We start from the raw sequence: 70,356 nt of genomic DNA on the forward strand, positions 1-70,356 counted from the left end.
CAAAAAGAAATCTATTGGATTTTAATTTTATTATCCGATATCTTTATTATTAACGTCTTATTAATATTAACAAGCGATGATGCGGGTTTGCTACATCAAAGGAATGGGGGAGCAATCCTGAAAGAGAAGGAGGGTGGGGGCAATTCTAATCTCTGGGGGGAGTTGGTTCCAGAGGGCCGGGGCCGCCACAGAGAAGGTCCCGCCGTCACATTAACCCCGCTATGCCTGATTCAGCATTGTTAATGATAGAAACCTGCCCTCCGGTGGTCACGTCCGGTATTTTGCGTAGGCAAAAAGAAATCTATTGGATTGTAATTTTATTATCCGATATCTTTATTATTAACGCCTTATTAATATTAACAAGCGATGATGCGGGTTTGCTACATCAAAGGAATGGGGGAGCAATCCTGAAAGGCAAGGAGGGTGGGGGCAATTCTAATCTCTGGGGAGAGTTGGTTCCAGAGGGCCGGGGCCGCCACAGAGAAGGTCCCGCCATCTCATTAACGCCGCTATGCCTGATTCAGCATTGTTAACGATGGGGAAACTGCGCTCCGGTGGTCGCGTCCGGTACTGCGAAGGCAAAAAGAAATCTATTGGATTTTTATTTTATTATCCGATATCTTTATTATTAACGCCTTATTAATATTAACAAGCGATGATGCGGGTTTGCTACATCAAAGGAATGGGGGAGCAATCCTGAAAGGCAAGAAGGGTGGGGGCAATTCTAATCTCTGGGGGGAGTTGGTTCCAGAGGGCCGGGGCCGCCACAGAGAAGGTCCCGCCGTCACATTAACCCGGCTATCTCTGATTCAGCATTGTTAATGATGGGAAACCTGCCCTCCGGTGGTCACGTCCGGTATTTTGCAGAGGCAAAAAGAAATCTATTGGATTTTAATTTTATTATCCGATATCTTTATTATTAACGTCTTATTAATATTAACAAGCGATGATGCGGGTTTGCTACATCAAAGGAATGGGGGAGCAATCCTGAAAGAGAAGGAGGGTGGGGGCAATTCTAATCTCTGGGGGGAGTTGGTTCCAGAGGGCCGGGGCCGCCACAGAGAAGGTCCCGCCGTCACATTAACCCCGCTATGCCTGATTCAGCATTGTTAATGATAGAAACCTGCCCTCCGGTGGTCACGTCCGGTATTTTGCGTAGGCAAAAAGAAATCTATTGGATTGTAATTTTATTATCCGATATCTTTATTATTAACGCCTTATTAATATTAACAAGCGATGATGCGGGTTTCCTACATCAAAGGAATGGGGGAGCAATCCTGAAAGGCAAGGAGGGTGGGGGCAATTCTAATCTCTGGGGGGAGTTGGTTCCAGAGGGCCGGGGCTGCCACAGAGAAGGTCCCGCCATCACATTAACCCCACTATGCCTGATTCAGCATTGTTAATGATGGGAAACCTGCCCTCCGGTGGTCACGTCCGGTATTTTGCGGAGGCAAAAAGAAATCTATTGGATTTTAATTTTATTATCCGATATCTTTATTACTAACGCCTTATTAATATTAACAAGCGATGATGCGGGTTTGCTACATCAAAGGAATGGGGGAGCAATCCTGAAAGGCAAGGAGGGTGGGGGCAATTCTAATCTCTGGGGGGAGTTGGTTCCAGAGGGCCCGGGCCGCCACAGAGAAGGTCCCGCCATCACATTAACCCCGCTATGCCTGATTCAGCATTGTTAAAGATAGAAACCTGCCCTCCGGTGGTCAAGTCCGGTATTTTGCGAAGGCAAAAAGAAATCTATTGGATTTTAATTTTATTATCCGATATCTTTATTATTAACGCCTTATTAATATTAACAAGCGATGATGCGGGTTTGCTACATCAAAGGAATGGGGGAGCAATCCTGAAAGGCAAGGAGGGTGGGGGCAATTCTAATCTCTGGGGGGAGTTGGTTCCAGAGGGCCGGGGCCGCCACAGACAAGGTCCCGCCATCACATTAACCCCGCTATGCCTGATTCAGCATTGTTAATGATAGAAACCTGCCCTCCGGTGGTCATGCCTGGTATTTTGCGGAGGCAAAAAGAAATCTATTGGATTTTAATTTTATTATCCGATATCTTTATTATTAACGCCTTATTAATATTAACAAGGATGATGCGGGTTTGCTACATCAAAGGAATGGGGGGGCAATCCTGAAAGGCAAGGAGGGTGGGGGCAATTCTAATCTCTGGGGGGAGTTGGTTCCAGAGGGCCGGGGCCGCCACACAGAAGGTCCCGCCATCACATTAACCCCGCTATGCCTGATTCAGCATTGTTAATGATAGAAACCTGCCCTCCGGTAGTCACGTCCGGTATTTTGCAGAGGCAAAAAGAAATCTATTGGATTTTAATTTTATCATCCGATATCTTTATTATTAACACCCTATTAATATTAACAAGCGATGATGCGGGTTTGCTACATCAAAGCAATGGGGGAGCAATCCTGAAAGGCAAGGAGGGTGGGGGCAATTCTAATCTCTAGGGGGAGTTGGTTCCAGAGGGCCTGGGCCGCCACAGAGAAGGTCCCGCCATCACATTAACCCCGCTATGGCTGATATAGCATTGTTAATGATTGATAGAAACCTGCCCTCCGGTGGTCACGTCCGGTATTTTGCGGAGGCAAAAAGAAACCGGTTGGATTTTAATTTTATTATCCGATATCTTTATTATTAACGCCTTATTAATATTAACAAGCGATGATGCGGGTTTACTACATCAAAGGAATGGGGGAGCAATCCTGAAAGGCAAGGAGGGTGGGGGCAATTCTAATCTCTGGGGGGGAGTTGGTTCCAGAGGACTGGGGCCGCCACAGAGAAGGTCCCGCCATCACATTAACCCCGCTATGCCTGATTCAGCATTGTTAATGATAGAAACCTGCCCTCCGGTGGTCACGTCCGGTATTTTGCGTATGCAAAAAGAAATCTATTGGATTTTAATTTTATTATCCGATATCTTTATTATTAACGCCTTATTAATATTAACAAGCGATGATGCGGGTTTGCTACATCAAAGGAATGGGGGAGCAATCCTGAAAGGCAAGGAGGGTGGGGGCAATTCTAATCTCTGGGGGGAGTTGGTTCCAGAGGGCCGGGGCCTCCATAAAGAAGGTCCCGCCATCATATTAACCCCGCTATGCCTGATTCAGCATTGTTAATGATAGAAACCTGCCCTCCGTTGGTCACGTCCGGTATTTTGCGTATGCAAAAAGAAATCTATTGGATTTTAATTTTATTATCCGATATCTTTATTATTAACGCCTTATTAATATTAACAAGCGATGATGCGGGTTTGCTACATCAAAGGAATGGGGGAGCAATCCTGAAAGGCAAGGAGGGTGGGGGCAATTCTAATCTCTGGGGGGAGTTGGTTCCAGAGGGCCGGGACCTCCATAAAGAAGGTCCCGCCATCATATTAACCCCGCTATGCCTGATTCAGCATTGTTAATGATGGGAAACCTGCCCTCCGGTGGTCACGTCCGGTATTTTGCGGAGGCAAAATGAAATCTATTGGATTGTAATTTTATTATCCGATATCTTTATTATTAACGCCTAATTAATATTAACAAGCGATGATGCGGGTTTGCTACATCAAAGGAATGGGGGAGCAATCCTGAAAAGCAAGGAGGGTGGGGGCAATTCTAATCTCTGGGGGGAGTTGGTTCCAGAGGGCCGGGCCCTCCACAGAGAAGGTCCCGCCATCACATTAACCCCGCTATGCCTGATTCAGCATTGTTAATGATGGGAAACCTGCCCTCCGGTGGTCACGTCCGGTATTCTGCGGAGGCAAAAAGAAATCTATTGGATTTTAATTTTATTATCCGATATCTTTATTATTAACGCCTAATTAATATTAACAAGCGATGATGCGGGTTTGCTACATCAAAGGAATGGGGGAGCAATCCTGAAAGGCAAGGAGGGTGGGGGCAATTGTAATCTCTGGGGGGAGTTGGTTCCAGAGGGCCGGGGCCGCCACAGAGAAGGTCCCGCCATCACATTGACCCTGCTATGCCTCATTCAGCATTGTTAATGATGGGAAACCTGCCCTCCGGTGGTCACGTCCGGTATTTTGCGGAGGCAAAAAGAAATGTATTGGATTTTAATTTTATCATCCGATATCTTTATTATTAACGCCTTATTAATATTAACAAGCGATGATGCGGGTTTGCTACATCAAAGGAATGGGGGAGCAATCCTGAAAGGCAAGGAGGGTGGGGGCAATTCTAATCTCTGGGGGGAGTTGGTTCCAGAGGGCCGGGCCCTCCACAGAGAAGGTCCCGCCATCACATTAACCCCGCTATGCCTGATTCAGCATTGTTAATGATGGGAAACCTGCCCTCCGGTGGTCACGTCCGGTATTCTGCGGAGGCAAAAAGAAATCTATTGGATTTTAATTTTATTATCCGATATCTTTATTATTAACGCCTAATTAATATTAACAAGCGATGATGCGGGTTTGCTACATCAAAGGAATGGGGGAGCAATCCTGAAAGGCAAGGAGGGTGGGGGCAATTGTAATCTCTGGGGGGAGTTGGTTCCAGAGGGCCGGGGCCGCCACAGAGAAGGTCCCGCCATCACATTGACCCTGCTATGCCTCATTCAGCATTGTTAATGATGGGAAACCTGCCCTCCGGTGGTCACGTCCGGTATTTTGCGGAGGCAAAAAGAAATGTATTGGATTTTAATTTTATCATCCGATATCTTTATTATTAACGCCTTATTAATATTAACAAGCGATGATGCGGGTTTGCTACATCAAAGGAATGGGGGAGCAATCCTGAAAGGCAAGGAGGGTGGGGGCAATTCTAATCTCTGGGGGGAGTTGGTTCCAGAGGGCCGGGGCCGCCACAGAGAAGGTCCCGCCATCACATGAACGCCGCTATGCCTGATTCAGCATTGTTAACGATGGGGAAACTGCCCTCCGGTGGTCGCGTCCGGTACTGCGAAGGCAAAAAGAAATCTATTGGATTTTTATTTTATTATCCGATATCTTTATTATTAACGTCTAATTAATATTAACAAGCGATGATGCGGGTTTGCTACATCAAAGGAATGGGGGAGCAATCCTGAAAGGCAAGGAGGGTGGGGGCAATTCTAATCTCTGGGGGGAGTTGGTTCCAGAGGGCCGGGGCCGCCACAGAGAAGGTCCCGCCATCACATTGACCCTGCTATGCCTCATTCAGCATTGTTAATGATGGGAAAACTGCCCTCCGGTGGTCACGTCCGGTATTTTGCGGAGGCAAAAAGAAATCTATTGGATTTTAATTTTATCATCCGATATCTTTATTATTAACGCCTTATTAATATTAACAAGCGATGATGCGGGTTTGCTACATCAAAGGAATCGGGGAGCAATCCTGAAAGGCAAGAAGGGTGGGGGCAATTCTAATCTTTGGGGGGAGTTGGTTCCAGAGGGCCGGGGCCGCCACAGAGAAGGTCCCGCCGTTCCATTAACCCGGCTATCTCTGATTCAGCATTGTTAATGATAGAAACCTGCCCTCCGGTGGTCACGTCCGGTATTTTGCGTAGGCAAAAAGAAATCTATTGGATTGTAATTTTATTATCCGATATCTTTATTATTAACGCCTTATTAATATTAACAAGCGATGATGCGGGTTTGCTACATCAAAGGAATGGGGGAGCAATCCTGAAAGGCAAGGAGGGTGGGGGCAATTCTAATCTCTGGGGAGAGTTGGTTCCAGAGGGCCGGGGCCGCCACAGAGAAGGTCCCGCCATCTCATTAACGCCGCTATGCCTGATTCAGCATTGTTAACGATGGGGAAACTGCGCTCCGGTGGTCGCGTCCGGTACTGCGAAGGCAAAAAGAAATCTATTGGATTTTTATTTTATTATCCGATATCTTTATTATTAACGCCTTATTAATATTAACAAGCGATGATGCGGGTTTGCTACATCAAAGGAATGGGGGAGCAATCCTGAAAGGCAAGAAGGGTGGGGGCAATTCTAATCTCTGGGGGGAGTTGGTTCCAGAGGGCCGGGGCCGCCACAGAGAAGGTCCCGCCGTCACATTAACCCGGCTATCTCTGATTCAGCATTGTTAATGATGGGAAACCTGCCCTCCGGTGGTCACGTCCGGTATTTTGCAGAGGCAAAAAGAAATCTATTGGATTTTAATTTTATTATCCGATATCTTTATTATTAACGTCTTATTAATATTAACAAGCGATGATGCGGGTTTGCTACATCAAAGGAATGGGGGAGCAATCCTGAAAGAGAAGGAGGGTGGGGGCAATTCTAATCTCTGGGGGGAGTTGGTTCCAGAGGGCCGGGGCCGCCACAGAGAAGGTCCCGCCGTCACATTAACCCCGCTATGCCTGATTCAGCATTGTTAATGATAGAAACCTGCCCTCCGGTGGTCACGTCCGGTATTTTGCGTAGGCAAAAAGAAATCTATTGGATTGTAATTTTATTATCCGATATCTTTATTATTAACGCCTTATTAATATTAACAAGCGATGATGCGGGTTTCCTACATCAAAGGAATGGGGGAGCAATCCTGAAAGGCAAGGAGGGTGGGGGCAATTCTAATCTCTGGGGGGAGTTGGTTCCAGAGGGCCGGGGCTGCCACAGAGAAGGTCCCGCCATCACATTAACCCCACTATGCCTGATTCAGCATTGTTAATGATGGGAAACCTGCCCTCCGGTGGTCACGTCCGGTATTTTGCGGAGGCAAAAAGAAATCTATTGGATTTTAATTTTATTATCCGATATCTTTATTACTAACGCCTTATTAATATTAACAAGCGATGATGCGGGTTTGCTACATCAAAGGAATGGGGGAGCAATCCTGAAAGGCAAGGAGGGTGGGGGCAATTCTAATCTCTGGGGGGAGTTGGTTCCAGAGGGCCCGGGCCGCCACAGAGAAGGTCCCGCCATCACATTAACCCCGCTATGCCTGATTCAGCATTGTTAACGATGGGGAAACTGCGCTCCGGTGGTCGCGTCCGGTACTGCGAAGGCAAAAAGAAATCTATTGGATTTTTATTTTATTATCCGATATCTTTATTATTAACGCCTTATTAATATTAACAAGCGATGATGCGGGTTTGCTACATCAAAGGAATGGGGGAGCAATCCTGAAAGGCAAGAAGGGTGGGGGCAATTCTAATCTCTGGGGGGAGTTGGTTCCAGAGGGCCGGGGCCGCCACAGAGAAGGTCCCGCCGTCACATTAACCCGGCTATCTCTGATTCAGCATTGTTAATGATGGGAAACCTGCCCTCCGGTGGTCACGTCCGGTATTTTGCAGAGGCAAAAAGAAATCTATTGGATTTTAATTTTATTATCCGATATCTTTATTATTAACGTCTTATTAATATTAACAAGCGATGATGCGGGTTTGCTACATCAAAGGAATGGGGGAGCAATCCTGAAAGAGAAGGAGGGTGGGGGCAATTCTAATCTCTGGGGGGAGTTGGTTCCAGAGGGCCGGGGCCGCCACAGAGAAGGTCCCGCCGTCACATTAACCCCGCTATGCCTGATTCAGCATTGTTAATGATAGAAACCTGCCCTCCGGTGGTCACGTCCGGTATTTTGCGTAGGCAAAAAGAAATCTATTGGATTGTAATTTTATTATCCGATATCTTTATTATTAACGCCTTATTAATATTAACAAGCGATGATGCGGGTTTCCTACATCAAAGGAATGGGGGAGCAATCCTGAAAGGCAAGGAGGGTGGGGGCAATTCTAATCTCTGGGGGGAGTTGGTTCCAGAGGGCCGGGGCTGCCACAGAGAAGGTCCCGCCATCACATTAACCCCACTATGCCTGATTCAGCATTGTTAATGATGGGAAACCTGCCCTCCGGTGGTCACGTCCGGTATTTTGCGGAGGCAAAAAGAAATCTATTGGATTTTAATTTTATTATCCGATATCTTTATTACTAACGCCTTATTAATATTAACAAGCGATGATGCGGGTTTGCTACATCAAAGGAATGGGGGAGCAATCCTGAAAGGCAAGGAGGGTGGGGGCAATTCTAATCTCTGGGGGGAGTTGGTTCCAGAGGGCCCGGGCCGCCACAGAGAAGGTCCCGCCATCACATTAACCCCGCTATGCCTGATTCAGCATTGTTAAAGATAGAAACCTGCCCTCCGGTGGTCACGTCCGGTATTTTGCGAAGGCAAAAAGAAATCTATTGGATTTTAATTTTATTATCCGATATCTTTATTATTAACGCCTTATTAATATTAACAAGCGATGATGCGGGTTTGCTACATCAAAGGAATGGGGGAGCAATCCTGAAAGGCAAGGAGGGTGGGGGCAATTCTAATCTCTGGGGGGAGTTGGTTCCAGAGGGCCGGGGCCGCCACAGACAAGGTCCCGCCATCACATTAACCCCGCTATGCCTGATTCAGCATTGTTAATGATAGAAACCTGCCCTCCGGTGGTCACGTCCGGTATTTTGCGGAGGCAAAAAGAAACCGGTTGGATTTTAATTTTATTATCCGATATCTTTATTATTAACGCCTTATTAATATTAACAAGCGATGATGCGGGTTTACTACATCAAAGGAATGGGGGAGCAATCCTGAAAGGCAAGGAGGGTGGGGGCAATTCTAATCTCTGGGGGGGAGTTGGTTCCAGAGGACTGGGGCCGCCACAGAGAAGGTCCCGCCATCACATTAACCCCGCTATGCCTGATTCAGCATTGTTAATGATAGAAACCTGCCCTCCGGTGGTCACGTCCGGTATTTTGCGTATGCAAAAAGAAATCTATTGGATTTTAATTTTATTATCCGATATCTTTATTATTAACGCCTTATTAATATTAACAAGCGATGATGCGGGTTTGCTACATCAAAGGAATGGGGGAGCAATCCTGAAAGGCAAGGAGGGTGGGGGCAATTCTAATCTCTGGGGGGAGTTGGTTCCAGAGGGCCGGGGCCTCCATAAAGAAGGTCCCGCCATCATATTAACCCCGCTATGCCTGATTCAGCATTGTTAATGATGGGAAACCTGCCCTCCGGTGGTCACGTCCGGTATTTTGCGGAGGCAAAAAGAAATCTATTGGATTGTAATTTTATTATCCGATATCTTTATTATTAACGCCTAATTAATATTAACAAGCGATGATGCGGGTTTGCTACATCAAAGGAATGGGGGAGCAATCCTGAAAAGCAAGGAGGGTGGGGGCAATTCTAATCTCTGGGGGGAGTTGGTTCCAGAGGGCCGGGGCTGCCACAGAGAAGGTCCCGCCATCACATTAACCCCACTATGCCTGATTCAGCATTGTTAATGATGGGAAACCTGCCCTCCGGTGGTCAGATCCGGTATTTTGCGGAGGCAAAAAGAAATCTATTGGATTTTAATTTTATTATCCGATATCTTTATTACTAACGCCTTATTAATATTAACAAGCGATGATGCGGGTTTGCTACATCAAAGGAATGGGGGAGCAATCCTGAAAGGCAAGGAGGGTGGGGGCAATTCTAATCTCTGGGGGGAGTTGGTTCCAGAGGGCCCGGGCCGCCACAGAGAAGGTCCCGCCATCACATTAACCCCGCTATGCCTGATTCAGCATTGTTAAAGATAGAAACCTGCCCTCCGGTGGTCACGTCCGGTATTTTGCGAAGGCAAAAAGAAATCTATTGGATTTTAATTTTATTATCCGATATCTTTATTATTAACGCCTTATTAATATTAACAAGCGATGATGCGGGTTTGCTACATCAAAGGAATGGGGGAGCAATCCTGAAAGGCAAGGAGGGTGGGGGCAATTCTAATCTCTGGGGGGAGTTGGTTCCAGAGGGCCGGGGCCGCCACAGACAAGGTCCCGCCATCACATTAACCCCGCTATGCCTGATTCAGCATTGTTAATGATAGAAACCTGCCCTCCGGTGGTCATGCCTGGTATTTTGCGGAGGCAAAAAGAAATCTATTGGATTTTAATTTTATTATCCGATATCTTTATTATTAACGCCTTATTAATATTAACAAGGATGATGCGGGTTTGCTACATCAAAGGAATGGGGGGGCAATCCTGAAAGGCAAGGAGGGTGGGGGCAATTCTAATCTCTGGGGGGAGTTGGTTCCAGAGGGCCGGGGCCGCCACACAGAAGGTCCCGCCATCACATTAACCCCGCTATGCCTGATTCAGCATTGTTAATGATAGAAACCTGCCCTCCGGTAGTCACGTCCGGTATTTTGCAGAGGCAAAAAGAAATCTATTGGATTTTAATTTTATCATCCGATATCTTTATTATTAACACCCTATTAATATTAACAAGCGATGATGCGGGTTTGCTACATCAAAGCAATGGGGGAGCAATCCTGAAAGGCAAGGAGGGTGGGGGCAATTCTAATCTCTAGGGGGAGTTGGTTCCAGAGGGCCTGGGCCGCCACAGAGAAGGTCCCGCCATCACATTAACCCCGCTATGGCTGATATAGCATTGTTAATGATTGATAGAAACCTGCCCTCCGGTGGTCACGTCCGGTATTTTGCGGAGGCAAAAAGAAACCGGTTGGATTTTAATTTTATTATCCGATATCTTTATTATTAACGCCTTATTAATATTAACAAGCGATGATGCGGGTTTACTACATCAAAGGAATGGGGGAGCAATCCTGAAAGGCAAGGAGGGTGGGGGCAATTCTAATCTCTGGGGGGGAGTTGGTTCCAGAGGACTGGGGCCGCCACAGAGAAGGTCCCGCCATCACATTAACCCCGCTATGCCTGATTCAGCATTGTTAATGATAGAAACCTGCCCTCCGGTGGTCACGTCCGGTATTTTGCGTATGCAAAAAGAAATCTATTGGATTTTAATTTTATTATCCGATATCTTTATTATTAACGCCTTATTAATATTAACAAGCGATGATGCGGGTTTGCTACATCAAAGGAATGGGGGAGCAATCCTGAAAGGCAAGGAGGGTGGGGGCAATTCTAATCTCTGGGGGGAGTTGGTTCCAGAGGGCCGGGGCCTCCATAAAGAAGGTCCCGCCATCATATTAACCCCGCTATGCCTGATTCAGCATTGTTAATGATGGGAAACCTGCCCTCCGGTGGTCACGTCCGGTATTTTGCGGAGGCAAAAAGAAATCTATTGGATTGTAATTTTATTATCCGATATCTTTATTATTAACGCCTAATTAATATTAACAAGCGATGATGCGGGTTTGCTACATCAAAGGAATGGGGGAGCAATCCTGAAAAGCAAGGAGGGTGGGGGCAATTCTAATCTCTGGGGGGAGTTGGTTCCAGAGGGCCGGGCCCTCCACAGAGAAGGTCCCGCCATCACATTAACCCCGCTATGCCTGATTCAGCATTGTTAATGATGGGAAACCTGCCCTCCGGTGGTCACGTCCGGTATTTTGCGGAGGCAAAAAGAAATCTATTGGATTTTAATTTTATTATCCGATATCTTTATTATTAACGCCTTATTAATATTAACAAGGATGATGCGGGTTTGCTACATCAAAGGAATGGGGGGGCAATCCTGAAAGGCAAGGAGGGTGGGGGCAATTCTAATCTCTGGGGGGAGTTGGTTCCAGAGGGCCGGGGCCGCCACAGAGAAGGTCCCGCCATCACATTAACCCCGCTATGCCTGATTCAGCATTGTTAATGATAGAAACCTGCCCTCCGGTAGTCACGTCCGGTATTTTGCAGAGGCAAAAAGAAATCTATTGGATTTTAATTTTATCATCCGATATCTTTATTATTAACACCCTATTAATATTAACAAGCGATGATGCGGGTTTGCTACATCAAAGCAATGGGGGAGCAATCCTGAAAGGCAAGGTGGGTGGCGGCAATTCTAATCTCTAGGGGGAGTTGGTTCCAGAGGGCCTGGGCCGCCACAGAGAAGGTCCCGCCATCACATTAACCCCGCTATGGCTGATATAGCATTGTTAATGATTGATAGAAACCTGCCCTCCGGTGGTCACGTCCGGTATTTTGCGGAGGCAAAAAGAAACCGGTTGGATTTTAATTTTATTATCCGATATCTTTATTATTAACGCCTTATTAATATTAACAAGCGATGATGCGGGTTTACTACATCAAAGGAATGGGGGGAGCAATCCTGAAAGGCAAGGTGGGTGGGGGCAATTCTAATCTCTGGGGGGGAGTTGGTTCCAGAGGACTGGGGCCGCCACAGAGAAGGTCCCGCCATCACATTAACCCCGCTATGCCTGATTCAGCATTGTTAATGATAGAAACCTGCCCTCCGGTGGTCACGTCCGGTATTTTGCGTATGCAAAAAGAAATCTATTGGATTTTAATTTTATTATCCGATATCTTTATTATTAACGCCTTATTAATATTAACAAGCGATGATGCGGGTTTGCTACATCAAAGGAATGGGGGAGCAATCCTGAAAGGCAAGGAGGGTGGGGGCAATTCTAATCTCTGGGGGGAGTTGGTTCCAGAGGGCCGGGGCCTCCATAAAGAAGGTCCCGCCATCATATTAACCCCGCTATGCCTGATTCAGCATTGTTAATGATGGGAAACCTGCCCTCCGGTGGTCACGTCCGGTATTTTGCGGAGGCAAAATGAAATCTATTGGATTGTAATTTTATTATCCGATATCTTTATTATTAACGCCTAATTAATATTAACAAGCGATGATGCGGGTTTGCTACATCAAAGGAATGGGGGAGCAATCCTGAAAAGCAAGGAGGGTGGGGGCAATTCTAATCTCTGGGGGGAGTTGGTTCCAGAGGGCCGGGCCCTCCACAGAGAAGGTCCCGCCATCACATTAACCCCGCTATGCCTGATTCAGCATTGTTAATGATGGGAAACCTGCCCTCCGGTGGTCACGTCCGGTATTTTGCGGAGGCAAAAAGAAATCTATTGGATTTCAATTTTATTATCCGATATCTTTATTATTAACGCCTAATTAATATTAACAAGCGATGATGCGGGTTTGCTACATCAAAGGAATGGGGGAGCAATCCTGAAAGGCAAGGAGGGTGGGGGCAATTGTAATCTCTGGGGGGAGTTGGTTCCAGAGGGCCGGGGCCGCCACAGAGAAGGTCCCGCCATCACATTGACCCTGCTATGCCTCATTCAGCATTGTTAATGATGGGAAAACTGCCCTCCGGTGGTCACGTCCGGTATTTTGCGGAGGCAAAAAGAAATGTATTGGATTTTAATTTTATCATCCGATATCTTTATTATTAACGCCTTATTAATATTAACAAGCGATGATGCGGGTTTGCTACATCAAAGGAATGGGGGAGCAATCCTGAAAGGCAAGGAGGGTGGGGGCAATTTCTTAATCTCTGGGGGGAGTTGGTTCCAGAGGGCCGGGGCCGCCACAGAGAAGGTCCCGCCATCACATTAACGCCGCTATGCCTGATTCAGCATTGTTAACGATGGGGAAACTGCCCTCCGGTGGTCGCGTCGGTACTGCGAAGGCAAAAAGAAATCTATTGGATTTTTATTTTATTATCCGATATCTTTATTATTAACGCCTTATTAATATTAACAAGCGATGATGCAGGTTTGCTACATCAAAGGAATGGGGGAGCAATCCTGAAAGGCAAGAAGGGTGGGGGCAATTCTAATCTCTGGGGGGAGTTGGTTCCAGAGGGCCGGGGCCGCCACAGAGAAGGTCCCGCCATCACATTAACCCCACTATGCCGGATTCAGCATTGTTAATGATGGGAAAACCCGCCCTCCGGTGGTCACGTCCGGTATTTTGCGGAGGCAAAAAGAAATCTATTGGATTTTAATTTTATTATCCGATATCTTTATTATTAACGCCTAATTAATATTAACAAGCGATGATGCGGGTTTGCTACATCAAAGGAATGGGGGAGTTATCCTGAAAGGGAAGGAGGGTGGGGGCAATTCGATTCTCTGGGGGGAGTTGGTTCCAGAGGGCCGGGGCCGCCCCAGAGAAGGTCCCGCCATCACATTGACCCTGCTATGCCTGATTCAGCATTGTTAATGATGGGAAAACTGCCCTCCGGTGGTCACGTCCGGTATTTTGCGGAGGAAAAAGAAATCTATTGGATTTTAATTTTATTATCCGATATCTTTATTATTAACGCCTTGTTAATATTAACAAGCGATGATGCGGGTGTGCTACATCAAAGGAATGGGGGAGCAATCCTGAAAGGCAAGGAGGGTGGGGGCAATTGTAATCTCTGGGGGGAGTTGGTTCCCGAGGGCCGGGGCCACCACAAAGAAGGTCCCGCCATCACATTAACACCGCTATGCCTGATTCAGCATTGTTAATGATAGAAACCTGCCCTCCGGTGGTCATGTCTGGTATTTTGCGGAGGCAAAAAGAAATCTATTGGATTTTAATTTTATTATCCGATATCTTTATTATTAACGCCTTATTAATATTAACAAGCGATGATGCGGGTTTGCTACATCAAAGGAATGGGGGAGCAATCCTGAAAGGCAAGAAGGGTGGGGGCAATTCTAATCTCTGGGGGGAGTTGGTTCCAGAGGGCCGGGGCCGCCATAGAGAAGGTCCCGCCATCACATTAACCCCACTATGCCGGATTCAGCATTGTTAATGATGGGAAACCCGCCCTCCGGTGGTCACGTCCGGTATTTTGCGGAGGCAAAAAGAAATCTATTGGATTTTAATTTTATTATCCGATATCTTTATTATTAACGCCTAATTAATATTAACAAGCGATGATGCGGGTTTGCTACATCAAAGGAATGGGGGAGTTATCCTGAAAGGGAAGGAGGGTGGGGGCAATTCGATTCTCTGGGGGGAGTTGGTTCCAGAGGGCCGGGGCCGCCCCAGAGAAGGTCCCGCCATCACATTGACCCTGCTATGCCTGATTCAGCATTGTTAATGATGGGAAAACTGCCCTCCGGTGGTCACGTCCGGTATTTTGTGGAGGCAAAAAGAAATCTATTGGATTTTAATTTTATTATCCGATATCTTTATTATTAACGCCTTATTAATATTAACAAGCGATGATGCGGGTTTGCTACATCAAAGGAATGGGGGAGCAATCCTGAAAGGCAAGGAGGGTGGGGGCAATTCTAATCTCTAGGGGGAGTTGGTTCCAGAGGTCCGGGGCCGCCAGAGAGAAGGTCCCGCCATCACATTAACCCCGCTATGCCTGATTCAGCATTGTTAATGATAGAAACCTGCCCTCCGGTGGTCACGTCCGGTATTTTGCGGAGGCAAAAAGAAATTATTGGATTTTAATTTTATAATCCGATATCTTTATTATTAAAGCCTTATTAATATTAACAAGCGATGATGCGGGTTTGCTGCATCAAAGGAATGGGGGAGCAATCCTGAAAGGCAATGAGGGTGGGTGCAATTCTAATCTCTAGGGGGAGGTGGTTCCAGAGGGCCGGGGCCGCCACAGAGAAGGTCCCGCCATCACATTGACCCTGCTATGCCTGATTCAGCATTGTTAATGATGGGAAAACTGCCCTCCGGTGGTCACGTCCGGTATTTTGCGGAGGCAAAAAGAAATCTATTGGATTCTAATTTTATTATCCGATATATTTATTATTAACGCCTTATTAATATTAACAAGCGATGATGCGGGTTTGCTACATCAAAGGAATGGGGGAGCAATCCTGAAAGGCAAGGACGGTGGGGGCAATTCTAATCTCTGGGGGGACTTGGTTCCAGAGGGCCGGGGCCGCCACAAAGAAGGTCCCACCATCACATTAACCCCGTTATGCCTGATTCAGCATTGTTAATGATAGAAAGCTGCCCTCCGGTGGTCACGTCTGGTATTTTGCGGAGGCAAAAAGAAATCTATTGGATTTTAATTTTATTATCCGATATCTTTATTATTAACGCCTAATTAATATTAACAAGCGATGATGCGGGTTTGCTACATCAAAGGAATGGGGGAGCAATCCTGAAAGGCAAGGAGGGTGGGGACAATTCTAATCTCTGGGGGGAGTTGGTTCCAGAGGGCCGGGGCCGCCACAGAGAAGGTCCCGCCATCACATTAACCCCGCTATGCCTGATTCAGCATTGTTAATGATAGAAAGCTGCCCTCCGGTGGTCACGTCCGGTATTTTGCGGAGGCAAAAAGAAATCTATTGAATTTTAATTTTATTATCCGATATCTTTATTATTAATGCATTATTAATATTAACAAGCGATGATGCAGTTTGCTACTTTAAAGGAATAGGGGAGTAATCCTGCAAAAGCCTTAAACCCAGTTAAGAAGGGCTGTCATCATCGTCATCATCATATTTATTTATTTATTTATTTATCTAATATTTGGTTTATTTAATCGTTTACTTATTGGATTTATATGCCACCCCTCTCCGAAGACTCAATACTAATCCAATACTAAGAACGAATTAAAAACCCCTTAATATAAACAACCAAACATACATACATACAAACACACCATGCATAAAATTGCAAAGGCCTAGGGGGAAAAGGAATCTTAATTCCCCCATGCCTGGCGGCAGAGGTGGGTTTTGAGTAGCTTACGAAAGGCAAGGAGGGTGGAGGCAATTCTAATCTCTGAGGGGAGTTGGTTTCAGAGGGCCGGGGCCGCCACAGAGAAGGCTCTTCCCCTGGGTCCCGCCATCACATTAACCCTAACGCTCCCCATCCCTAGGGTGGCTGGGCCAAGTCCAGATGCCGGGCTCCTCCCCTTCCCTAACCCTCCCCTTCCCTAGGATGGGTGGTCCAAGTCCAGATGCCGGGCTTTTTTTTTTTTTTGGCTGCTATGCCTGATTCAGCCTTGTTAATGATAGAAAACTGCCCTCCTGTGGTCACATCCGGTATTGCGGACACATAAAGAAGTCTTCTACCTGTCCTACGTTTGGGGAACCACGGTGCCCTTCTCTTCTGCCTATCCCGGGGGATGGCCGACTGATGTGGGGTCAGCTGAAAAGACCCTCTGGTCTGCTATGACTTCAGAGGACGGTATTTATGTCAACCGACCGAGTGGCACCTGTTAAGAAAAGTTATACAAAACACCTGCTCCTTAACTTTAAAGGCCCAGCTCTCCCCGTGCCCCGCAAAGGACGGGATGGTCATCTTGCCGGCGACACGCTTGGCTGCCTTTTCCCAGATGGACGGGCTGATCTACCATCGCCTCGGTAGGATTCCGCCTGCATCCCTCGAGTGGCCGGGTTCTAGAAATTGGGAGAAACGGGTGTTATATGATATTGGAACCGTCCTGTGCTTTAAAGGGAAAGTCTTGAATATTGGTAAGAACCAGCAGACGAGCGGCTATATAGAAACGACTTTATTCCGTTACAATGAGAAAATGCGCAACAAGAAAAAACCCAATGGCGCGGTGAAAATCTCTGGGAGGCTGTGCTTTCCTGGCTCTCGAATATCCGCTCTCTCCGGCTGTGACCGATCAAACGGTACGGCTCTCCGCCTGGATGATTGATCGGTTCGTGCTAGGACGGGATGCCCCTCCCCGCCTGGCAGCTTTAACTCTTGAAGGATTCCTTCTCTCCCTGCGTTGCGACCCCCGGGCCTACTGTTGCCCTATGAATGTTATTAAGGAGTTTAATAATAAATATACAGAATAATAAACTTAAAATCTGTTCAGAGGGTTGATTCCTTTTTCTGTCTCATATTCCTTTTTTGACCGTAGAATTGCACTGCTTTCTGTCCCTTGGCGATATTCTGTCCCTTGGCCTCAATATTAAATCCTGAAACCTAAAACTCTGCTGTTCTGTGGTCAAAACAGATATTGCAGCCACACAAAGGAATCGACATTTTTAATCGGATTTTAAAGTTATCCTGTATATTTTTAAAGTATTATCAATTTTAATAGGTTAATGGGAGGCGCAAGCCTTGAAACAAGTTAAAGCCTATGATGCCTATTAATACTAATGATGTTTTAATAATAAAGGATAATCGCTCTTCACACAAAAATAACACAAAACCTACACAACTGACTCTTACATAAGGTGACCAGATTTTAACATTGGTAAAGCGGGACACCATTGACTACCCGGGGGGGGGGGGGGGAGTGTCTATGAAATAAATAAATAAATTATTTACCGAAATTATCTGAGATGAGGAGAGCGTGTATATGTCGTGGAAGAAAACCGGCCGGTACTTTTCTCTCCGCTGGGTCAATGAATAGTGACGTTACTACTTGATTTATGCAATTAATATCAATATTGGGTTTAGAACCTGTTTTTTTCTTTTATATATTATAATTATAATTATAATAATAATTATTATTATTATAATAATATTTGTATTCTGCCCTTCTCCGAAGACTCAGAGAATTATTTAGTGAAAGGCACTGAAGAAAGTGATAATTTTCTCTCGTTTGGGATCAATGAATTTTGATGTTACTACGTGATTTATGCAATTAATATCAATATTTGGTTTGGCACCTGGTTTTTTCTTTTATATATCATAAATAGGATGCAATAGAACAGGGGTAGGATTATTCAATCTATGATTAAGCAATTCTTAATTTAATATCTATAGAGACAGAAATAATTTAAGTGTGAGGTCTAAATAGAATATTTACCACTAGCTCTACTGATTTTAGGGAGGAAGACATCCAACAGCAGCACTAACAATGAAAAGGCACAAGAAATAACCTTTTCCCACAGCTCTCCACCGGCGGTTCACACGCTCTGCAGGGGTCCTTCAGCTCCCACAGCCGGTCAATTGCAGAGACATCGGCCAAGCTGCTCCGGCGCTGCTCTTAAACGTCATCAACCAGCCTTCCTCACAGCTGAGAGGGAATGGAGAAGAGGGCGGGGTTGCCAAGGGGGGGGCAGGAAACTGACAGGAGGTGAGCAATGCTGCCAAAGGAAGTTAGTGAGGGATGCCAGGAGAAGAGCACACATGAAGTCAGAGTTGGTCAGGGATGCCAGGAGAAGGGCACACAGGAAGTCGGCCATGCTTAGAAAGGCGATGCCAAAGGAAGTTGGTAAGGGATGCCAAGAAAAGGACACACAGGAAGTCGGCCATGCTTAGAAGGGCGATGCCAAAGGAAGTTGGTAAGGGATGCCAAGAAAAGGACACACAGGAAGTCGGCCATGCTTAGAAGGTCACTCCAAAGGAAGTTGGTGAGGGAATGCCAGAAGGGCACAAAGGAACTACGGGCTTCCCCCCCCCCCCGCTATCCCTATTTGAGCCTTAATGATAGAAAACTGCCGTCCTGTGGTCAAATTCGGTATTGCAGCCACAGAAAGAAATACTGTACAGTACACTTTTTCAATTGGATTTTAACGTTATTATCCTGTATCTTTATTATCAATGCCATATTAATATTAACAGACGATGATGTATTTTGCTAAATCAAAGGAATTGGGAATAATCCTAAATATGAATCATAAGTTTTTAAGAAAGAAGTTGACAGCCATGCAGACAATTATAGAAACATAGAAGTCTGACGGCAGAAAAAGACCTCCTGGTCCATCTAGTCTGCCCTTATACTATTTTCTGTATTTTATCTTAGGATGGATCTATGTTTATCCCAGGCAAGTTTAAATTCAGTTACTGTGGATTTATCTACCACGTCTGCTGGAAGTTTGTTCCAAGGATCTACTACTCTTTCAGTAAAATAATATTTTCTCATGTTGCTTTTGATCTTTCCCCCAACTAACTTCAGATTGTGTCCCCTTGTTCTTGTGTTCACTTTGCTATTAAAAACACTTCCCTCCTGGACCTTATTTAACCCTTTGACATATTTAAATGTTTCGATCATGTCCCCCCTTTTCCTTCTGTCTTCCAGACTATACAGATTGAGTTCATTAAGTTTTTCCTGATACGTTTTATGCTTAAGACCTTCCACCATTCTTGTAGCCCGTCTTTGGACCCGTTCAATTTTGTCAATATTTTTTTGTAGGTGAGGTCTCCAGAACTGAACACAGTATTCCAAATGTGGTCTCACCAGCATTCTATATAGCGGGATCATAATCTCCCTCTTCCTGCTTGTTATACCTCTAGCTATGCAGCCAAGCATCCTACTTGCTTTCCCTACCGCCTGACTGCACTGTTCACCCATTTTGAGACTGTCAGAAATCACTACCCCTAAATCCTTTTCTTCTGAAGTATTTGCTAACACAGAACTTCCAATACAATACTCAGATTGAGGATTCCTTTTCCCCAAGTGCATTATTTTACATTTGGAAACATTAAACTGCAGTTTCCATTGCTTTGACCATTTATCTAGTAAAGCTAAATCATTTACCATATTACAGACGCCTCCAGGAATATCAACCCTATTGCACACTTTAGAGTCATCGGCAAATAGGCAAACCTTCCCTACCAAACCTTCCCCTATGTCACTCACAAACATATTAAAAAGAATAGGTCCCAGAACAGACCCTTGTGGCACACCGCTTGTAACCTGACTCTGCTCAGAATACTCGCCATTAACAATAACTCTCTGATGTCTATGTTTCAGCCAGCTGCAAATCCATTGAACTATCCAGGGATTAAGTCCTATCTTCACTAATTTATCTATCAGCTCTTTATGTGGAACCGTATCAAAGGCTTTGCTGAAGTCCAGGTAGGCAATATCCACGGCACCACCTTCATCCAACACCTTTGTGACATAGTCAAAGAAATCAATGAGATTAGTCTGACATTGTTATTGTTATTTGTAGTAGTAGTATTACTCTTATTATTATCAACATCATCATCATTATTTATTATTATTATTATTATTATATTTGTGTTCTGCCCTTCTACGAAGACTCAGAGAATTACTTAGTGAAAGGCACTGAACAAAGTGATTTTTTTATGGCATTCCCATGGTCACGTGTTCAAAATTGCGATGCTTGGCAACTAGCATGAGCAACTAACATGCTCCCGTGTCCCCTTTTGGGTCTTGTCTATTGGGAAAAATGTGGAGCTCAATGGTCATAAGCCGAGGACTTAACAGTGATGGCATTCAGCAGCTTCTCTCAGGATATCACGAATCCCACTTCTGGAGGACTAGCTGCGTATTGGACACGAAAACCGCCAGGGGTTTGTGAAGGTAGTACAAAAATGATAACTTTATTATATAAAACAGGATGTTGGCTAAGTCCCCAGCTCTACCGTTTCCCTAATGAAGAAAGTCCGCACCCGCCTCTCTCCTAGCAGAATGAAATATTAAAAAGACAAAACGTTGATGGAAGGCGAATCTCCCCACGCAGATAGAAACAGAGAAACGTAGAAGTGTGAAGGCAGAAAAAGACCTCGTGGCCCATCTAGTCTGCCCTTATACTATTTTCTGTATTTTATCTTAGGATGGATATATGTTTATCCCAGGCGTGTTTCAATTCAGTTACTCTGGATTTATCTACCACGTCTGCTGGAAGTTTGTTCCAAGCATCTACTACTCTTTTGGTGAAATAATATTTTCTCACGTTGCTTTTGATCTTTCCCCCAACTAACTTCAGATGGTGTCCCCTTGTTCTTGGCTTCGCTTTCCTATTAAAAACACTTCCCTCCTGAACCTTGTTTAACCCTTTAACGTATTTAAATGTTTCGATCCTGTCCCCCCTTTCCTTCTGTCCTCCAGACTATACAGATTGAGTTCATGAAGTCTTTCCTGATACGTTTTATGCTTAAGACCTTCCACCGTTCTTGTAGCCCGTCTTTGGACCCGTTCAATTTTGTCAATATCTTTTTGTAATTTCGTGCTATCTCCCCCCTACCGGTTTTCCGGAAACCCGTTAAGATCTGACTTTTCTGACAGGTCTGGAATAGCATTGACCCTGGGGTGTGTATGGTTCTTTTAAAGACGTTACATTATTCTTATTGTATGACTGATATGTCCCGTCAACAAAACAATGTCGTTTGGCGGGCCCCAGGGGAAGAGCCTTCTCTGTGGTGGCCCCGGCCCTCTGGAACCAACTCCCCCCGGAGATTAGAATTGCCCCCACCCTCCTCGCCTTTCGTAAGCTCCTTAAAACCCACCTCTGCCGTCAGGCGTGGGGGAACTGAGATATTCTTTCCCCCTTGGCCTTTACAATTTATGCATGGTATGTTTGTTTGTTTGTATGTATGTTTGGTTTTACAAATAAGGGTTTTTTAATTGTTTTAGTATTAGTTTTTAGTATTGGTTTTACGTGATGTTTTGTACTATTGTTGTTAGCCGCCCCGAGTCTACGGAGAGGGGCGGCATACAAATGCAATCAATCAATCAATCAATCAATCAATCAACCAATCAATAAATAATGTCATTTTCATTTAATACTGTTCTATTTATACCACGTTAGCCTCTCTGAATCTGCTTTGGAATGAGCGGCGTATAAATACGATCGATCCACGCATTCCTGCATCGATAAATAAATACAAAAAACACTAACCTTTCCCCAAAGATGCAAAAAGGGAATTCTGCATCTATTACTTATACGTAACTATGCCGGAGACCTGTTCCCCGAATTTGGGAGAGAAAACCTGGACCTTTACTTTTCCCGGGGGCTGTTACTACGTGATTTATGCAATTAATATCAATATTGGGTTTAGAACCTGTTTTTTTCTTTTATATATTATTATTATTGTTATTGTTATTATTATTATTATTATTCTGCCCTTCTCCGAAGACTCAGAGAATTATTTAGTGAAAGACACTGAAGAAAGTGATAATTTTCTCTCGGTTGGGATCAATGAATTTTGATGTTACTACGTGATTTATGCAATTAATATCAATATTTGGTTTGGCACCTGGTTTTTTCTTTTATATATCATAAATAGGATGCAATAGAGCAGGGGTAGGATTATTCAATCTATGATTAAGCAATTCTTAATTTAATATCTATAGAGACAGAAATAATTTAAGTGTGAGGTCTAAATAGAATATTTACCACTAGCTCTACTGATTTTAGGGAGGAAGACATCCAACAGCAGCACTAACAATGAAAAGGCACAAGAAATAACCTTTTCCCACAGCTCTCCACCGGCGGTTCACACGCTCTGCAGGGGTCCTTCAGCTCCCACAGCCGGTCAATTGCAGAGACATCGGCCAAGCTGCTCCGGCGCTGCTCTTAAACGTCATCAACCAGCCTTCCTCACAGCTGAGAGGGAATGGAGAAGAGGGCGGGGTTGCCAAGGGGGGGGGCAGGAAACTGACAGGAGGTGAGCAATGCTGCCAAAGGAAGTTAGTGAGGGATGCCAGGAGAAGAGCACACATGAAGTCAGAGTTGGTCAGGGATGCCAGGAGAAGGGCACACAGGAAGTCGGCCATGCTTAGAAAGGCGATGCCAAAGGAAGTTGGTAAGGGATGCCAAGAAAAGGACACACGGGAAGTCGGCCATGCTTAGAAGGTCACTCCAAAGGAAGTTGGTGAGGGATGCCAGGAGAAGAGCACACATGAAGTCAGAGTTGGTCAGGGATGCCAGGAGAAGGGCACACAGGAAGTCGGCCATGCTTAGAAGGGCGATGCAAAAGGAAGTTGGTAAGGGATGCCAAGAGAAGGACACACAGGAAGTCGGCCATGCTTAGAAGCTCACTACCAAAGGAAGTTGGTGAGGGATGCCAGGAGAACAGCACACATGAAGTCAGAGTTGGTCAGGGATGCCAGGAGAAGGGCACACAGGAAGTTGGCCATGCTTAGAAGGTCACTACCAAAGGAAGTTGGTGAGGGATGCCAGAACAAGCGCACAGACGAAGTCAGAGTTGGTCAGGGATGCCAGGAGAAGGGCACACAGGAAGTCGGCCATGCTTAGAAGGTCACTACCAAAGGAAGTTGGTGAGGGATTGCAGAACAAGCGCACACACGAAGTCAGAGTTGGTCAGGGATGCCAGGAGAAGGGCACACAGGAAGTCGGCCATACTTAGAAGGGCGATGCCAAAGGAAGTTGGCAAGGGATGCCAAGAGAAGGACATACAGGAAGTCGGCCATGCTTAGAAGGTCACTCCAAAGGAAGTTGGTGAGGGATGCCAGAAGGACACAAAGAAACTGCGGGCTTCCCCCCTCCCTCTCTATCCCTATTTGAGCCTTAATGATAGAAAACTGCCGTCCTGTGGTCAAAACCGGTATTGCAGCCACAATACTAGTATTAATAGGTGATGATGCTTAAAGGAATGGGGAATAATCCTGTAAAAGCCTGAAACCCAGTTAAGAAGGGCTGTGATGGCCTGAATATGAATCATAAGTTTTTAATAAAGAAGTCGGCAGCCACGCAGACAATTATTATTGTTATTTGTAGTAGTAGTAGTATTACTCTTATCATTATCATCATCATCATCATTATTATTATTATTATATTTGTATTCCGCCCTTCTCCAAAGACTTGGAGAATTATTTAGTGAAAGGCACTGTAGATAGTAATCAGGAAAGACTTTAATGAACTCCATCTGTCTAGTGTGGTGGACAGAAGGAAAAGGAGACACAATTGAAATATGGAAAGACGTTCAAGGGTTAAATAAGGTTCAGGAGGGAAGTGTTTTTAATAGGAAAGTGAACCCAGGAACTAGGGGGACACAATCTGAAGTTAGTTGGGGGGAAAGATCAAAAGCAACGTGAGAAAATATGATTTGACTCAGAGTAGTAGATGCTTGGAACAAACTTGAACCTATAATTACAACACAGGAGGGGAGTGTTTTTAATAGGAAAGTGAACCCAGGAACAAGGGGGACACAATCTGAAGTTAGTTGGGGGGAAAGATCAAAAGCAACGTGAGAAAATATGATTTGACTCAAAGAGTAGTAGAGGCTTGGAACAAACTTGAACCTATAATTACAACACAGGAGGGAAGTGTTTTTAATAGGAAAGTGAACCCAGGAACAAGGGGGACACAATCTGAAGTTAGTTGGGGGAAAGATCAGAAGCAACATGAGAAAATATGATTTGACTGGAAGAGTAGTAGATGTTTGGAATAAACTTCCTGTGGTCAAATCCGGTATTGCAGCCACAGAAAGAAATCTACTTTTTAAATTGGATTTTAACGTTATTATCCTGTATCTTTATTATCAATGCCATATTAATATTAACAGGCGATGATGCATTTTGCTAAATCAAAGGAATTGGGAATAATCCTGTAAAAGCTTGAAACCTAGTTAAGAAGGGCTGTGATGGCCTAAATATGAATCATAAGTTTTTAATAAAGAAGTAAATAAATAAGTCAGCAGCCGTGCAGACAATTATTATTGTTATTTGTAGTAGTAATACAGTGGAACCCCGACATAAGAGCTGCTCTACTTAAGAGTAACTCGAGATAAGAGCTGGGAGGGGAGAGATATTTTTGTTCTACTTACAAGCCCAAATTCGAGATACAAGCGCCAAGGAGCTGTCTCCTGAAGCCAAACGCTAACTTCAGCGTTCGGCTTCAGGAGACAGCTGCGAAGCGGCGCGCGTGTTTTAAAAGGTTGCAGCCGGCCTGGGGGGCTCGGGGGGGTGCTTGCAGCTTTCTTTCTTGCTCTTTTTCTTTCTCTCTTTTACCTTCCCTTCCTCTATTTCTTCTTTTCTTTCTCCTTCCCACCTTCTTCCCTCCCTCCCTCCTTTCACTCATTCCTCTCTTACTCTCCCCTTTCATAAGTTTCCTTGCTTCCTTCCTCTGTTCCTGTCCCTTCCCCCTTTCTTTCTTTCTTTCTTTCTTTCTTGCTCTTTTTCTTTATCTCTTTTACCTTCCCTTCCTCTATTTCTTCTTTTCTTTCTCCTTCCCACCTTCTTCCCTCCCTCCCTCCCTTCACTCATTCCTCTCTTACTCTCCCCTTTCATAAGTTTCCTTTCTTCCTTCCTCTGTTCCTGTCCCTTCCCTCTTTCCTTCCTTCCTTCCCACCCTCCGTCCATTCATTCACCCATTCCTCTCTTGATCGCTTAAAGCCGGTCCCTGGTGCAAAAAGGGTTGGGGACCTCTGTCCTACAGGATTGGGTGGCAGAGAAGTTGAACATATGTAAATTTAAAAGTTTAAGAAAGTTTACAAGTTAAGTGAAAGAAACTTCATTATTCATTTATATGTACATGTACATTTCTTCATTAAAAACATGTCTTTCTGCATAATTTAGACTAACTTTGTGAGTTTTTTGAGGGCTGGAACCAATTAAAATTATTTACATTAATTCCTATGGGGAAAAGTCGTTCGAGATAAGAGCTGCTCGACTTAAGAGCCCATGTCCGGAACGAATTAAACTCGTATCTCGAGGTACCACTGTAGTAGTATTACTCTTATTATTATTATTATCATCATGATCATGATCATCATTATTATTATTATATAGAATTACTTAGTGAAAGGCACGGAACAAAGTGATTTTTTAATGGCATTCCCATGGTCATGTGTTCAAAATTGCAATGCTTGGCAACTAGCAAGAGCAACTAACATGCTCACGTGTCCCCTTTTGGGTCTTGTCTTCTATTGGGAAAAATGTGGAGCTCAATTGTCATAAGCCGAAGATTTAACAGTGATGGCATTCAGCAGCTTCTCTCAGGATATCACGAACGGCTGGGGGCTCTGCCCACCCATCCCGACGTCATGCGCACACTCGCTTTTGTGAACCGGTAGGGAAGGGAAGGGAATCCCACTTCTGGAGGACTAGCTGCGTATTGGACACGAAAACCGCCAGGGGTTTGTGAAGGTAGTACAAAAATGATAACTTTATTATATAAAACAGGATGTTGTCTAAGTCCCCAGCTCTACCGTTTCCTTAATGAAGAAAGTCCGCACCCGCCTCTCTCCTAGCAGAATGAAATATTAAAAAGACAAAACGTTGATGGAAGGCGAATCTCCCCACGCAGATAGAAACAGAGAAACGTAGAAGTGTGAAGGCAGAAAAAGACCTCGTGGCCCATCTACTCTGCCCTTATACTATTTTCTGTATTTTATCTTAGGATGGATATATGTTTATCCCAGGCGTGTTTCAATTCAGTTACTCTGGATTTATCTACCACGTCTGCTGGAAGTTTGTTCCAAGGATCTACTACTCTTTCGGTGAAATAATATTTTCTCACGTTGCTTTTGATCTTTCCCCCAACTAACTTCAGATGGTGTCCCCTTGTTCTTGGCTTCGCTTTCCTATTAAAAACGCTTCCCTTTAACGTATTTAAATGTTTCGATCCTGTCCCCCCTTTTCCTTCTGTCCTCCAGACTATACAGATTGAGTTCGTGAAGTCTTTCCTGATATGTTTTATGCTTAAGACCTTCCACCGTTCTTGTAGCCCGTCTTTGGACCCGTTCAATTTTGTCAATATCTTTTTGTAATTTTGTGCTATCTCCCCCCTACCGGTTTTCCGGAAACCCGTTAAGATCTGACTTTTCTGACAGGTCTGGAATAGCATTGACCGTGGGGTGTGTATGGTTCTTTTAAAGACGTTACATTATTCTTATTGTATGACTGATATGTCCCGTCAACAAAACAATGTCGTTTGGCGGGGCCCAGGGGAAGAGCCTTCTCTGTGGTGGCCCCGGCCCTCTGGAACCAACTCCCCCCGGAGATTAGAATTGCCCCCACCCTTCTCGCCTTTCATAAGCTCCTTAAAAACCCCCATCTCCCGTCAGGCATGGGGGAACTGAGATATTCTTTCCCCCTTGGCCTTTACAATTTATGCATGATATGGTTGTTTGTTTGTATGTATGTTTGGTTTCACAAATAAGGGTTTTTTTAATTGTTTTAGTATTAGTTTTTAGTATTGGATTTACCTGATGTTTTGTACTATTGTTGTTAGCCGCACCGAGTCTACGGAGAGGGGCGGCATACAAATGCAATCAATCAATCAATCAATAATGTCATTTTCATTTAATACTGTTCTATTTATACCACGTTAGCCTCTCTGAATCCGCTTTGGAATGAGCGGCGTATAAATACGATCGATCCACGCATTCCTGCATCGATAAATAAATACAAAAAACACTAACCTTTCCCCAAAGATGCAAAAAGGGAATTCTGCATCTATTACTTATGCGTAACTGTGCCGGAGACCTGTTCCCCGAATTTGGGAGAGAAAACCTGGACCTTTACTTTTCCCGGGGGCTTCTCGCCCTTGGAAAAATACAAAGAGCTCTTCAAAATAAATAAAAGAAACTTGCATTGACTAAAAACAAAGCGTATTTATTGCAAAGAAATAATAATAACGGTTTACAAAGTGAGATGGATCTTTTAGCTTCGCTGAGCTTTCAGCCAAAAGCCGTTCCTGAAAGCTGTCTCCTTTCTGTTCTCTGCTCCCCCCCACTACATCTCAATAGTGGAAAGAAGCAAATTCTTCATCGGCTGGGTTGAAGCTCTTTCTCTGGCTCCTTCGTAGCGGCGTGGGCTCGTTCCGTTTGGGCTGGTGTACGGGGGCTCTTTCCTGAACCCCTGAAACACGCTTCTAGCGCCTTCTGAGGAAGACTGTGGACAAATGCCTTTTATCCTCATTTTAGAAAAAAAGAAACGGAAAACAAACGTTATTCTTCTACCTTTCCTGCGTCAGGGGAACCACGATGGCCTTCTCCTCTGCCTACCCCCGGGGACGGCCGATGGATGTGGGGTCAGCTGATGGATGTGGGGGTCTTTCTGGTCTGCTATTACTTCAGAGACCGCTATCTATGACGACGGACCGAGTGGCACCTGTTAAGAAATGTTGTAGAAAACACCCGCTCCTTGCCTTTAAAGGTCCAGCTCTCTCCGTGCCCCGCAAACAACGGGATGGTCATCTTGCCGGCGACACGCTAGGCGGGCTGATGTAACGTCGCCTCGGTAGGATTCCGCCTGCATCCCTCGAGTGGCTGGGTTCCAGAATTTGGGAGAAAAGAGTGTTATATGATATTGGAACCGTCCTGTGCTTTAAAGTGAGTCTTGAATATTGGTAAGAATCAGTAGACGAGCGGCTAAATAGAAACGACTTTATTCCGTTACAACGAGAAAATGCGCAACAAGTAAAAACCCAATGGCGCAGTGAAAATCTCTGGGAGGCTGTGCTCCCCTGGCTCTCGAATATCCGCTCTCCCCGGCTGTGACCGATCAAACGGTCCGGCTCTCCGCCTGGCGATTGACCGGTTCGTGCTAGGACGGGATGCCCCTCCCCGCCTGGCAGCTTTAATTCTTTAAGGGATCCCTCTCTCCCTGCGTTGCCACCCCCGGGCCTCCTGTTGCCCTAGGAATGTTATTAACGAGTTTAATAATAAATATACAGAATAATAAACTTAAAATGCGTTAAGAGGGTTGATTCCTTTTTCTCTCCCGTATTCCTTTTTTGACAATAGAATGGCAGAGTCTTCTGTCCCTTGGCGATATTCTGTCCCTTGGCCTCAATATTAAATCCTGAAACCGAAAACTCTGCCGTTCTGTGGTCAAAACAGATATTGCAGCCACACAAAGGAATCGACCTTTTTAATCGGATTTTAAAGTTATCCTGTATATTTTTAAAGTATTATCAATTTTAATAGGTTAATGGGAGGCGCGAGCCTTGAAACAAGTTAAAGCCTATGATGCCTATTAATACTAATGATGTTTTAATAATAAAGGATAATTGCTCTTCACACAAAAATAACACAAAACCTACACAACTGACTCTTACATAAGGTGACCAGATTTTAACATTGGTAAAGCGGGACACCATTGACTGCCGGGGGTGTGTGTGTGTCTATGAAATAAATAAATTATTTACCTAAATTATCTGAGACGACGAGAGCGTGTATATGTCGTGGAAGAGAACCAGCCGGTACTTTTCTCTCCGCTGGGTCAATGAATTTTCATCTTACTATGTGATTTATGCAATTAATATCAATATTGGGTTTAGAACCTGTTTTTTTCTTTTATATGTTGTTATTATTATTATTTATTATTATTATTATTATTATTATTATTATTATTATTATTATTATTCTGCCCTTCTCCAAAGACTCAGAGAATTATTTAGTGAAAGGCACTGAAGAAAGTGATAATTTTCTCTAGATTGGGGTCAATGAATTTTGATGTTACTACGTGATTTATGCAATTAATATCAATATTTGGTTTGGGACCTGGTTTTTTCTTTTATATATCATAAATAGGATGCAATAGAACAGGGGTAGGATTATTCAATCTAGGATTAAGCAATTCTTAATTTAATATCTATAGAGACGGAAATAATTTTAGTATGAGGTCTAAATAGAATATTTACCACTAGCTGTACTGATTTTAGGGAGGAAGACATCCAACTACGGGAGGAAGCAACGGCACTAAAAATGAAAAGGCACAAGAAATAACCTTTTCCCACAGCTCTCCACCGGCGGTTCACATGCTCTGCAGGGGTCCTTCAGCTCCCACGGCCGGTCACTTGCAGAGACATCGGCCAAGCTGCTCCGGCGCTGCTCTTAAACGTCATCAACCAGCCTTCCTCAGGGAGAAAAGGGCGGGAACAGAGAACAGCTGAGAGGGAATGGAGAAGAGGGCGGGGTTTCCAAAGGGGGGCTGAAAACTGACAGGAGGTGAGCAATGCTGCCAAAGGAAGTTGGTGAGGGATGCCAGGAGAACAGCACACATGAAGTCAGAGTTGGTCAGGGATGCCAGGAGAAGGGCACACAGGAAGTCGGCCATGCTTAGAAGGACGATGCCAAAGGAAGTTGGTGAGGGATGCCAGAACAAGCGCACACACGAAGTCAGAGTTGGTCAGGGATGCCAGGAGAAGGACACACAGGAAGTCGGCCATACTTAGAAGGTCACTACCAAAGGAAGTTGGTGAGGGATGCCAGAACAAGCGCACACACGAAGTCAGAGTTGGTCAGGGATGCCAGGAGAAGGGCACACAGGAAGTCGGCCATGCTTAGAAGGACGATGCCAAAGGAAGTTGGTGAGGGATGCCAGAACAAGCGCACACACGAAGTCAGAGTTGGTCAGGGATGCCAAGAGAAGGACACACAGGAAGTCGGCCATACTTAGAAGGTCACTACCAAAGGAAGGTGAGGGATGCCAGAACAAGCGCACACACGAAGTCAGAGTTGGTCAGGGATGCCAGGAGAAGGGCACACAGGAAGTCAGCCATGCTTAGAAGGGCGGTGCCAAAGGAAGTTGGTAAGGGATGCCAGAAGGGCACAAAGGAACTGCGATTGAGCCTTAATGATAGAAAACTGCCGTCCTGTGGTCAAATCCGGTATTGCAGCCACAGAAAGAAATACACTTTTTAAATTGGATTTTAACGTTATTATCCTGTATCTTTATTATCAATGCCATAGTAATATTAACAGGCGATGATGCATTTTGCTAAATCAAAGGAATTGGGAATAATCCTGTAAAAAGCCTGAAACCCAGTTAAGAAGGGCTGTGATGGCCTAAATATGAATCATAAGTTTTTAAGAAAGAAGTCAGCAGCCATGCAGACAATTATTATTATTGTTATTTGTAGTAGTAGTAGTAGTAGTAGTAGTAGTAGTAGTAGTAGTAGTATTACTCTTATTATCATTATTATTATTATCATTATTATTATTATATTTGTATTCCGCCCTGCTCCAAAGACTTGGATAATTATTTAGTGAAAGGCACTGTAGATAGTAATCAGGAAAGACTTTAATGAACTCCATCTGTCTAGTGTGGTGGACAGAAGGAAAAGGGGACACGATCGAAATATTGAAAGACGTTCAAGGGTTAAATAAGGTTCAGAAGGGAAGTGTTTTTAATGTATGATTTGGAAGTTGGTAAGGGGGGCGGCATACAAATGCAATAAATAAATAAATGAATGAATGAATGAATAAAATAAATAAATAAATAATGTCATTTTCATTTAATACTGTTCTATTTATACCACGTTAGCCTCTCTGAATCCGCTTTGGAATGAGCGGTGTATAAATACGATCGATCCACGCATTCATGCATCGATAAATAAATACAAAAAACACTAACAGTTCCCCAACGATGCAAAAAAGGAATTCTGCATCTATTACTTACTTACTTACTTACCGCCAGGGGTTTGTGAAGGTATTACAAAAATAATAACTTTATTATATAAAACAGGATGTTGGCTAAGTCCCCAGGTCTACCATTTCCCTAATGAAGAAAGTCCGCACCCACCTCTCTCCTAGCAGAATGAAATATTTTAGGAAATATTAAAAAGACAGAAATATGAATAGGTTAATGGGAGGCTCAAGCGTTCAAACAAGTTAAAGCCTATGATGCCTATTAATACTAATGATGTTTTAATAATAAAGGATAATCGCTCTTCACACAATAATAACACAAAACCTATAAAAAAATCCCTGAAATGAAGTTATACATTGATCAAATTTGTATGCTGCCCATCTCACTATGAAGCATTTCTATGTCTTCCGTTCAAACACTCACCGTGCCTTCAACATCTGCTGCTACTTCCACACTGGCTCCCAGGATTTGCTCCATCCTCCTAAACCAGCTTGGCAACTTTCTTGTGGATTCCAACTGCCAGAATTCCTCAACTGGCAAAAGATGGCTGAGAAAGACTGGGAATTGAAGTACACAAGTCTTAAAGTTGCCAAGGTTGGAGATCCCTGGCCTAAAACACCCCAGGATGGCTAACAAAACCAGAAAAAGAAGCAAATGTTAAGGTTGTTTTCAGAGCTGCTCTGTGCAGGAAAGTTCCCTTTATCCCAGAAATGTGCAGGTGCAATTTCTCTGCTGGGTAGGTTCACCTTCCTAGTTATGAGAACAACTAAACCTTTTTTGTTGATGCTGTGGTTGTTGTTGATGTTATCGGGTCTATAGGTCTCAGGCCTCAATAATGCAGCAGCTCAGCCTGCCCTCCTCCAGCTTTTGGTCATTCCACCGTGCCCATATCTGTACCACGCATGCACACATGGCGTCAGAGAGAGCACCCTTTCCCCCTTTGGCATTGGGCACTGGTGTTCTGTCTGGGTGCCCCCAGACTTCAACACCAACTGGAAAAAACAGCCAGACACGCTGGTACAAACAAAGGCACTTTATAGTTTGAAAAATAAACACAGAGAAAAACCTGTTCTTCCCAACAGGCAGGCTATGAGACTTCACAGCAGAATCCTGACGGACAGACAATACAGCAGACTTCTTGCTGGCATACCCACCACTGTAGAGAATAAGACCCACACCTTTCCCCCCCAAGGTTTCAGTATTCAGAGTCACAAACCAGAATTCCAAGACGCCAAAGATCACAGCCAGGTCCCAGGACTCCCAAAGATAATACTCCACAAGCCAGGAAGGGTGGGTCTGCCTTTTCAGCCTTTCCAGAGAGCACCACACCCAAACCCAGCTGTTGCCTCTTTAGTGCTGAAAGTACCTGGCTAATTGTCCCCTTCGTTGTGTTGCTCTTCTCTGCCGGAGATCAATGATTGCTTGTGCATTTTCATCTAAGGAATCCAGGCTGCTTGCTGGGGAGAGCTCCCCCTCGGGGGACTCTGGCTGTCCTCCCTCTCCCTCAGCCTGAGATTCCTCCTCCCCGTCTGCCTGAACCTCCTGTTCCTCATCCTCCCCCTCTGAGCAGGAAGCCGGCAGAGGATCAGCCGTTCCCTGAGGGGCCTCAGACGGAATCACAACAACTGGTATGAGAAAAGAGCTGTGGGGAGCCATGGTGCAGCCGATGGAAGAATCCCACCAAAGGAATTAAATGTATGGTATCGCCTACAGCGAACCTCGTTGGCAAAGGAGCCCCTCAGGGACTGAGAAGGGCAGTTAACTGCCATATCAAGGGAGGAAGGCAGAGCCAGTCCCTTGGCTAAGGGGCAGGAGAGGCAAGGGGGCAGAAAATCCACTGGATTTGGATGGTGAGACTTTCCCATATATTCTCAGCAGCCTGTTTCAAGGTTGGTCAGCACCTGCCTCAGAGCAGAGTTTGTTCCTCCAAACCATAATCTGAGGTTAAAATCTCTTGTTAGTGGCCCTTTGTAGGATTGAACTGCAGTGTTTGGATTAGCCAGTTCGTCAATGCCTACAACAACTCAAGCTTCTAATTGTTTGTTTCTTTTATTTATTAAATGTGTAGGCCATCCACCTCACTGTTGAAGCAATTCTGGGTGGTTCACAAGATAATGGCTTAAGAGACTTGGTTTTAAATACTGCATGGTTTAATCTTAGGTAACAGCCCAGGCGGTCTTCCTGGAGGAATGACAGAGAAGCAAAGCACGTCAGCCAACCTGGCAAATGTGTTGTCTTGCCAGAGAGAAGATTCTGGAGGCTTTTGCTGCAGACTTCAAATCCTCAGAGGATTTCATGTTTTTCATGGATGAAACATTCTCCAGTGTTCCTTCTACTCTTCTTCAATTTCTTTTTTTCATATTATATATTACTTATTTCAACTGTTCGACTGTGATACAGAAGAGACTCAAGGAGAGGACTATTGAATCTGCAGACAATGCAAAGCTGAGCTAATGCTCTGGAAGAGGAGAAACGTGTACAAAAAGACTAGATGGAATGGGGGGGAGGGGGGGCAAACAGGACAAAATGAGGGAAACTAGTACAGGGAAAAATATTATCCACCCAGATAAGAAAAATGGTCCAAGACATGGAGTCTCTCGGCCAGCAGGTCTTCATAAGCCTGGTTCCACCCTTCTGCCTGGCCACAGACTGTTAGATCAGTGAATACAGTTGTGATTGGGGGGAATTTTTTAAAAAAAATTACAAGCCAGACTCTGCAAAGTCCAAATCTCCTATTGCCCCGAGAGACGGCTTTTCCTTCTTTTTGGCTGGGCAGTGGGTTGCTTTGGACTCGCTGGAGAGCAAAGGAAGGCATGTCCTGTCCTGCCCTTTCTAACCCTGACTCGATTTGGATACAGGTGGGCAGACAAAAGCCGTGTCCTTGGACTAACCACCTTATCTTTGGTATTGCCTAACAGATGCTGTCGCACACCATGAGCCGCCTCTACTGGTTCCCAACTGCTAGTGATAACAAAAAGAAATAAACCTTTTCAATGAGATTTTAAGATTGTTATCCTGTATCTTTATTATTAACACGTTAATATTAAAAAGGCTTCTAATAATAAAGATGCAGCATAATAATCTTTAAATCCCATTAAAAAGGGTTTTTTCTTTTTTCGGCCTGCTATGCCTGTTTGGACCAGGTGAGGGCACTGTTTTCTCTCCCTTAGCACTAGTTTTCGTACACCTTTTTAACTTGGTTGACTTCTTTGGAAACGGGATTCCTCCTTCTCTTTTCATGTTGCGGCCATTGGGCCTCCTCTTGCTGTATTAATGTTAATCGTGAGGCATTTAATAATACTGATGCGGAATTATAAATTTAAAATCCCACCATGCTGAGAAAATCACTGACGAAGAAAGTTGGGGGGCAACCGAGAAGGATGGACGAGAAATCGCCCATGATGGGAAGATTGGTTTTCAAAGTAACTGGGGGACAGCCATTGAAAACGGACAGGAAATCATGTGTAAAGAGCTCTGTGAAAGCAAGTTGAGGTGGAATGCCAGGAGAAGGGCACAAAAAAAGGAAGTCGGCCCTGCTTTTCCTGCCACTCTGCACTGCGGTGCTATTTTTGGCTGCTATACCTACTTGGGCCACACAATGGCATAATTTTTTCTTAGCGATAGCGCTGAAGTCATCATAGACCTTTTAGAATAAGTTTAATTCTTTTGAAGGATTCCTTCTGTGCCTGTGTTGCGACCCCTGGGCCTCCTGTTGCCCTATCAATATTAATAAGGTATTTATTAATAGATATACAGAATAATAAACTTAATTTACTTTTACTAATAAACATAATTACCTTTAAAGGGTTTATATCTTTGTGTCTGATATTCGTTCTCTGACCACAGGATGGCACTGTTTTCTGTCCTTTAGCGATTGCGTTGAGGCCTTCGAAAAGGCCTAGGATGGCCTCGATGTTAATGATAGAAAATCGCCATCCTGTGGTCAAAGAAAGCATTGCAGCCGCGCAAAAAGAAAGCGACCTTTTTAATAGGATTTTCATTATCCTGTATCTTTATTATTAAAACCTTATTAATATTAATAAGGAGACGGGAGGCACGTTTGCTGCAACACAAGAACAGAAAAAGAAATCCTGTCTCAAAAGTCTTAAACCGAGTTAAGGCCTACTATGGCCCATTAATATTAATAGTTTCATTAATAAAGGATAATCTTTGGCTGCCCCATGCCTTGCTTTGACCACAGGATGGCACTGTTTTCTGTCACTTAGCATTAACGTTGAGGCCATCGTAGACCTTTTTAACTTGGTTTAGCTTCTGAGATGGACTTCCTTCTGTGCCTATTTTCAGCCCCCTGCCCCCCATTGCCCTATTAATATTAATAATGTGCTTAATAGATACAGAATAAATTTATTAATAATAACGTTTATTATTAATAATAAACCCCATTAAATTATTGTCTTTATTAATACATTTTATTAATAATAAAAAACCCCATTAAAAGGGGTTATTTCTTTTTTTTGTCTATTCCTTTCTCCTCCCACATGCTGGGGAACAGGCACAGAAAAAAGAATCCTGTTTCAAAAGCCTTAAACGGAGTTTAAAGGGCCTGTGACAGCTTCCATAGCCACAGAATGCTATTAACATGCTATTAAAGTGTTTTATTTCTTTTGGTGGCTGCGATATCTGCTTTCTTGACCGCAGGATGACACTGTTTTCTGTCCCTTAGTGATACAATTGAGTCCATCGAAAAGGCCTATGATGGCTCGATGCTATTGCTATGGGACAGAAAATATTCTGAAATTTTAATTATTGACACCTTATTAATATTAGGTCGATGGGAGTCCTGTTTCCTGCAATGCAGACATAGTAAAAAAAAAATGTCCTGCTTCAAAAGCCATAAGCCAAGTTAAGGTGACCTATTAATGACAATAATTCTTTTAATAATAAAGAATAGCCTTAAAATACCATTAAAAAGGTTTGTTTCTTTTGGGGGCTGCTATAACCTGCTTCAAACGCAAGATGGCACCCTTTTCTGTCCCTCATTGTTAGCATCGAGACCATCATAGATCTTTTTAACTTGATTTACGTCTGCAACCAACCAGGCCAAACAAAATCCAGGCTGGAATAACAACAACATTGTGGCAGTATTTTAAAAGGCAAGTGTTTGTTTTTAAAGAAAGTGTATCAGTGGGGGACTGGAAATCATGTTACAACTTTGCATGGAGCAGCCAAATTTACTTTATAAAACACCAAGTTTGAAGCAAGATCTCCCAAAAGCTGTAAAAGGAAAAGTTTCCTGCCATCGGCTGCCCAAACGTGCTTTCCAGCTTCTTTCGTGTTTTGGCTTCCAGGCCAGGGACCCCGCTCACGCCTGCCCTTCTTTCAGCCACCGCAGCAGCTGAGGCGCATAGTAGGTGATGATGACATCGGCTCCTGCAAGAGAAGCGTTGACAAAATGAAGCCCCACAAACATGCGCGTTGCTCAAAGCAAGGGGTGGGGGGCTTTGGCAGAAGAAGGCTGCCTGACCGCTTGCTCCTCCCCCTCCGGGCAAGGACGTAGCCCAGGTGGCTCCCAGGAATCCAAATGGGCCTCCAGCTCCCTCGGCCCCTCCTGCCCCTCCCCCCCATGCCGGGCACTGGCGGTGGGCTTCCCTTTGCAGAGGGTCAGCCCTGCCTGCCTCCCTCCCTCGATCACCTGCTCGCCTGAACCCGGCCATGGCCTCCAGGACTGCTGCCTTCAGGTCAAAGGCCCCGGCCTGCGCCCCGTGCCACAGCATGGCAAACTCTCCCGAGACGTGGTAGACAGCCAGCGGGTGGCTGGGATGCTGGGGAAACACGCACCATCTTCCTCAGCAGGGGGGAAGGGAGGGCCAGGCACCCACCCTTACTGCCCGCTCTCAGGGAGGGGGGAGGGGCTTACTCTGTCCTTCACTTCCCGCACGAGGTCTAGGTAGGGCATCCCAGGCTTCACCATCAGCATGTCTGCCCCCTCCTGTACATCCCGGTCCTGGTGTGGGGGGAGGGGAATACAGCAGAGGGGGGTCGTGGGGGTGGGGGAGGTAGCAGAGCCGCTTCAGGAGACAGCCAGGCAGGAGCCAAACCCCAGGCTTTGCTCAGTGGGCGACCAAGAGGTCAGGTGCAACAGCCAACCCTGCTCTGCCAGAGCATACGTGCACCCGCGGAGCTTCTTTTCTGGCCTAAAGCCTGCCGGTGCCCAGCCTGGCCTTGCCTGCCCTCTCCCCTCGGCACTATTATAGGAGCGGCCAAGCTGAAGCTGAGATTGGGAGAAGATCTGGCTGAGAGGCTGGAGGGCATCAGTGCCCTTGGCACGGCCAGCAGCCTGAGGGGTAGCAGGTTGGGCTGCCTTCAGCAGAAATTCCTCCGGGGGCCTCTGCCTTTTTTCGCACAAGTTCCCAGGTCTTCAGAATACGCAGCCCTCCTCCTCCTCCTCCTCCTCCTCGTCTCCCGAAAGGGGAACGCCCGTGGCAAATATCCAGTGGTGCCCTCAGGGCCCATTGGCTCCACAGGCAAGCCCAGCTGGTTCTCTCCCAAGCCACTCACCACTGCCCGCAGAGCCAACCCTCGAGATCCTGGAGGGAGCTGGTAACACCGCCGGTCCCCAAAGGCGGGCTTGGATAAGGCCGCGTCTCTATACAAATCAGAAGAAGCCGATTGACCTCCTTTCGCTCCCCAGGCACCAAAGGGGCCCCATCAAGTTCTCTGGCGGCTGCTCCCTGGTCCCTCTCCCTGGCCAAAAACAGCCCCAGCAACCCTCACCTGAAAGGGCCATAGAAGCAGGAAGCAAATTTGGCACTGTAGCTCAGGACTGACACCTGCAGGGGCAACAGCATGTACCACATCATGCACCACCTCTTCCCAGACCCTGAGCCCTCCCCCACCCAGAACCCTTCGGGCCCTTCCCCCACCGAGTGGCTCAAAACCTGGAAAGCTGGGAGCCTCTGAAAGCAACTCTGCATCTGGGCTCGGGACTGAATCCACACCTGTCTCAGCGACCTATGAAAGAGGCTCCTGGCCATATCTCTTCGGAGCCTGCTAGTCCCAGACACCCACCTTATTGCCCAGGTCATTGGCAACCAAGGCCTCCTTGATCGCATGGATGCGCCCGTCCATCATATCCGAGGGGGCCACAATGTGGCAACCTGAGGAAAGGTGACAGGAGGTGTGAACTGGCGAGGGTGGCAGCTCCTCTGACTGGGCTTCCTCAAGGGAGAAGCAAGGCCAAGTGCATCCTGGGCGAGGGGGGAGCCTGACTGCTGGTGGAGGTCCAGCCCCACCTCAGCCAAGGAGCCACCTGTGCGGTTCTGCCTACTCCTAGCAGCTGCCCCAGAGGTGCACTGCAACCTACCCAGCAAGCAACTTACCTGCCTTGGCATAGGCCAGGGCCACCTCTGCCAGTCTCCGGCAGCTGGCCTCGTTCTGAAGGGAGCCATCCGGCCGAAGGAGGCCTGCAAGGCAAGGCAAGCATTGCAGCCACGGCCTTCCCAGCCACTTGCGACAAAGGCCCCAGGCCAAAAGGGCTCATGGCCTACCCCCACCGTTAAGCCCTTTTGGCGTCTGAATATCAAGCTCCTAGTCCTTTCCAAGGCCAGCAGCACTCACCGCAGTGCCCATGCGAGGTGTAAGGGCACAAGCAGACATCACACGCAATCAGCAGCTCGGGGAACAAAGAGCGGATCGTGTGTATGGCCTGGATGACAGGTGTGTCTTTGGCATCGGCTGCAGAGCCACGTTCATCCTGTGGGGCAGAGAGGGAGAAGCAGCTGGCCACCTGCCCACCTAGAAGCCAGGCCCTCTGCCCAGGAGCCGCAGCGGCTCCACCGCAGTTCAGAAGTGCACCTTCATGGCCTGGCTTGGGACTCCAAAGATCAGCAGGCAGGCCAGCCCATCCGCCACCAGGGGGCCCAGCAGCTCCTCCAGCTTGTTAACTCCATGCCTGGGGGGGTGGGGGTGGGGAGTCACATGTCAGCTCAGCAGGATGACCCACAGAATGGGAGGCAGACCCCAAACAGGCAAGTGGGTCAAGCCAAGAAGTTTGTACCCAGAGATCACCTGGAACATGATGGGGCCCCATGAAAGTGGGAGGGGGGTTGCAGGCTCGGCTCCCCTCGCCAATACTACCTCTCTGCATAGAACCCCCCCCCAAATTAAAGAAAAATAAACTATCTATAGGGGTACATAGAATAAGATCCCTCACGCTCTGGTTCCCTAGAGATCAAAACTACTCATTTAAAATTTAAATTAAAAGTGAAATTCCAGTTTTCCCAAGTTCCCCGGGTGACCTCAGCTTTCATCTTCAGTAACAATGGGGTTCAAAGCAGCAATGTGTGTGGCAAGCGAGCTCAGGCACATACATGCACACATACATGTGTACACACACGTGTTTCTTGCACAAGCAGGCCGAGGGAGTAACGGGCACACCCTGCCATCTCCCCAAGGGCTATTATCTCCAGCGGGCAGCCGACTGGCAGTTTCCCGCTTTTGGAAGTGTTTCTCAGGGGAAAGCGGAGCTTCTCCAAGGCCCTTCGTCTCCCGGCTCTCCCAGCACAGTGCACGGCAAGGAGGGGGGGGGGGGGGAGGGCAGGCAGGGCGCGCCAATCCCTCCGCTGAGCCGCCGCTTCTGGAGCTTGGCGCTGCTCGGCCGGGCGGCTGGAGGGCAGGAAGCGCGAGGCCGACTTACCGAGCTTGGCCGGGCAGGCTGGCGATGGGCTCTACGGCATCCGGGCTGTCCCTGAAAGGGTCGAGGGAGGGAGGGAAGGAGGGGGGCGCCGTCAGGGGGCGCAGCGGAGGTCGCGGCTGTTCCCCCTCCCCACCCGGAGCCCACCGGGCACTCACGAGACGAAGACCGGGTAGACGAGGTGGCGGGCGGTGAGAGCGGCGGCCGTCGCCTGCCACGAGCGGAGCACCGTGTGGAAGTAGCCGCTGTGCAGGGGCGGCTGAGCCTGCATGGCGCGTCTGGCGGTCGCTGGACTCAGCTTCCGAGCAGTGAGGCGGGCCTGGGCGGGCGGAGCGGCGGCGGCTTCCTCCTCCTCCTCCCCGACGGGCCGCCCCGCTTCAAGGCCCAGCGCGGCGCTTGCCCCTCCCCCCGGGGCTGGAGCTGAACCGGCCAAGAGGCGCGCACAAAGTGGCCGGACTCCCCGCTCTCGGCCGCTGCCTCCCTGGCCCGATGCTCCCGCAGCGCCGCGCTCTTTTCCGGCAAGGCGCCGGCGATTCCAATGTGGGCCCGAGTCCTTCGGGGCTGGGCGGCATAGAAGTCCAATGCAATGCAACGGAGAAAACCTCTTCCGTGCTTGGCTTTAAAAGCGCGACCTCCGCCTTTGCCAGGCTCCCGGTCAGGGCCGCCATCAGGAATTTTGGGGCCCCATACAGCCTAAGTGTCTGCCCCCCCCCCATTTTAAAACTACTTTTTTAAAGTTTTTAAGATGATGTTAGATAATCATCTGAAAATAGCTGTAAATAAAACCCGATGTTCCCAGAATTAACTTTATTCATAAGATTATGATAGCAACAACTTGACCTTAGTTTTACTGGAACTATAGAATAATCATATAATAACCGCTGATGTTACAGGCCGTATAACTATATAAAGAAGGAACTGTGAGGATAACAGTTCATGTTTGTTATGGTATGTTGTTTTGTTGCTTGTCTTATAAAATGCAAATACAAAATTTAAACAAACAAATACGTATATTTTAAAATGATAGATTCTTTACTAATTTTTTTAATGTTTACATAATAACTACTTTTAAAAAAAAAATCATCTGTCTGAAGTAGTGTAGGATTCCTGTCTAAGCAGGGGGTTGGACTAGAAGACCTCCAGGGTGCCTTCCCACTGTTATTCTATTCTAATTATCCAGGGGGTTGTGTAGTTATCAGTGGTATTAAAATAGGAGCTGTTAAAAAAAAACCAAATACAATTTCATATTGCTTCACATCTCAATATCCTTTTCAATCTAGTTTTTACGCCCATCGGTGAACGCAGGTCTGAACGAGCCCGTGGTATCCAAGTTAATTTCAAAGTACACTGCTCAAAAAAAGTGAAGGGAACACTTAAACAACACAATATAAACTCCAAGTTGTCAATCAGCGTTGCTTCCTAAGTGGACAGTTTGATTTCACAGAAGTTTGATTTACTTGGAGTTATATTGTGTTGTTTAAGTGTTTCCTTTATTTTTTTGAACAGTGTAGATCAGGGGTCCCCAAACTTTTTACACAGGAGGCCAGTTCACTGTCCCTCAGACTGTTGGAGGGCCGGACTATTAAAAAAAACGTGTGAACAAATCCCTATGCACACTGCACACACCTTATTTAAAGTAAAAAACAAAATGGGAACAAATACAATATTTAATATTTATTCTTCCTCTTTCTCTCTCCCTTTCTCTCTGTCCTTCTGTCTTTCTAATTCTCTCTCTCTGTCCTCTCTTTCTCTCACTCACTCTCTTTCTCTCTCCCTCTTTCTCTCTCCCTCTCTCTGTCTCCTCCTTTCACTCTCTCTCCCTTTCTATCTCTCTTCTTCCTTTCTCTCTCCCTCTCTCTTTCCCTCTTTCTCTCCCCCCCCCTCTCTCTTCTCTTTCTCTCCCCCCTCTCTCTCTCTCTTCTTTCTCTCACTCACTCTCTATCTCTCCCTCTTTCTCTCTACCTTTCTTTCTCTCTCTCCCTTTCTCTGTCCCTCTTTCTTTCTCTCTGCCCCTCTTTCTTTCTCTTATCTCTCCTCTCACTCACTCTCTTTGTATCTCTTTCTCTCTCCTTCTCTATCTCTCCCTCTTTCTCTCTCCCTTTCTATCTCTCCTCTTCCTTTCTCTCTCTTTCTCTCTCCCTTATTTTTTCTCTCTCTCTCTTTCTCTCTCATGCACCACACCAGCAGCAGAGAGAGAAAGAGAGAGGTAGAGATCGGGCGCGTTACCGGGTGGTGGAGGCGGTGTGGGGCCAGACACTGGGTGCCGGGAACGCGGGGGGAGGGCGAAGGGGTGGACGTGGCTGCTGCTTCTCAGCTGCAGAGCCGAACGGGGGCGGAGATCAACGGCGGAGTCCGGCGCTGGGGCCATGTGGGACCGCTTATCCAGGCGGGCGTGGACCAGCAAGCCGCCCTCCGCTCTCTCTCTTTCTCTCTCATACACCACGCCAGCAACAGAGAGAGAAAGAGAGAGCGCGGAGGGCGGCTTGCTGGTCCACGCCCGCCTGGATAAGCGGTCCCGCATGGCCCCAGCGCCGGACTCCGCCGTTGATCTCCGCCCCCGTTCGGCTCTGCAGCTGAGAAGCAGCAGCCACGTCCACCCCTTCGCCCTCCCCCCGCGTCCCCGGCACCCAGCGTCTGGCCCCACACCGCCTCCACCACCCGGTAACGCGCCCGATCTCTACCTCTCTCTTTCTCTCTCTGCTGCTGGTAAAGGCAGGCAGCCGGCAAAAGAGGGAGGGTACAGACTGGGCATGTGCAAGGAGCCGCTGACTGCGGGCCCCAATTTGCCCGGGCCCGGTACGGCGCTCCCAGTAGTACCCGTCTATCGGCGGCCCTGCTCCCGGTTGGGGGGTTTGAAAGGCCACTTCGAGGCTCTGTTGCCGAGCGGCCTTTGGAGGACACGGCTAATCTCCACACAGCCTGGCCCCCAAGCGGCGCGGGCCAGGAGCCCTTCAGCCCGGTTCTGCCTTCAGGGCCCTCTCCCGGGTGGCCCCCTCCCCACACATCCCCGGCCAGCCTTTGTCACTGCTACAGAAGAGGCAACACTGCGCAAGTTTCCTTTTTGTTTATTAACACACAGCAAGCGTGACAGTAGATAACTTTTCTCTTTTTAAATACAGTACATGGGTCAGCACATTGCCCTCACACAATCCCCCCCCCCCCCCACGAAGACAAGCCAAGTGGTGGCGTTTTATAAAAATAGTGTGTCGCTACAAAAGTATAAATTAATGCTACCGGTATTAAGAAATATTAAACACAGTAAAACTTATGAGGATTAAGAAAAATATTCATTAATACCTGTAGAAAACTCTGGCCTAAAAATATTTTTTGTATATACTTTTTTTCCTGTTATCTCTTCTTTAAGATGACGTTTAGATTTATGCATCTCATATTGCCAGGAACACCAAGCTACCCGGGACAGGTGCAAGGCGCCTGCGTTTCCTCCATGCCAGGCCTCACCGGGCCTTTCTGCACCACCCTCCCAATTCATGAGCGGGGACGGGGCTGGCAGGCGGCTGGATTTGGCTCCTGCTGACGTTCGCCGCCATTTTAACCTCCACACAATGGAAATGACCAACCATGGGTCGACACTATCCAAGTGGCCAGAGACCAAACCCCCTCTTTGTGACAACAGTTGGCAGATAGAGGAAGCTCTCAAGAAACACCAAAGAGGTAGAAAGTGTGGAGAGGGGTCATTGATCCAGGCTAGTATTGGACCCATCTGCTGATCGGCCAGGAGGAGGCCTCCCCTAATCCTTTGAACCCGTGTCCACAAGAACTGCTTCAAGCCTTTTCCAGAACCCAAGAACGTTCTTCACTCCCCCTATCCTGCCACTGCCCTTTGGCCCCACTGAGGTTCACCCCTCTCCCGTGCTAAAGATGGCTGCAGCAGCTTCAGCCGAGCTAAGCACCCTTCAACTCCTGGATGGTTCTTTTCGGAGGAGTCATTTTCCATCTTAGAAAATGTGTGTACTTGAAAAACTCATCCCCTGGAAATCGTCTGCCTGAGGGCGAGAAAAATGACTTCTCGGGGATCACCTGCCGCCTCTCCTAAGGCATCCAATTGCGGTGGCACCGACTCACCTATTTGGAGAAGTGGAGGCATTGGGCACCCTCGGTGGGCTGTTCAGAACTTGGCAGTGGAGTGTGGTGCTCAGGAGCCTAAGCCACAGCAGAAGAGACGCAGAAGTGGCCGGCCAGCCCTACAGAGAGTCCGCTTTGGGGGCTGCGAGCGAGCCCGCAGATGGAGCTTCCGAAGCCACCTCCTGGGCATTAGCTCCTCTGCTTCGGACCCCAACCGTGACTGCCGAAAGTGAGGCCACCCGAGGGCCCCGGGCTTCCTCACCAGTCAGAGGAGCTGGCAATGGGGCCGAAACAGCTCCCCATTTCCAAACCAGCTTCGCAAAGGCAACAGTGGAGCTAATGTGTCCACACCATTGCTCCAGATTCTGGCTTTGTCCCAGCTTCTTCCTCAATACGCATAAGATTTTTCAAGCTATTCTCCTCTCCTGACATTTCTGTTATTTGTGAAGTTGTTGCATCCCTCCATTGCTGTTCTAACACAAAAACTTAATTAGCTTGAGAGTCCCACTTTGGGGCTTCCCTGCAGTCTCAGCACCCGTCGGAGGAGCCCACGCCTGTCCACCCGCAAACACAGAGAGGCCTGTGAGCAACTGCCATGCACTCCCTTCTCTTGCCATGTGGATTTTTAAAAAATTAAAAGCAATGTTCAAATTTAGGAATTTTAAAATAATGCTAAAAATTCAGAAAGGAATTCTTCTTCTCTTTGTATTTATTGTGCTAGGCGTGAATGTCTTAAGTATGAAACTTTGTAATAACCAGATCTATGAGAACACCCAAGGCAGATTTAAAAGAGTGAACAACTCCTCTTGGGGATTAAATTCCTGTTTAAATTTAATAGCATTCAAAGCGTCCACCTATGCTCACAGGAACCCCAGTGTCCAGGGAGGAAGGGAAGGAACCCGAAGAAGGGACCAGCAAGAGAAAGTTATTCCAAAACCCTCCAAAGAGAGGCCCCGTCCCGGTATCTGCGTGATCAACACAGCTTAGTAAGACCAGAGTTATAATACAGTAAATCTCACCAAAGATCAGGGTGACCTCCTGGTGCAGACGCTGCCTGGCCTATGCAGACTTTAAAGCAGGGGTGGGCAATTAATTTTGCCATGGGGCCCCATGAGAAATTGGGAGGGTTTTAGAGGGCTGGTCTAATATAATTAACTCAGTTCTACCCAATACTGTAAAGACCCAGACGGACACCTGATTGTTGGCTTTACGGCAACACGGTGCACCACAGTCACTGCGCTAGAGCGTTTGCGTGGTTTCTGTGCTCGGACGCTCTCGGTAGGAGGCTGGGATCCGCTCCAGTGGGAGGATGAAAGAGCTCACCGCGTCTGCCCGGACTCCTCCAGGAAAGCAGGAACCGGAGGAGTCCCGGCAGATGCGGTGAGCTCTTTTGTCCTCGCACTGGAGCGGACCCCGACCTCCATGGACCGGTCACAGATAGCGGGCAGGCTTAAATGTGCAATATGGAATGGGGCAGCCCCCAAACTACCCTCAGAGGGAAAAGACCCCACCCCACCCCCTCCCCCCTCAGTGTTGAAGGGGAGGCAGCAAACGCAGCAGTGGATCCCCCTGGGCTCTAATGGGGGAGGGACCCACTCCAGTGGGCAGCGGGGCTGGAGTACAGGCAGCCTCACAGTTTAAGAAGCCCTTCCAGGGGCCTCCAATGGCTGGCTGACAGGGAAGGGGAGAGGAATGGGATGGGTCCCTTCTCAGCCATGCTGGGATGGCTCAGCTGAGGGCCCCACCCCACAAGGAGCATCATCCCTTCTGCTGCTGCTGCTGCTGGAGCATCTTCTCGGGCAGCAGGCAAGACCGGGACATCCCTTCCTTTCCTCTGGCCAAGAATACTTTGAAGAAGGAAGGCCCCGTGTGTGGATGCTGCCCCCTGCCCCCTCTAGCCACCAACCGACAGGTGCTGCAGTTTGGGTCTGCCTAACCAAAACACCACCACCACGACCAGGTGCAACCCGAGAGGAGCCGCCAGGCCCCAGCACCTGCACCGCGCTTACCTTCCGCCTCCTCGCCAGCAAGGCTGAAGCCAGAGAGGGAGTCAACTATTGCTCTGAATGGGGAAACCAGACACGGGTGTCAAGAAAGGTCCTCGCACAGCAGAAAGGAGGCCGGGGGATGGGACAGGGGTGGAGCAGGGGCCCGGCAGGGAAGATGGTGGATGGCCGGCCCTTCGAGGGAGGCCAGTGGACAGAAGCCCAAAGGCCACCCAGTTTAGACAGAGCGGCTAGCAGGGATTTTAAAAGGAGGATTAATTATTCGTTTCTGCAAAATATTCTTTCCGGTTTTAATCACCCCCCCTTCCCCCCCCCCCCCCCTTTTAAGAGTAGTCAAGTCACTGGTATCAAAGTCAGGTAGCTTTTTTTCATCCTGGATTTTTCTTCTTCTTCTTCTTAATTCTTCTTCCGGTCTCCGATCCTGACTTGGAGGTTTCTGAAAGAGAAGCTGCCTGCAAAGGTGGGGAGCCGCCCAGTGGGGCCCAGAACTGGCCGAGATCCACAGGGCTCAAAAGAGGGGGAGGGGAAGGGTTGATTTCTGAAAAGGGGCAATCGTGAAACCATCCATTCAAGTCAATTGAGAAACTCAGCTGCCTAAAGACCCCAGACTGACTGGCCTGCCCCTCTGGAAAACAGGAGGCGGAAACTGAGAGGAGGAAGGAGTGCGTTTGCTTCTCTCCCACATTCCTTTCATTCCACGGAGCTTTTCATATACATATTAATATAGAGGTATCGATATGTGTATCAAAAGCACTTTCTTTTATCTCCCAGGGCGTTCCCAATGAGGTCCACAGTGGATTCTGGATTTGGAACAGCAGTGTTTGCGTGTGGTGGGGGCCCGTTCTGGAAGGGCCACGCTCCCTCCCTCCCTCCCTCCCTCCCAAGCAACCCCCCCTCCACCGTTTTAAAGCATGTTGGACTTCAAGAACATGAGCTTGTTCATATCCTCAGGGCTCAGCAGTCGCCGCCTCTTGATCAGGAGGGCCTGTTCACACATGTTGACGCAGTTGCTCCGGGCGCCCACAGCGGGCACAGCCAGGAGCCAGAAGGCCAGTCTGGCCAGCTTGGTGTGCTTCTGCGTCACGCAGGACCAGTACTGGAAGAGGTCGGGGGCCGCCTGGAAAAGGGGCTCCTGCAAGTAATCGTAGACCTCGCTTTTGCCCGACCGGTCTTCTTCCCGCGTTGGGGAACTCTCGCTCGAGGTCCGGGGTTTCTTGGAGGCGGGCTCAAAGTCGGGCTCCTCGGCCCACGATTCCTTCACCTCGTGGATCAGCTCACACACCTTGACAACGATCTCCTCGTGCTGGTAAGGGGGCACGGGGCGCAGTTTCTGCTGAGGGTCCAGAATCATGGCCACCTTGTGGGCCGAGTGCACCTTGAAGTTCTCCTTCAGGGCTTCCAGGAAAAGGTGGCACAACTTGCTGACGATGCCCGCGTCGTTGGCCTTTGAGGTGAAGAGTTTCTCCAGTTTCACGTAGGTGGGCAGCACCAGCTGCAGCGTCGGCCGGCTCTCGCTGCTCAGTTCGATGACCGCTTGCTTCACCGGCGCTAGGATGGCCGCCAGGTTGCTCAGCAGGTGCTTGTTGAGGTTCTGGATCAGGTTCAGCTTCTTGGCCCGGCTGTAGAACTCGCAGATCTGCTCGTAGCGCTCGTGGACCAGCAGCAGCGAGTCCGTGACGGAGTTCCAGCAGGGGGGGGGGGAGGTCTCCTCCAGGGAGCCGAAGGTCTCCTTGGAGATCCCTGCAGAGCCCGCCAGGTCCTCGCAGACGTTCAGCAGCTCAATGACCTCATGCATGTTGCGCGCTTGCAGGGTGCGCTTGTTCAGCACGCTCTGCACCACGGAGGTCAAGGCACAGGCAGAGCAGCGCAGACACATGCCCGCCTTGGAAAACGCGGAGGAGTTCACCTTGCAGTCCGTGACGTACACAGTCCGGATCTCAGACATGACAAACTCGGAGAGTACGTTTTGCACCCAGTGGTGGACCAAGTCCCCATTGTCGCGAACATCCACCCCTTTGATCCCCAGGACGTAGCTCTTGATGCAGCTGCCTTCCGCCTGGTAGGCCGTCAGGATGTAGCAGGAGTCGGGGCCAATGCTCTGCGAGTGACAGGTGACGCCAATGCCCAAGCAGGCGTTGCTGCCAAGAGCGCAGGTGACCTTCACTTTCACCTGGTTGTACATGCGGGGCAAGTGCTTGAGGGCTAGCGTGTTGAAGTTGCCAAGGATCTCCGTAACAGAGAAGGCGCCGTAGCGAGCACCGTTGTCCACAAGGCTTTGCGCTAGTTTAACAAACTCTTTGCTGCTCACCACGCTCAGCGTCCCCAGGTCCGCGCACATCACCCTCAGCAGCCGCTCTGCTATGTTCTGCCGCTCCTTCTCTGGGAGGGGGCTGTTGAGGAGGGAGCCGCCGGCCGACGCTGCAGACAAGGAGGGAGAAAGGTTGCAAATCAGCTACAACTATCAGACAATCAAAGCAAAGACAGTTTAGACAAAAAAAGTTTAGACAAAAAAAGAGGAGTGGCGTGCACGTGTGGCTAGCAAAGGCTTGACCAAAGGAAATATTCCACGGGGGAGGAAGAGGTTGTGCTGCCACGGACGCCCATCAGAACGAGTCTTCGGCCTTAATTGCGGTTCTTTGTCAGGCAAAGAAGAGCAAATACCACAGGCCTGGGTTTTTTTCGGAGAGGGGTGGCATACAAATATAACAAATTATTATTATTATTATTATTATTATTATTATTGTTATTATTAAATAAACTTTTTCCTCCTCCTGGAGCATTAAGACGCTTCCCAGACTGTGTCATGATTACCCTCGCACCTCAGTCATAAGATGCCAAGAAACAACACACACACACGCACACCACAGGGGCGCCGACCGGCCAACCGGGGCAAAGTGGGGGACCCCTAGAACTGCAGCAGCCGAGGCGGTTGGGTCTCCCATGGGACCCCTCGTAGCGAGGAGCACAGGAGGGAGCCCCTTGCATAATGGGGGTGGGGGGGTTGGCCCCCACGGAGAAGGAGGAGGCGAGGGAGGCCCCTGTCTTCCTCCTCGACTGAAGCAGGACACGTACTGTTGTTGGAGTTGTTCCTCTGGGGCTGCGGCTTCCACTTCTCCTCCACCACCGACGGAGGGGGCGACCTGGGCTGGTTGGAGGCAATGTTGTTCTCATTGTCGGCTGCAGGACAAAGGGGCACAGAGGACAGGAAGTGAGGGCGCTGATTCTGCCCCAACGCAGGCTCCCCACCTCGCCCAACTGCGACCCCTCCCTGCGTCTCGTGAGCCCCAGCAGCAGTCAGTGCCCCCTGGGGAGCTTCCACGAGGCAAGGAGGGACCCTTGACCACAGGGCAGCCACGACTCCACTCAAGCGGAGGCAGGTCTGCCCAGGCTCCCTTGCAAAGGGGGAGAGATACCGGGGGGGGGGGGGGCGTGAACCACCGTGGGATTCCAGCATGGAAAGGGCCCGTGGTTTTTGCTGCCTTTCCTTGAAATGTGACCTTTCCATAGTGGCAACCCACACGAAACCACGCTTGAAAGACCTAGTGCCACGCGGGTGAAAATCACACACTTATCCTGAGAGATGCATCGCACCCCCTACAGTCACATACAGAGGGCACTTTCCTCCCGCTGCCCCACCCCCGTGACCCCCTCACCCCGAGAGATGTGGAATGGCGGCAATATTTAAAACCCCTCCCACCATTTAAACAGTCAGGATCATTTCTTTTATCAAACTTCAAACTCTGTCCATCCATCAAAAGTTCTGACAGGTTATTCAAGGCTTTGAATGGCTGCTTGGTCGTAGAAAGAGGAAAGCAACATTGGCACCGGCCATTCCACCTGCAAGACTTCCGGTTCCCTGTGTAAGGGACTCACCCGCGTGAGACTGCATGTGCTCAAGGAGGTTGTTGTAGAACTGGAACTGGATGCCACAGGCCCCACAGGTGTACGGCTCTGGAAGAGGGGGGAGGAGGGGGCCAAGAAAGCAGGTTAGAGGGCTTGGCCGCAGCCAGCTCTGCTCCTCAGGAGAACAGAGGTGCAAGTCAAGACCGGGAAGAATGCCAATGGGCGGGCACAGGGCAATTCGAGAGGAGTGGGTGCACGCATCCCCCCGGACAGCGCGGCCTGGGTGTCCATCGCACTTACTTTGCAAAAGCGGCAAAGGATTTGAAACCAGAGGACTGGCGGTTTCTGCAAAAGGAGAAAGAGAGAGTCCCCCGTCAGGAAGGCAAGCGCTGCGCCGGGGACAACAAGGCTCCCAAACCACCAAGGACTCTACACCTTAGGAAGTGACTGGTTTTATTTCATCTGTTTATCAAATTTGCCATGACTCCGAGCGGCTTTTTCCAAATGACTCTGCCAAGAATCTTTGACAGATACGTACAAAGGGCCCCGACTGGGTCACCTGGCTCTACTTGATAGGGTCCAAGGGCCCTAAGCCGACGGCCAGACCCTGCAAATTGCATAACTGTGTCACAAGCTGCTGTCAAGAGGCTCCTCCCAATGCAGAAGACTTCCAAACGGAACAGAGTCAACGGACAGCGTCTATCAAGTTCCACTACGTCCCCATTTGAATCTGCGTTCCAGAAAGGAGTGCCTGGACGTCCCCTTCCCATCCCCTCTTTCATTCTGCTAGCAACAAAGGCTCTCTGCACATATCGCAGGCGACCCCTGGAAAGCAGCGTGCCCCCGTCTCAGCCTCCACCTATGGCAGCTGCTCTTCCCTGACCCTCCAAAGTGTCTGCAGCCAATTTAGCCATGGAAGTTGCTGCTGCCCCGGAAGCTGCCTTCCACGGAGATGCAAGGGACGCCAAGGATCCCGCTGTAAAAATCAGGCCTCCCTGGTCCACGGCGGGGAGTGTGCGTGTGCCGAACGGAAGGAGAAACCGGGGTGGTGGTGGTGATGCTATGATAGATGCACAAGCACATGGCGATGCTGCCAGGGGAGTTGAGGCTGGAGGCGCTTCTGTTTCTAAAGAAACTTTTCCCTTCGCAATTCGCATCATTTGGACCGTTAGTTTTGAGGGTTATCCCGGCCTAATTCAGCCAGCAGGAGCCCTCCACCCTGAGACAGGCTCACCCAGTGGGGCCGGGGGAGGGTGTTCCGCCCCTGCCATTTTTGTCCTATGCGTAGCCCCCCCCCCCCCCACAGTGAGGTTCTCCCCAAGCTCTGGATTAACCCCCACCCCACTCCCCCCGGCTGTTGTTTAGAAGAGTTCTGCCTCTTCTTCACCCAGACTCAAGACCCCGCACATCATCTGACTTGTGGTCTTCTCTCTCCCCCTTTTTATGTAGTGTTGACTTCATTGAAATCTCCTCGATTGCCCTGAGTGGCTGGGAGCCCTTGAGAGATGGCAGGATCCAGCTTTCACAAATCCACAGAGCCGGCAGTTGGCCAGCTGGAGAAAGAGAGAAAGCCCTGGACACCGACTGACATGGGAGCCGGGCATTGTCGCCCTGGACCCCCTCTTCAGTCCAGGCCCAGCTTTCGGCCCTTTGCTCATCCTGCGGGGGGGGTGGGGACGACAACGCTGGCAACACTGCACAACAAGGGCGCCCAGAGAAGGGCAGTGACTCACCACTGGAGTTCTGGGAGCTGCTGTTGGTTTCTTCAAAGTTGTTCTGCAGTTTGCTTTCCACTCTGCGACTGAAAGCACTTTCTGCTGGGTGGGAGAAAAGACGGAGAGGGGCTGGTGAGCGCTGACCCCAAGTGGGCCCGCCAGGTGGGGAGCAGGGAAAGCAGAGGAGGCCAAAGCAGCCTTGGAGGACACGGGCACAGAGTCTTCAGCAGGCCTGGAGCGGCTGGAGATTCAGCTGAAGACGTGGGCAGCCTGGACCCACTTCAGGGGCAGAGGGCAGAGGCCTAGCATTTTACAATGGGAGGTTTGTGCAATTTAACTCAAAATGAAACAATAACAGATCAGAATTTCATTTTTTCCATTTTCTGTTCAACATGGCAACCACCACTACCTAGCTCTGTTTTACCTTCACAAGCGGCCTGGGCTGCTTGCGCAACTGGGCTGTGTGGAAATGCACAGGCCAAGCAGTGCAGCCCTGCTGGCCCCGGTGAGACCCACCCCCCCAACATCCTGACCCACTGCCGCATGGACATTGTTGCAAATCAACCTCCTGCTCTGCTTTTGTAACGTCTCTCGGATTGTTCAGTTTGCCGTAAATCCATGATTGAGAGGATTAAAAGTAGACTAAGAACAAGTAGCTGCTCAAAGAGTCTCTCAATGCTAAGGGAGAAACACTGGACCACAGTTCGATGCAATTCGCCATCGTGTCTAGGCACAGAAGCGGGCAAAACCTACACCCCCCTCTTAACCCACCCCCAAAGTACACTCCGTGTATATATAGTATTCGGTTCCTTTTCCCAATAAAAGGATTTTTCTTAGTTGATGCCAAAATAACTTTGAGTCAGAGCCCTATAAACTCACCAGACGTGACCACCCCTCCCTCAATTTCAGGGCGCTGCCTCTCCATCCTTTGCCCGTGTTCCTAAAGGGCGTTTTCAGCCAGGCTCTCGGTGGACTCGGGGGGCCCTCGGGGGGCACGGGTGGGGGCATCCTCTTTGGGGGCGCACAGGCAGTAGTTGGGGGAGGGGGGGTTAAAAAGCGCGATCTGTACCTGTGGTGGCCTTGCTTCCTGGGGATCCAGAATTTGGAGCGCGGAACGTCTGTGGCGGGTATGCCGCCGGTGGGGTACCGGAGGGAGTGCGGTTGAGGAGGGTGGAGCACCGGATTATGGATGCCGTCGGCGTTTTTTTGCCCGATTGGCTGGCCTGGGTCTTCACAGCCACGAAGAGTGGAGATCGCGAGTACTCTGGATATGGATACTCAGAACTAGTGCCACGATGGACAAGTCAGTGCCCGAAACGGCCTCGGCCAGAGCACTCCCCCCCTCGCCAAGAAGAAGGCCATGGTCCCCCTCCCCAAAAGGCCCCCCCTCCGCCCCCCACACTACATGTTCCTCAAGCACGACGCACACAAGGGCCATGGGTCTCCTGGCTCCTCCGGTCAGTGTCACCCGCACAGCCCCGGCCTGGTCCCCACATGACCTCCCGGCACAGGGGGCATCTCCCGCCTGACCTACCACACCGGCCTTAGCGTCAATTGAACATTTTCTTACTACACTGGCACAGCTGCCCAAAGGCACCACTTTTAGTGAAAATGTACACGACACAACACCCGACAAAAGGCCGCGCTCACAAACATTGTCTTGAGGCTAGAATCACAGTAAGAATTTATCCAAACCCATCCTATTCAAATCCATGCACATTCATCACCAATATCATCAATATCCAGTTGACCACAAAGAATTAGGTTTCTTTAGCCACATAGAAATCCTTAAAAAAACCCAGACTTCTTTCTGTCACCATCTAGAAACAACCACTTTATGTGCCAGCTCGCTCCTTTGAGATCCCATCAATCAGAAATGTGGACTTATTTTTCCCCCCTTCCCTACAGTTCGTCTGAACCAAATCTTTAATTCTGTTTGCCTGAAAGTTAAATATCTGGATGTATAATTTAGGAACTTTCCATTTACTGCCACATCTGAAGGCAGAATAAGAGTTAACATGGAAGATAATTGCGTAAGAACATTTTAATTTCACTATTCTATCTTGTATTGCTCCAAGGCACGAACATATCATGAAAATAAAAAAATAAAATGTATAACATTCTACACTTCCAATTTTTTTTAGTACAGTGGTCCCTCGACTTGCGCGTTCTCGATTAGCGCGAAACGCTGCAACGCGGTTTTTCAAAAAATATTATTTAAAAAATAAAATATTAAAATATTATTTTTTAAAAAAAAATTTTTTTTTTAAAATTTTTTTTTATTCTGTTCCCTGAATGGAGACCGCCGGCCGCTCAATCGGGCCGGCAGGGAACAGAATGGAGCCTTCCGCGGCGGGGCTGGTAAGGGGGGGAGCCAAGGGGGGAGCCGAGCCCAGCCCCGTGGCATTCGCTTTCCTCCCGCCGGCAGCCGACTGATCGTGGGCTCCTTCGCAACCTCGGAGAGCTTCCTGGTTTTCGTGAGCTTTCATGCCCCGGAAGCTCTCCGAGGTTGCGAAGGAGCCCACAATCAGTCTCGGCTGCGGGTGGGAGGAAGGCGAATCCCCCGTGGGCTCCGTTACATTTTCCGCTGCCAGCCAGGCCATGCTGGCGGCAGCGGAACAATCGCTGGGTGGAAGGCGTGCTCGGCTCTGCCGCTCCAGCCGCTTTCGGCCGAGCCTCCCCGGCCAAGCAGCCAGGGAAGTCGAGCCAGGCGTGGCGGCGGCAGCGCTGCTTCTCCGGTCGCCCGGTCCTCTCCTGCCTCCTGCGCCGATGTTCCCCGCTGCGACGGAAGGCAGTCGCTTGGCTAGGGAGGCTCGGCCGAAAGCGGCTGGAGCGGCAGAGCCGAGCACGCCTTCCACCCAGGGAGTCCTGCCCTTTCATTCCCGCCGACCACAGGGGCGAGGGGTGGGGATGAAGGGGCAGGACTTCCCGGGCGGAAGGCGTGCTCGGCTCTGCCGCTCCAGCCGCTTTCGGCCGAGCCTCCCTAGCCAAGCGACTGCCTTCCGTCGCAGCGGGGAACATCGGCGCAGGCCGCCGCCACGCCTGGCTCGACTTCCCTGGCTGCTCGGCCGAAAGGGGCTGGAGCGGCAGAGCCGAGCATGCCTTCCGCCCGGGAAGTCCTGCCCCTTCATCCCCACCCCTCGCCCCTGTGGCCGGCTCATCCAGGGGGGCGTGTGTGGACTGGCAAGCGGCAAGCGGGAAGACCAAGGGAAGGTTCCTTCAGCCGCCCAACACCTGATCCGCTCCGCAGCGCGGCAGCAGCGAGGAGCCGAAGATGGGGTTTCCCCTTTGCCTTTACCCCATCTTCGGCTCCACGCTGCTTCCGCGCTGCGGAGCAGATCAGCTGTTGGGCGGCTGAAGGAATCTTCCCTTGGTCTTCCCCGCCGCCCACACGCAAACTCCACCATCTGCGCATGTGCGGCCATGAAAAAAAATGGCGCACATGCGCAGAAGGTTTTTTACTTCCGCATCCAGTATAACGCGGAAATCGGTTAGCGCGGGAGGTCTTGGAACGTAACCCCCGCGCTAATCGAGAGATCACTGTACTCTATTCAGTTATTTATATCTTGCATTTATGCCAGCATCTTAAGGCTAGATTGACAGTACTGTCTCACCCAATTTCCCCCACAAAACAAGCAAGCTCTGGACTGTGATCTGGACTCTAATCAGACCCTCACCCATTGCATCATGATATCACCCCCTCCAAAGAAACCATTAATAAAAGGCAAATACCAATTCGCCTTGTGGTGGTATATTTGGTCCTTATTTTTAAAAAGCTACTGGAGATGCCCTAATTCCTTGAGACCACAGACCGGGTGGGGAAATATCTGCGTAAACAATGCACCAAGACCTCCCTCCCTCCCCGACTTCCTGGAATGTCCCCCCTTTGCCAGGTGGGAGAGTCAAGTGGGCGGCCAGCCCCAATCACGGCTGCCTCTCACATCCCTGCACCAATCTGACATGACAACGGTTAGGGGAATTTGTGTGTGTGTGTGACTTGCTACAATCCCAAAGCACCACTGACAACACCTGGACTATCCTTTGGGATCAGGAGACCCAATGGGGGGAGGGGGAGGGAGGATGAAGAAAGATAGAAAGAAAGATAGAAAGGAAGGAAGGAAAGGAAGATAGAAAGAAAGAAAGAAAGAAAGATAGAAAGAAAGAAAGAAAGAAAGAAAGAAAGAAAGAAAGAAAGAAAGAAAGAAAGAAAGAAAGAAAGAAATGAGTCTTCGGAGAGGGGCGGCATACAAATCGAAATAATAAATAAATAAATAATAAAGAAAGAAAGAGGAAGGAAGGAAGGAAGGAAGGAAAGAAAGAAAGACCTAGACAGAGAGACAGAGCACAAGGCTGTCCGCCCTCCGCTCACACAGCCAGGGTGGCTCAGGGAGCCTGGTAGAGGAGGCCGGACCAGAGGGAGAACAGGCCTAACTCAAGGGCTGCTTTGTCCCACGAGAGCTAAGGCAGTCCTCCAGAGGCGGCCGACCTCCAATATTCCACCCCCCACCATTGCTCGGGGCGATGCCCTCTATCTCCCTGATGACTTTGGGAGGCTCCAGGCAATCTTCTCAGCAACGTAAGTAAGGACACCAAAGGATGCACTGACTTTGAGGTCACCGATTCCCCTACGCGGCCTACGCAGCCGTGGCCTGCACACAAAACCACCAGGTTCCACGGCTGGGGCTATTCAGGCTAAGACACGAAGGGGAACGTGCCCTTTGCCCTCTCAACACAGTAGTCCTCACAGCGCAGGACAAAGGGCCTCTTTTCTTGCCGTTGACTAGCATTCACGTGTAGAAGCTGCTTCCGAAGGGATGAGGGGATAGCCACCGGCCTCAATGGACTGAGAGGGGGATGAACCGCCTAGGGCAATGAGGACTAGATGCTTGGGCTGAAGAATGCCTTCCTGTCCTATTTCTGGGGCTTTCAACTGGTGCGACCGAAGGCAAAACTTTAACTGAGTCGGAGTGGCAAGACTTGTCCAGAGGGCACAGGGGCCCCGGTGGGGAGGGTGGTGGACAGAGGAGGCTAGCTCAGCCGCCTGACCAGGGACAAGTGCAGGAAGGGGCCAGTCCTTGTGGAAGCTGAGGGCTGCAACAAGTAAGCAGACAATGTTCTGACCAGTGGTGGGTTCTAAATGCTTTGCCTACCGGTTCACATGCACGCAATGCTTCTGCGCAGGCAAAAAACTATCCTGGGCAAGAACCAGGCTGAACCGGGACCATCCCACCCCTGTTCCCCAGCTACAGTGCCTGATATCAGCCATAAGCAGGTGATGGGTCCAGCCTGCTTATGGCTGATATCAGGCACTGATATCATTGTCAAAAATGTATAAACTGCAAAATACAGCTGTAATTTCATTTATAGCATAATGCAGTGTTAACAATTATAGGCCTGAATATTTTCACTGAAGTACTGAGCCCTCCCTTCTCCCCCAGAGTCCGGCTCTCAGGAAGCCCTGGCCGGCCCCTGGCGGCCCCCCTGGCTGTGCGGACGGGCTCTGCCTGCCTGGCCTCTGCCTCGGGAGGTCCCGGCTGGATACTCACTGATGGGTGCGTGAAGGGCCACGTGTTCCTGGTAGGGCGTGTAATACTTGTACTGCTTGCCACAGAATTCACAGGTATAGTGGCCTGTTTCTGCAAAGCAAGGAAACCATTTTCAGAAGGAGAAAAGTTTTCCCCAAAACCCCTCGACCCAAACATGGACCTCAATTCAGAGCACAGCAGGGTGGACACTTCCCACCCGGTCTGTCTCTCTCTCCCTCCCCCCCCCCCCCGCATGGCCGCTGCTCCTGGGCTCTTCCCTGGAGGGAGGCTGAAGGGGCTCGGCTGCTACCACGGCCAGGTGCCCTTTGGCAGAAGAAGGGGCCACATTTGGGAGTGGGCTGCATAACCTATGCCAGACAGCAAAGGCCAAGTCGCCCTCTCATCCCTGCTTCATCTCAGATTGAGATCAATCTCTAGTTTTAATACCGACCCCCACCCTCAATTTCCCCCTATTCCCGGAAAGAAATTGGTAACATAACAAGGAATGAAGTAGCAGTCAAATTAGAACACTGCAAAACTGTAATTGGCTTTTTTTATCCCAGAGGACAATACTTAGACAATAACTTCCCCTTTAATGAAGAGCTCTTTGTGAATTCTAAAATTAAATCATGAGAAATGCAAGTGGAATATTTTGTATATGTTTGAATATAATGATTAAAGTAAATAACATGCACTTAATTCCTTCTCTTTGCAATAAAGTATTTACATCTAATACTTTGGGCAAATTGGATTGTTTTAACCAGATGCTTATAAAATAGGAAACATTAAGCAAGAATATTTTCATAAGATTTTCAACCGTGTTTGTTTCTTCTCTTTGTCTAAGGGGGAAGATTAATTTTCAGAAGTGATATTGACAAGCAGGTTGCTTGGCTCCTGGCGAATGGCCACGGCCCGAGTTCGAGCTCTTGCTTTGCGTGCAAAAGGTCCAGGTTCACCCCTGCATTTCCAGGGAAGGGCTAGGGACCCCCCCCCCCTCTGCTTGAAGCGACGTCCAGAGCCCTGCAGCCAGTCACGGCAGCCGCGAGCAAGACCTGAGTGAGGCCAAGCGGCTTTCGGGCCTCCTGGGACACCTGGTAGTACGGAGGGAAGGCCGCCAGTGCCAGTGCAACGCGTTGTAAAACCTAACAGTTGCTACTGGTGCTCCTCCTTCGGCCAACCCCAGTGGGAGGTCCATCTAAGGGGGAAGGTTTTCCGGTGGGTCTGTCACCACCAGCCGTGCCAAGGGGAGCGGAGCCCGGGCCCCACCCAGGCAAAGGACGCACCCTCTCTGCCAGAAACGCTCCGTCCCTGGCCTGGGCCTGAACCCTCAGCTCTGAGACCCAGAAAGCTAGTTAATTACTTAAGTTGCAAACTCGGTCAACCGTACTTGGACCAATCTTCTGAAAGGGCTCGGGCTGCTCTTCTTTCACCTCCTCCTTGGCAATCATTGCTTGGTCGTAGGGGTCTGCAAGAGGAGAGAAGGAGGAGAGGGCTGATCGGGGCACGTGGAAACGCCTCCCTGCCGTCACCCCTCAGGCCCTGCTCTCCCCCACTGGCTGCCGTGGGGCTCCTCACTCGCCCTCAGCGGAATTGGTGGCAGAGAGGGAGGAACCACAGGCAACATTTCAGCTCGCTCCTCTTTGGAGCTTTTTAAAAACTCGGGCAAGGAAACAAATCAGCAGAAAGGAAACAAGTAAAGAACCGACATGCTACTGTGGTAATGACTTATATAGACTAACGCACCTTTTACACACGTATAGTATATTTTACAGATTATATATTTTTTGATAATCTGCCTATTAAAGTGACTAATTATAAGCTGTTTGCAATTCAAGATATAAAAATTGCCACAATTATTTCTTTTTAAAGTGTGACAACTGCCAAAACCCGTCTGAACAATTCCAAAAAACAACACAAGCAGCCAACCTAAACCAAGAGGCCCCGAGACCTCCTGTCAATCAAGTACGCACTCTTTCTCCCAACGGAGTAGATGAATCTCTGCACGCACCTATGGGAGCTTCAAATTGCAACAAGTCCTGATTGACACAGCTCCATTCTCCATCCATTGAGCATTTACCCAAATGCTCTTCCTAAACTGTTGGAATCATCTAGCCAGAAGTCTCTATTGGATGAAACTTTATTGCCAAAATGTGTATGGTATTATGCCTCTAAACCAGCTCGTTACATGTAAATAAACACACACAACAACAACAGCAGCAACATTCTTCCTTGCATCACCCAGTGGTGTCAAGAGCCCTGCACAAGAGCTCCCTTCCCCAGTTTCTTTCCATAAAATGCAGGCCTGCAAGCAGTAACTGAAGGTCCTGAGGATGGGCCCAGGAGCCTGCAGGTTTGCCTGCCCTTTGCCTCCTTCCCCCTCCCTCGGGGGGAGATGGGAAACGCCATTCCTTTCTTTCAGCAACTCAGTTCAATTCAAGCCACGTTTGGCCCAGATTCAAGGTTTTCTGGAAACACGAGGGTTAAATGGAGACCCTGGCTTGCTCTGATAAGGTGGGAAGGAGGCTGGCTGGGAGCGGCTGCTTAGCCTTCTATAAGGACCCTCTTCTCCTCGCCAAGCGACACTCACCATCCACCGCATGGAGGTCTCTGTGCTCTTGGAAGCAACTGTAGTACTTGTACTTCTTCCCACAAATGTCACACGTGTACCTAAAGTTGTCTGCGGGGAGGAAAGAGCACAATGTTCGAGAAGCTCCAAGGAGAAGGCCGGGTTTCCCCGCGGAGTCCCTGGCACGGACCCCCTGCCAGCACCTGGCTTTCCACCTGTAACACGCTGGCCTCCACCCCAACGGAAGCCCCGAAAGCTCTAATCCTGGGCAAAGGGTGGGACGCCTCGGGCACCAAGGGATTTCAGGAGAGAGGAAATCAACGTCCAAACCAGCATTTTTCTTGCTTTGATTTGATGCTTTGGGGAGGGGGTGGGGGAAATGCAGTGCTAGAGACAACAACGCCCCCCCCCCCCCCACAAATCCTTGGGTGACACCCATCCCCAACAGGTGGACCAGAGGCTCCAAGGTCAGGAAAGCTACACCACCAGCTTCGTGACATCCCAACTATCGATGAGGTTCTTTCCTCCCTTTGTTACAGAATTTTTCCAACATGCAAAGCAAAGAGCACAAGTGGTGGAAGAGAAGGTCCGTCCCGGGTCAAAACAAGACAAAGTCGCCCAGTGATGGAGCCTCTTTTTGGTGCCACCACATGGCAGCCGCATTTCACACTGGCCAAATGGCAGAGAGGCCCCAGGGGTTTCCCCACTGGCCCCACCGGGCCTCTTCGCAACAGAGTGGTTGGTGGCAGCCGACCCGCTGCCTTCGGGCTCCGGCTTCCCCACCACCCTCTGGACCAGAGGTCGGCAACCTTAAGCCCTCAAGGAGCCACAAAGGCCCTAACCAGAAGCTCCCCGGTCAGTCCTGGAGCCTCCCATCACAGTGTCTCCTTTTCCCTCCCCCTGTCCCAACTGAAAGTCCGATCAATTGCGGGGCAGACCGGCCACAGGGAGCCTCTGCAGCAGAGGGCCGAAAGAGCCACATGCGGCTCCAGAGCTGCAGGTTGCCGACCCCTGCTGGGGACCCTGACTGGCAGCAGCTCTCGGGGGTCTTGGGCAAGAAGGGGGGCTTCCCTATCCCTTCCCAGGACCTGGAACCGGGGGACGACGACCTTTTGCTCGCAAAGCATCGCTCCACGCAATTTGAGGAGGGTGTGGATACTCACTTCCAGGGGAGGCTGCTTCGCCTGGCGCCGCTCCTGTGTCTAAGCGGAGAGAAGAACCGCATTGAGAACGCACGCCCAGGAATAAGCACCCTCCCATCCTGGTCTTTGCTTAGAGGCTTGGGGTCGAGAGGCCAAAGAAACGAGACCAAATAGCCTGAAGATCCTCATCTCAGGCAGAGCCCCTCGCGTGCCAGTACAGTTCCGAGGAAGCACCGGTTGCCATCCAAATCCCCTCCCTTCGTGACAAGCAAAACCAAAAGAGAAGGTAGAATTATGCCAACGAGGTCAGGAACGTCTGGGTCGCTGATCTGAAATGGGTGAAGGTGGCAGCAGGTCCCACTGCAATGTATTTAACTTTCAGGATGCACTGCTTGGGGAGGGGGTCTTTCCTCAGTGGCATCAGGCAGCCAAGAGAAGTGGGTGCCTGCAGGTGAGGGGCACCAGGGCCTCCCCCTTCCAAAGGGCCCATCTAAGCCACCACCGGCCCTGTGCGGGCAGAGGACGGGAAGCGGCAGCAGTTCTGGCCGCTTGCTCTTCGCAGCACTCAATCAAACCTCTCCGCGAACAATACCACGTAGGGCTGGTTGAGTTAAAAGTTGCCCTGCGTCTCCTGCATTCCGTCTTAAGACTGCCACACAATCAACTGGGTGGCCTTTCCTGCTATGGCAGCATATTTTTCTCCCCACCCCCCCACTTGGTTCATTATTCTAAGACGATGTGGGCATATTTATATTTATATTTTTGTTGTGAGCCGCCCCGAGTTCGCGGAGAGGGGCGGCATACAAATCTAAATAATAAATAAATAAATAAATAAATAAATAAATAAATAAATATTTCTCTGATTTGCCTAAAGATCTCAAACTGGCTGTGGCACTTGAGCACAAATGTGACTGGAGGGGATCTGGAGAATTTGCGAATGCAAAACCGTCTCCCAGAAAGAATTCTCCCCACCCGCATTTCTTCACTGCTCCCACAATGCCTCAGTGGCACACAAGGGATCCATACCTCGGTGCGCTCGGACGTGGGTCTGGAAACAATTGTAGTACTTGTACTTCTTTCCACATATTCCGCACTCGTATGACCCTGAAAGAAAGAAGACCACAGGGAAACATTAGGGCAGCTGTCAGCAGAGGCTCAAACCTAAAGCGAACGGAACGGGGCAAAGTCCGCAGTGTTAAGTACCAATCCCAACTCCCTGGGCAGGTTCCAGTGCCGGCGTGCCACGAAAGCCAATGGCGGACCTGCGCAGATCTGCTTGTGCTGGAGCGGCCAAGGAAGACGCCCCCGTGGGGAGGGGACCCTCTCTCGCCCTCAAAGGGCCCCGGACGGCCGCACTGCCTCCTCTGAAATAGACCACGGAGGGTCCACCTGCCCCCATGTCTTGCAAAGCCTGGATCACCCAATCACGGCTGCATCCCTCCATCGTGTGTTGTGACTACACGCGTCCATCTGCATGGAGGGAGGGAAGCAGTCGAGCCCTAGGGCAGGGCTCCGTCTTGGGCCCAGTGCCCTCCACTATCCTCATAAACGGCTCAGATGACACTAAACGGGTAGGAATGGCGACCGCCCCAGGAGACAGGATCCAGAACAATGGGCCCTACGCAGCAAAATGAAATTTAATGTGGAGGAAGGCAAGAAAAGTGAAAGTTATAAGTACAGATTAAGTGAAACTTGGCTCAGAAACAGGAAGGGTGAGACGGGCCTGAGGGTCCTGGTGGACGATCATTGAAAGCTAATACAATCCTTAGCGGTATAAAGAGAGGCAGAGAATCAAAGTCATAGGAAGTTCCACTTTATAAAACCTCAGGAAGGCCACACCTTGAGACCTTGGGATAAGAGCAGAGAAAAGCAGCTAAGAGCATCAAAGGCCTGGAGATAATAAAGGATTGTTGCAGCCTCTAGAGAAAATAAGGTCTCGGGAGATAACGGTATTCCAATATTTGAGGGGGGGTGTAGGTCAACTTATTTTTCAAAGCACTAGGACAAGAAACAATGGGTGGAAACTAATGAAGGAGAAAAGCAACCTGTCCGACAGTGAGGACAATTGCCTCCAGAACTTGTGGGTGTGTCCCATCTCCTTTTCTGGAGCCTGGACAGCCACCTGTCTGAAACGGTTTAGGGCCAGGATGATGAACCATATCGGAGGGCACGGGAGGTGTGGTCAGCAGGCAGGGGAGGAGAGACCGTTTCACCCTAAAGCCCCAGAGTAGGGAAGAAACCACCCAACAGGCAACCCGGAAGTTCGGAAAACGGACTTCCGGTCTGCCCGTTCTGTGCTGTTTTTCGCACTCTGGGGCTTCAGGAAGCTTCCTCGAACCCTCCGGAATGCAAAAAACAGCACAACACGCAAACCGGAAGCCCATTTTCCGAACTTCCGGGTTGCCCTTTTTTCCACCGTCCGGGGCTTCAGTGAGGCCTGTGCGCATGCGCGGGGGGCATGCTTGGGTGGGGAGGGGTGTGGGCAGGTGAACAAAAAAAGGTCTGCGGTCATTGGCTTAGGGTCCCCTGCTTGAGCGGGACATTGGGCTAGAAGGCCTGATCGACCGACCACTGTGGCAGGAGGGGATGCTCAGGCACAGCACACAAAGAGAATCTTCCTACACACACGCACACGCACTCCCCTGCTCCTTCCACTCCAACCATGGCTGAAGGCAATGCGAGAGAGGCGTCTCCTCCAGCCAGGCTGCCCAGAAAGGCCCAGGGAGAAAGGCCCAGGCAGCGTCTCAGACTGGGGTAGGATGGCATAAATTAAAGGAAAGCCTGGCTCAGCTGGGGGTCTCAGACCCCTGCCATCAGCTCCCCCCCCTCCCTGTGGAAACCCCTACCAAAGGATTGAATGAAAAACCTCTACGCTTCACTATGCTGCCTCTTTGTGCAGGAGAAAGTACAGAAAATATCCCTTCAAGTTGTGGCAGCCAAAATAAATTACGGTCTGAAAAATTCTGCAATTATACGCACCGACTGTTTGCCCTAATCTGCGAACATTGTGTTCCATCTTATTCCAATGTTTCTGCTGTTATTTTTCTTTCAAGAATCCGCTAAGACAGGAGAGAAGGAAGGTCTTGTGGGCTAGTTATCCAATCCCCAAGAGTACTAATTTTAAATGCCCAGGCCCGCCCGTCTCTTGGACGCATCTCAACTCTAGTGAAACTGCCCACTGGTGGGAGGTTGAACAACTAGCCTCGTGAAACTGAACAGTATCTACAGTAGAGACCTCCAGATTTCTAGGTTTTATTATATCTCAAGACGTAAAATGGTCATCTAACATCAAAAATGTCCTCCAAAAAGCGCAGCAAAGAATGTCCTTTCTGCATCCACTGAGGAAGCTCAAACTGCCCAAGGAGCTGCTGATCCAGTTCTACAGAGGAATCATTGAGTCTGTCATCTGCTCCTCTGTAACTGTCTGGTTCGGTTCTGCAACCCAACAAGACTGACAGAGACTTCAGAGGAGAATCAGGACTGCAGAAAAAACAATGGCTGCCAACCTGCCTTCCATTGAGGATCTGTAATACTGCATGAGTCAAAAAGAGAGCTGTGAAAATATTGACTGACCCCTCGCATCCTGGACATAAACTGTTTCAACTCCTACCCTCAAAACGTCGCTTCAGAGCGCTGCACATCAAGACAACTAGACACAAGAACAGTTTTTCCTCGAACGCCATCACTCTGCTAAACAAATAATTCCCTCTGCACTGTCAAAGTATTTACTTAAGTCTGCACTACTGTTTCTACTAGTTCTTTCTCACCATTCCCATCACCCATCTCCTCCCGCCTATGAGTGTATGACTGTAACTTTGTTGCTTGTATCCTTAAGATTATTTATATTAATATCGTTTCCCGGCTGCTTATCAGTACCCTATGGCAATTTTTAAAGTGTTGGGCCTCATGATCCCTGACAAATGTCTCTTTTCTTTTATGTACACTGAGAGCATCTGCACCAGACAAATTCCTGGTGTGTCCAACCACACTTGGCCAATAAAGAATCCTATTCTATTCTAGTAATGGAATAATTCTATTCAAGTAGGTCCCATTACTTGTTCAAGCTTTTGCCAACCCAGCAGTTCGAAAGCATGTAAAAATGCAAGTAGAAAATTGGGGACCCCCCTCTGGTGGGAAGCAGTGAAGGTATTCCACCAGTTTGCACTGGTTCAGGTGAACTGCTAGCAACTTCAGGCAGCGCTGGCTCTCTGGCCTTGAAACGGAGATGAGCACTGCCCCCTAGAGGTGGGAATGGCTAGCGCATATGTGCGAGGGGAACCTTTACCTTTTCAATGTGTTCCCATTGACTCAGATTGAAGGGTTAGATATTGGGCAGCAAGGAATGATCCCTGCTGTGATTCACCCAGAAAGGAAAGGCAGTTTCTCGTTGCCACTTACCATTTTCAGGCAAATATAGTCAATGCAATTTAACTGTTTAATAGATTAGATCTCAATTGACTGTAAATGGCAATTAGCCAGCATCCAGGGGCTGCCCGGTCCTTTCTTTTTTATTGCCTGAATTACACTCCGGCGCCCTCCCCACTCCAGGGACCCCAACCCATCCCTGGCAAGAAAAGGTTAAGCCAATGGACCACCGACCTAGCTTACCAAGAGTCTGCTGGTTGCGGACCCCACCAATCACAACACAAATTTCTGCAGGAACCTCGGCTACGCCGCTGCCTTTCTTCTTCGGCTCTTTTGGGTCGCCTTGCCAGAGCACCTCCTGGACATACTCATCCGGCACTTCCGTCTTCACTTTCACCTCGGTCACTGCTGCTGCATCCTCGCTGGGCGATGGCGCTTGGGGCACGGCTGGATCGCAACCTTCTGCTCTGGTCATTTTCTGGGTCCTCTTCAAGCGCTCTCTTGGGGGAGGGGGAAAAACAGAACGCTGAGCCTCCAAGAACCTACCGGAACATTGTCTATCCAGGCAGTCTGCGAGTGAGCGCTCCCCAGAATTTATGGATCGGTGGAATGCCTCCAGGGATATTGGGGACTGTTTTAAAAAAACAGTCTTGTAGGCTAAACAAATGGCTTAGCATTGTATTTGGTTAACTAAAAACCTCTGAATGTCCTTCAGATGGACTCACTTGGGACCTTCCATGGGACCACAACCATGAGCCAAGAGAAAAGGAAGCTTACCTCTTCCACAAAGTGTCGGGAATGTTTAATTAATTACACAACATGTGCTAATCTCCTCTTAAGCAGCTCACAACGTTGTTGAATGCCTAACAACCCAATTCTAAAGAATTCCCAAACATTTTGAGAAACATCAAGCTGAGCATAGAATAGCAACAAATATCATTTGGATCTCTAAAAGCAAACCACCGGCAATCCCTCCCCCCGCCCCCCCAGTTACTTCAGATGCTGAAAGAGATAAAAGGTAACCTGAAGTGGGGAACAAGGGGGCAGGGGATTATTTTCCTCCTGAACAGGAACCCCCGATTTCCGCCTGTTTGGGACAGGATAGGGCCCCATGATTTGGAGCAGACCCCCATTCCCACCAGAGAAGCCAACAGGCCGGTCCCCAGCTCCAACGGGATCAAAGCCCAGGAAACGCCAACCTCTCCCCAGGGGGACCTACCTGCCCACAGAGGCTCTGGTCCCAACACTGCCGCCGTTGCTGCCGCCGTTGCTGCCGCCATTGCTGCCGCCCTCAGCCTGGAACGGAAGCAGCCAGAGAGGAAGGTCAGAGCTCCGGAGAAGCAGCTCCCTTCATGAAGCAGGGACCCAAAGGACCTCATCACAGGCCGTGAGGGGCGAACAAAAATTGACCTCCATTCCCTCCCAAAATAGTAACACGATCCCCAGAGTACCGAGGAAACCATTAAAAAAAAAAAGTCAGAAACTAGGAAAAGCAACCAGATCCAGAACCACACGCCTGCCCACTTGGACGGACAGATGGATGTGTTCTCGGGAGGTAGTACCCACAGCCACTCCGTCTTGTCTGGATAGAGTCTGACCCTGTGGGCCCCCATCCAGACCCTGACAGCCTCCAGACAGCGGCACATCACTTCCACTGCTTCACTGAGTGGACATGGGGTGGAAATGTACAGCTGAGTATCATTAGTGTACTGGTGGTAACTTACCCCATGCCCACAGATGATCTCACCCAGTGGTTTCATGTAGATATTACATGAACCGACCCCTGAAGTACCCCTGACCCCTGAAGTACCCCACAAGATAGGGACCTAGGAGTCAACCTCTGACACACACACCCTGCTAACACCAACTGCGACCGACCAGAGATGTAGGAGGAGAACCACCATAAAACGGTGCCTCCCACTCCCAACCCCTCTAGTCGGTGCAGAAGGATACCATGGGCGATGGTATTGAAAGCCGCTGAGAGGTCAAGAAGCATCAGGACAGAGGATAAACCCCTGTCCCAGGCCCGCCAGAGATCATCCATCAGCACAACCAAAGCAGTTTCCGTGCTGTAGCCGGGTCTGAATCCTGACTGCCGAGGGCCTAGATAATCGGCTTCTTTCAAAGACCACTGGAGCTGGAGCGACACCACCTTCTCGACAACCTTCCCCATAAAGGGACGATTGGAGACTGGACGGTAGTTATTAAGCATGTCTGGCTTCAGGGAAGGCATCTTGATGGGGGAGCGCACAAGCGCCTCTTTGTAGGGAGCCGGGAAGGACCCCTCCCTCAAAGAAGCATTGGTAATCTCCTGGACCCAGCTCCGTGTCAGCTCCCTGCTGGCCGAAATCAGCCAGGAGGGAAACGGGTCCAACAAACAGGTGGCAGAACACACAGCTCCAATGGCCTTGTCCACTTCATCAGGTGTCATCAGGTCAAACTCGCTCCAAACAGATGGACTAAGACGAGCCCGTCACCTCGACTGACTCATTGTCAGCCGACTCTGCACTCCAATTGGAGTCAAGATCAGTCCAGATGTGAGCGATTTTATCTGCGAAAACCAGTGCAGTGCAGTTTATCTTGTGCCAGTGAGTTCCATAGATTAACTTTGGGGCTGTTTCCTTTTATTTCCTTTCCATCTTTTTAAAATCACTTCCCACAGATGGATGGCTTTCCAAAGGGAAGAGGGGTAGGCTCCCGTAGGAATAGCAGCTGATTAAAAAAACACACGGAGTATGTGTGTCCCCCCCCCGGCCCCCAAATACAGCAGAGGGGAAGGAGGAAGAGGCAGCTCCCTCTTCTAAGACTCCCTTCTGGGAGGTGATGCAGCCGGTCCCTTGCGGAAAGAGAGAAAACGTCCAGAAATCTCACAGCCACACTCACACACACACACACACACGCGCGCGCGCGCGCGCTCCACTGGGTGACCTCCAAAGAGCAAGAAGTGCCCCTTGCCTAGTTTTGATGTGGTTTCTGCATTCAGGCATTTATACCACCAAGTAAGGCAAGTAAGTAGGCAAGGGTAGACCTGGGCCACCACTAGAGAACACCAAGACTCATTTCAAAAGTAACCGCAAGAAAAAAGCTGGACAGCTATGCCCCCCTCCCCACATCTGAGCTCCAGCTTCCACCCCCCCACCAGGGTCCCCGAAGAGGGCAAGGAAGTGCAGGAGCTTCCTGCCCCATGCAAGAGGCCACCGCAATTGAGGAGCAGAGCAAGTGGGTAACCAGCCGCTCTGGGGCCACGACTCCACCGCCTGCACGGTGCAGGCAGGTCAGGCCAAGGAGGCAGGCGGCCTAGGAGAGGATCCCCAGTGACCTCCACAGGGACAGCCACACAACTCCCCGTGTAGCCTTTGAAATCTCCCAGAGCCACCACACCCCATCCCCCATCCCCACAAAGCCGTATCTGGACAAAATGGAAAACATTCTGACCTCCACGGTGAGTTCACACCAGAATTTGCCGTTAACGTTTGCTACGCCATCACCATCAATAAGGCACAGGGACAGAGTGAAAGTGGCTGGAGTACAAGACATGAGTGACCGTTTCTCCCACGGCCAGGTCTACGTGGCATGCTCCAAAGTCAGTTCACCTGACAGCCTGGTCATCCTCCAGCCACACGGCAAAGCCAGGAATATTGTTTACAGGGAGGTCCTCAGCAATTCATTTGAGGGACGAATTGAACATCTGTGCTATGCAGTTTATTAGCCTGGCTACATAGACAACACAGTATTGAATAGAAGAGAACTCTTTATTGGCCAAGTGGGTTTGTCCTGGGGGCATTTCCTATTTCATTGTGGTTACACTTACAGCAATGTCTTCATCTGTAGCAGAAAGTGTAAGGTCTCTAATGAAATAATACGGTCACTTCTTCAACTACTCATTCATTGTCAAGCTTTAAGTGTCAATTTATTAAGCCCCATCACATAGTTTTGTAGAGAAGCATGGGTACCCAGCTCGTAATTTATATATAGAAGCACACATCCCATTAAAGGCAGAAATCTGTGAATGCATCAACATAATCGGTTGAATCATCAGTTCTCCCCCTCCCCACGGCCAAATTGGGAACATTCCTAAATTCCAAAGGTCCAAATTCTTCTTTAAATCCAGCCTAATAAAATTGTAGTCCCAAATACTTGTAATTTAAATTTCCCCCATCTTTTTAATAATAAAAATTATGAGATTAGCCATTTTAAAAAATCTGAAAAAGGCTTTCCTCAAAACCAGCATTATTTCAAACCTTGGACGCCACCCCTCCCCCGATGAATTTGCACAAATGTGCATTAAAAGAGATTGGCTGCATTTGGGGGGGGGCACACACATATATGGCAGAAACAGGCCATTTCAGAGGTTGCAGGGAGAGGGAGTTCGATAAAATAACCCCCTTTTTAATTTAAATGCTAATGCACTGAATTAAAATTTAATAACTGAGGAAATTGAAAAGCCAAGCAGGAATATTGGAAATAAATCCAAGCAGAAACAGCTGAAATTAAAAATTCTAGAGAGTAGGAGGATAGAAGCTAAGCCGTCTTATACAATTATATTTTTTCCAGAACAAGGAAGGGGAACAGACGCTATCTATGACCAGCCTTAGGGTGATAAATTGAAAGCTGGGTGATTTATTGTTTAATTTTCCTAAGGGGAAAAAGGTTCCCTTTCATGCTAAAATATTTCATAAATTTCCACCTGGCATAAATTTTTAAATTAAAAGTTATGTGGGTCACATTCAATGCATCAGCACAATTCTGAAATCTTACAGAAATACATATAGTGGGGGGAGGGGGAGACAAAATTCTAGATATTTCTT

General features: G+C 48.7%; 2 protein-coding genes and 1 long non-coding RNA gene across 12 annotated transcripts in view; all 3 read right to left on the reverse strand.

Moving 5' to 3' along the window:
- Positions 1–27,867: 27,867 nt before the first annotated feature.
- LOC139170678 (uncharacterized) lies at positions 27,868–30,244 on the reverse strand. Of its 2 annotated transcripts, none has more exons than XR_011559652.1 (2): positions 30,007–30,244; positions 27,868–28,544 (listed from the first exon to the last, which is right to left on the reverse strand). It is a non-coding gene; the product is annotated as an uncharacterized lncRNA (long non-coding RNA). The 2 variants fall into 2 exon arrangements; XR_011559653.1 differs by lacking the exon at positions 30,007–30,244 and adding an exon at positions 29,921–30,004.
- Positions 30,245–36,755: 6,511 nt separating this feature from the next.
- Positions 36,756–40,735, reverse strand: ALAD (aminolevulinate dehydratase). The gene is made up of 11 exons (XM_070758354.1): positions 40,462–40,735; positions 40,307–40,357; positions 39,466–39,562; positions 39,229–39,364; positions 38,991–39,074; positions 38,680–38,768; positions 38,386–38,441; positions 38,170–38,257; positions 37,529–37,615; positions 37,304–37,433; positions 36,756–37,041 (listed from the first exon to the last, which is right to left on the reverse strand). The coding sequence occupies exons 1-11, from the start codon at positions 40,572–40,574 to the stop codon at positions 36,974–36,976; spliced, it is 999 nt and encodes a 332-aa protein (XP_070614455.1). The 5' UTR covers positions 40,575–40,735; the 3' UTR covers positions 36,756–36,973.
- Positions 40,736–43,352: 2,617 nt separating this feature from the next.
- ZNF618 (zinc finger protein 618) overlaps positions 43,353–70,356 on the reverse strand; it is a 43,039-nt gene continuing 16,035 nt past the window's right edge. For 2 of the 9 annotated variants that reach the window (XM_070758355.1, XM_070758363.1), the window contains 13 exons: positions 66,768–66,844; positions 65,783–66,048; positions 62,210–62,287; positions 61,205–61,243; positions 60,063–60,152; positions 58,836–58,940; positions 57,497–57,586; positions 53,020–53,214; positions 51,969–52,052; positions 50,536–50,580; positions 50,266–50,343; positions 49,465–49,569; positions 43,353–48,810 (listed from right to left, as the gene is read on the reverse strand). In XM_070758355.1, the coding sequence (XP_070614456.1) occupies positions 47,297–48,810; positions 49,465–49,569; positions 50,266–50,343; positions 50,536–50,580; positions 51,969–52,052; positions 53,020–53,214; positions 57,497–57,586; positions 58,836–58,940; positions 60,063–60,152; positions 61,205–61,243; positions 62,210–62,287; positions 65,783–66,048; positions 66,768–66,844 (2,766 nt within the window). In that variant the 3' untranslated portion in view covers positions 43,353–47,296. Of the gene's footprint in view, positions 48,811–49,464; positions 49,570–50,265; positions 50,344–50,535; positions 50,581–51,968; positions 52,053–53,019; positions 53,215–57,496; positions 57,587–58,835; positions 58,941–60,062; positions 60,153–61,204; positions 61,244–62,209; positions 62,288–64,162; positions 64,539–65,782; positions 66,049–66,767; positions 66,845–70,356 lie in introns of those variants that run through there. The other 7 variants (XM_070758361.1, XM_070758359.1, XM_070758358.1 and 4 more) reach the window with 7 other exon arrangements.

This window comes from Erythrolamprus reginae, chromosome 8 (assembly GCF_031021105.1).
Source record: "Erythrolamprus reginae isolate rEryReg1 chromosome 8, rEryReg1.hap1, whole genome shotgun sequence".
Lineage (NCBI taxonomy): Eukaryota > Metazoa > Chordata > Lepidosauria > Squamata > Dipsadidae > Erythrolamprus > Erythrolamprus reginae.

Bases quoted from the DNA above. Each gene is read 5' to 3' on its own strand.
- ALAD (XM_070758354.1), bottom strand. From the start codon at position 40,574: ATGCAGGCTCAGCCGCCCCTGCACAGCGGCTACTTCCACACGGTGCTC. The intron at 38,442-38,679 runs GTGGGTGTCTGG...TTGCCCCTGCAG, and splicing joins CCAATGACCTGGGCAATAAG to GTGTCAGTCCTGAGCTACAG. The intron at 37,434-37,528 runs GTAAGCCCCTCC...GTGTTTCCCCAG, and splicing joins TGCGGGAAGTGAAGGACAGA to CATCCCAGCCACCCGCTGGC.